General features: G+C 37.4%; 1 protein-coding gene and 1 long non-coding RNA gene across 2 annotated transcripts; one reads left to right on the top strand and one right to left on the bottom strand.

The window, feature by feature from the left end:
• Nucleotides 1-34,191: 34,191 nt before the first annotated feature.
• Nucleotides 34,192-35,062, bottom strand: LOC144706602 (uncharacterized). The gene is made up of 2 exons (XR_013582280.1): nucleotides 34,707-35,062; nucleotides 34,192-34,637 (listed from the first exon to the last, which is right to left on the bottom strand). It is a non-coding gene; the product is annotated as an uncharacterized LOC144706602 (long non-coding RNA).
• Nucleotides 35,063-36,054: 992 nt separating this feature from the next.
• Nucleotides 36,055-42,127, top strand: LOC144706434 (metalloendopeptidase / zinc ion binding protein). Its single transcript, XM_078579386.1, has 17 exons — nucleotides 36,055-36,499; nucleotides 36,683-37,030; nucleotides 37,112-37,252; nucleotides 37,659-37,791; nucleotides 37,888-38,001; nucleotides 38,078-38,151; nucleotides 38,220-38,294; nucleotides 38,412-38,504; nucleotides 38,730-38,790; nucleotides 38,865-39,197; nucleotides 40,268-40,394; nucleotides 40,473-40,572; nucleotides 40,646-40,715; nucleotides 40,786-40,938; nucleotides 41,044-41,139; nucleotides 41,349-41,665; nucleotides 41,743-42,127. The coding sequence occupies exons 1-17, from the start codon at nucleotides 36,461-36,463 to the stop codon at nucleotides 41,950-41,952; spliced, it is 2,484 nt and encodes an 827-aa protein (XP_078435512.1). The 5' UTR covers nucleotides 36,055-36,460; the 3' UTR covers nucleotides 41,953-42,127.
• Nucleotides 42,128-72,089: the final 29,962 nt, after the last annotated feature.

The raw sequence follows: 72,089 nt of genomic DNA, 5'->3' as shown, positions 1-72,089 counted from the left end.
TCCATCACAATAAACCATAATTTGACAATACCTACCACCGTAAAATGCACAAATCCCACAGTTTTATGCATGACTTTCCCAAGAGATAACAGTGTAAGACGTCTCTAGTGAGTAAAAACCAATTTAAACCCCGTAATAGGTTTCTTAGATGAGGCCTGAGACTTCACGTCAATGTTTGGAGATGAGACTAAAAAGCAGCGTGGACGATATTTGAGCCGTTGGGGAAATTGAAGAATGGTCGTTTAACAACATTGAGCCTCTTCCCCTATAGCCATCTACACCGGAGGAACTGCCTATACCCTCAACGCGATATGAACTTTGCCATAGTCGTTGTCACCTCTGAATCATCAGCATCGTACCCGACAATAACGTCTTACACTCTCACCATTGATAAGTCTACATGAAGCATGGCAAGTGATAGTTAATTACGTATATCTACGGTCAAGTTGACCATGTTTGTGCATGATTAATAGGAAATTTGAATATATGTCCAAAACTAGCTAAATCTGATGGATGATCAGCCTTTATGTTCAAATTACTGGTTTTAAAGCTCCACAAATGATTATTCTATTAGAAAAATGAAAGGCTTAGCAGCCATAGTGGATTATTAGTAAAAAGAGAACAAACAAAACGACTAAAATTTGAGGTATTGAGTAGAAGATTGATTTGTTAGTAATAACTTCACGTATCTTATACTCGTTAAGAGAAATAGACGGCTAGGATCAAATCTAGAAGTTCACATAGTTAGGATCAAATCTAGACGGCTAGGATTAAATCACAGAATAGGAAATAGTTTCGTTACTTCCAACGGTCCAGTTTGTTTTAATATAGCCGATACACCAGTTATAATGGCTATGATTAAAATGGACGATCACTATATTTCTTATCATTACATATTATAAATACCAACCAATCTAATTGTAACAACACGGATGAATACAACAATCTAATTGTAACAACACGGATGAATACAACAATCTAATTCAACCTTCCCTCAGTGTCTCCTCTCTTGTTCTTCTTCTTTCCTTTATTTCATTTGTTCCATCTGAGTTCAAGATTCTCAACATGAGGAATGGGTTAAGCTTGTTGATGCGGCCCACGTAAATTTTTGATAATATCCACGGAGAAAGATCACCGTTGTTGAAAGCTTGGTTGGTGCTCTCTATGGTGGCTTCCTCTATCTCAAATTCATGCACACGTCTGTAACTGACGTTCCAGAGTAGCAGCAGCTGTAGTAATTTTATGGGGATCTGCTAGAATCGAGAAACGCTTATCAAGATGGCCATCATCGTCCTTTTTTCTGAAAATAGTGATTTTTCTCCAGTATTTATAATTTATACAAACGCGGCTTAAAAGGTAAACTCCTTGGGATACGTTAGAAGAGAAGAAAGAGAAGGTCAGAGAGTGACTATTTGACTATGAATTTGATGTTTTGATTGGTTGTAGTAAGAGGAATTAGAAGCATGCTTTAGGACGTGTTGATTGTACTCTTTCTTCAATAGCGTGACAGAGCGACAGCCATCATCACACTTGGTAATGTCGCCTAGTTTTGGCGAGTGTCGACGTTTGATTGACTTAATCTAATTGACTAGACAAACCAGAATGACATCTTCGTTTATGTTGCAATAATTTAATTGATTAGAATATCTTCATAATTGCCTTGTCACGTGCAGAAGTGAGGATTGGCATCAAAGGGAAAAGAAAAGTGAGCTGGGAAATCGAAGTTATCATCAAACTGTGGGCCTACGATGGTTTTTATCCCTTCCAACAGAAAAAAACTGTGTTTTCAAGAAAGGTTAATGAAGGGAAGTTACTTATTACAAAATTAACACTCAAATCTCTCTCCAGAGAAATAGACCTAATTTGTTTGCCTCGTCCGATTTCAGTAGTTGATGGGTTTGTGATGGGAGAAGCACCTCACTCATTTCTGCACAAAATTAATAATATTTTTATCATCATAATCAATCACTATATTATTTTGAATAACACGATGAAATTATGTTAAAAACCTTATAAGTTGGGTAAACAAAACCAAACTCCAATTAAATGTCAAAATTTTCTTTAAAAATAGGCAAAATGTAAAGTGTATTGGATTTTGATTAAATCTCAGTTCAACAATAAATACCTACTATTATATAATGTCTAAAATGTTTTCAGAATACAAAAAATCAATGCATTGTAACATTGACTGTATAATTTGGCTTGTCAAAGCAGTTTCCGAATCTTAAAGTTTTAGCAATAAAATAAAATATTTTAAAAGAGCAATTCCTAAAGCGTTCTGGTTCAAATTTGAGAGATTTGATTTGGTGACCTTAGTTACAAAAATTAGATACATTTTAAAACCCGAGGTCATGTGTACTAATTTATATGAAGTCAGAATATAAATTACACATCCAACATGGTATGTCATGTGAACTTTAGGGCAAGTATCTATGATCAAACTTGAGTGAAGAAGATTTGTCCAATTCCTTTAGAAGTTCAGGAAATAAATATGAAAGTGAATATCCATTTAAACAGTAAGTTGATAAGACAAAAGTAAGCGATGAATTATCATAATCCCTTATTGTTAATGATTTCAGCTTATGCAATAAAATTTATAAAACCCTATAGTTAAGTTGTATAGTAATACGTATAGGTATCGTCCAAGGGAAGAAAGTAAGGTAATTCAATTAGTCATCTACTTGAATGATCAGACCCTAATTAGGGGTTAATTTAATCTTCAATGAAAATCCAATTACCCTAATTATATGAAGAATTTAGAAAGGTGGCTAGAGTGATGGGACCAGTAGAAGACTACGGATTTTCTAAATTGACTTCTTTGATCCAAGAAAAATGATCAAACTAGTCAAATAGAGGGGTTAACAAGAAAATTTAATGTCAATTGTTTTGGGGGGAACTGGTTATTCAAACTAACTCACAACTTTCTCATAAACTTACCTACAAATTAATCTCCTTTTTTTCCTTTTTATCTTTTTGGTTTTTTAATGTGCAAGTGGAATTTCTTGATTTTTTCACAAAAGTCTGCACTTTTATTCGTGCGCGCAAACCGACCCAACTCAAAGGTAATTAGAGATATGCCCCACAGATTCTCTCTCCTCCATATGTCTCTAAAACATAGAAAAATTAGTACTAATTCAATAAAACTCTAAGAATATTTTTAATTGGATCATTTGCCTGTAATGCATGACCGAGAGCTGTATTAAGGGTGCATTTACAACCAATTTATCACAAAAGGTTCTCCAATTATATAAATATATTTGAACTCCTACTTTACTTATAACTATTTCACTTTTCTATTTAAAAATTAATTTCTTATTCGAATAAAATTCCCAAAAAATCCAATAAAATTCTATAAAAATCTATACAATTCATTAATCGATCCCCACATTAATTAACATTAAATTTAATTTTTAGACCTGAAATTTTCATTAAAATAGAGCTATTCCAAGCCTAAATAAAATCATAAATTAACAAAAAAATAGGGTAAAATCAGAATTCACTTGGAATAGTAATTAACATGTAAATATATGATAAGAACCCTATTTTAAACTCTTTAAATGGATAAAATTGTAGTAATTTCTTGAATTAAACAAAAAATTCTGAAATAAGTATGAAACTGAATAGTCATCTAAACAGTAAGTCATTCTATACCAAGCCCTACTCTCCAACCATTATTATGTCTTGCATGAGACAATTTATGTATCCTGTAATGTAACCCCATATATATGATATTTATAAATAACATGCTATTTTTATTCATGACCGAAAACATTTTAAGTTTTTATTTTTATTCAAATGAACATAAATCCATGTTCTTGATGGTTAAAATCATTTATTGAACTTTTAGAATGAATTTCGAAATTTCTTGATTTTTCAGTACTTTGACGTAATTTTCTGTCATTAATTCAATAATTTTACCGGTCAAAAAAACGTTTATTTTGGTTTAGGTAAATATTTTTAAGGATTTATTTGATTTTTAAATGATATTCTGATTTTTCTGTATTTTCTGTTATTTTTATAGACTGAAATTTATGAAGTTAAATTCATAAAGAAAATAATTTCATAAGACAGAAAATAAAATTGAAATTTAATGAAATAATTGACTTTTTCCAGTTCTAGAAGTTTTTACCACACTTGCAATCGCCATAAAATTTGTAGAGAGAAAATATGAGGAGAAAGAAAATGGGATGGCTCAGATGGGTCCAAATTGAAATGATGATTTCTAATGATCCAAAAAGAGTTTCAGGCTGAAATTTTAAGTATAGTTCCACATTTTATACTCTATCCCCTATCATCTTGGATCTATAAATAGGGGCCTCCCATTATTGTAAAAAAAGGCACCCTTGGATTTTGTTCTTAATTACGATTAGTGGTGTGATCTGCTCATTCAAAACTTCGTTTGGGTCCATTCTTGTACTCCGAGTAAAGGTTGAAGGAGTGAAGATTACTGTGATATATGCCTTTTCCCAACTTAAATTTTTGTACTATTTCATGCGTTATCATTGGTTATACCCTAGGTTTCCAATAGCACACATGCCATCTCTAACTCTATTACTCATCTGCGCATATTCGCTTCCATCTCTGTCGCACCAGCACTGGCAAAATCATCATCATTTACCCCCGCTGCGCCACTCGTTGACGTGTATCCACCATCATCTACATCACAACCAGCGCGGTATCTCTTTCATCAGCTTCAATCAGCCTGAGTTCATCTCCATCAACCATCACCCGGTACTGAAGTGCTAGAAAAAGTATTTTACTTAGAATTAATTAATTTTTTTGTATTACAAATTTCTGTGAAAGTTACCAAAATTCTTCTATTAAATTTTAATATATTAGGTTGAAAAGAATTAATATATTGTGGCTTTCTTAGAATGATTTTAAATTAATTTGCATTAGTTTTCTTTCACAAATTAGTTTTTTTCCTAAAATAAACATATAATTCCTAAAAAATATAAATCAAAGATAAACTTGACTTATTAAATACGTGCACACTGTGGATTAAACCCTTGTTTGCCCTATGGCCATAAAAAAAACTCATAAATATTATGGGATAAACCAGAAGCCTCAAAAAACATTTAAATACTAATTCTGGTTCATCAATATATCTTCTCTCTCTTGCATGAAGATAATTTTCTGTTCATCCTAAATAATGTCTCCCCTGTGAGCAAACTTGATAAATTCATATATATCAAGCATCTATAAGAACACCTTCTATTTAATATTCCTATTTTATGGATACATAATACGAATGAGTATCCAATGATAGGATTAATACATAAATTAAGTAATGCACTACAAAACTTAGAATGTCTGATCGACTTACAATAAAAATTAACTAATATCAACGCCATCTACTCAAGCCGAAGTTAATATTCTCTTATATGGAGGGTGGAAGACCCATCTGATATGATTAATATGAAGGATAGTGGATATGATATGGTGATAAATGAGATAGTGGAAAATAGAGATGGACAGTGGAGTGAAGAGATCTCGATGAGATGAGGAGGTGGGTTAGGAGACATAGAAAAGAATACTTTAGGATTAGTGTTTGAGCTTTAAGAAAAGATGGAACTAGGGCTGGAAATTCTTTGTATTGCGTCAAACGAACGCTCTTCGTCGACAAACGAACGATCAGTTCATTTATGTTCATTTTCAAACTGATGGCGAATGACCCACGTTTTGAAAAGCATCTATTATCTATGGGTAAAATGGGAAATATGGCATACATCTCTTTTCTTGGCTATAATCATTATATGCAAAATAATATACAGGTATTGTTTACAAATAAGAGTGCCACTCTAGCATTGATGGTTTAATTGTAGAAATATTAATTATGAGGTAGAGTTTGACTTTAGCTATCTTCTGTTTGAAATAATCAGATTTCCAAGTTGATGGAGATAGATGTGGGTGGAGTGGCGCAGATGAAAGAGATATTGTGCTGACTCTAACAGAGATGATGTCGGATATGTGCCAACGAGCAGTGGGTCTGGGGCGAGTGATGACGATTTTACCACCACTGGGGCAACAGAATTAGAGGAGGAGATGCGCCAGGTAGTTGAGTTGAAGGTGGTGTGTGTGATAGTGGAAATTTAGGAAAAATGATGAAGATGTGTCTTAGAAAAAGACGAAGATCACACTAACCTAATTGTCACATGCCCAAGGGGCCGAGTGGTGCTTCTTTTCATGCGTATTGATCTGAATATCACTCATCCAATCCTTTGCCCTTGGAGTACAAGAAAAAAACCAAAATAAATTTTGAAGTAGAAAATGACTCTGCTAATTGTAATTAGGAACAAAATCCACTGGTGCCATTTTTACAAGGATGGGTTTTTTTCATAGATCCAAGAGGGTGGATGGATAGAGTAAGGAAAGGTGAAACTACCCTCAAAAGGTTTGCCCAAAACTCCTTATGGATCGTTAAATATCATTGTTTGAATCCGGAGCAATCTAAGTGATTCAGTTTTCTCCTTTGATTTGTGTGACAGATTGCCACCGTGTGATATATTTCGAGGAGTTGAAAAAGTCAACAAGTTCATGAAAAATATTTAATATAAATTCAGATTTATATTATCAGACTTAGACAGTTATAGTCTTTATCAATTTAATGTTGAAAAATTCCATCAAAGTACTAGAAAATTCAAAAAAATAAGAATATCATTGTAAAATTGTAATTATAAAGTATAAAATTTTAAGTAACTATAAATTTTAGTTTTTCTGAATGATAAAGTATTTTGTTTATAAATTATTTTTCATAAAATAATGTTAAAATTCCAAAAAATATATCTAAATTGGAACTTAAGTCTTAAAAAGGAATACATCATCTTAAGCCTTAATAACATAGGTTTATGACAACTTCAATGAGAATATATAAAGTAAATACATGAAATGGCTACAAAAACTAGCATTTAGTTGTAATTATCAATATCCACTGCCACTAAAATGTCAAATCTGGCGAGCAATTTGCAAGTGCACCACCATGGGACAAGCACATAATTTCCATGTTCCACTTTTCTTAGAGTCATGCAGCCATCCACCACTATCATGTCATTTTTTGTCGAAGGTTCTAACGATTATTATAATATTTTATTTTAGTATTTCCCTCTTAGTCGCACCATGTTTTCCTAGCAAAATTGTCAGAAAACTGGTTATGAAAAATAAAAAATAAATAATAATCAGATTTTTCAAATGTATCATGTTTATTTCTCCGAAAATGTTCTTTTCTCAGAATGTATGCTCCTTGAGGATTTTACCCTTATCTTGTATTTAGTGAAGAAAATAAAAGTTGGTTGCAGGAACTTGATAAATGATGAATTGATTTCGTTAATCGTAAATGCATAGAATAAATTGTTTATATAAATATATTTCTGACAAAAGTCATTTCTTTATCACTCACACATAAATTTAAGTGTAATAAGTTGGGACATGTAACTATAATTGATTTTCAAAAAAAATTAAATTAACAAAATAATCAGACCTCAGGGAAATAATGATCATGATTGTATCAATAACACTCTTATTTAATGGATTTTGGAGGACACCAAAGTATCCAATATTGTAGCACTATGAACTCTTGCTCAAATTGTGATGATTAAAACCATAAGCATTTGTGTGGAGACACTGAGGCATAGTGTGTGCTCTATAGGGAAGAGTTCACTATAATGATCCTTATGAATATATGGATGGTATTGTACCTCAATTTCAACTAAGTTAATTCATAAAATAACTGTGGAAATAGTACTTATACATGAAAAACAAATGAAATATTGTGGATGGAAGGATTTGTCATAAATATGATGTACAAGTCTCCAAATAAACCTAGACTGGACAAAATAACAAGCCCACAAAGGTGAGAATCTATATATTGTGGGAAGATATTACAATCAGTTCCTTAGAACAGATAATAAAAAAATTGATTTTTTGATGATTTCCCTATGGATGACCAAAATAGGATGAGTAATTAGAGTTTGATAGTTTAACATACCCTAAGTCAGTGTAGCAGTGCTGAGTGCATGAAATATTACAAATTCATTAAAACTATTGACATATTGAAGTTTTTTTGAAAGAATTATACTTCATACCTTTAATTAGAAAAGGTGTGGCTTTTAGATCACATATTGGTGATTTAAATTATTGATTGAGCTACATTGATACAAGATAAATTTATAAGTATTTTATATAGTGAATTAATTGGGATTGTTAATAAGATTTTATTGGGATATGAGAATTATTCAATACACTGGTATAGGGGCCTTGACGATATAAAACATATTAATAATTATATATGAGATGATATACTTAAAGTATAGTGGTTTTTTTATTAAGTTTAAAACATACTTAAAATACTTTATTAAGTTTAAAATAAATTTTCTTAAGTAAAAAACAAGAGAGTTTCTCCATGGGTGGGCCCCCACTATTTCCCTTCTCCTGGAGAGCCGTCCCATCTTGGCATGTTGATGAGATATCTAGAGGTTGAGTTTATGTGTGACTTGAAATGATTCTTTGAAAGAAACTAATGGTATTTAATATAGTAGGCAAATTGATGACGCAATTTTTTTTCTCATTGAAATGTCTGATATGATTTTTATTTCCTTCTACCAGGTAAATTTCTTCTCGCCCATCAGTCATGGGACCCAATAATGCAGACCATCTTGTTAAAATTTAAGCTTCATTGAAAAATGTATTCAGCGTGAATTATAAAGCCATACTGAATGAAAACATTATTGTTATATGCATACTCTAAAAGCTCTTAATATTAGCTTGATAGCTTTTTGGACTTTCAAGTCTCATTTTTGAGTCCAAGGATATCATGTAAATGAATAAGGTACGTAATTCATGTCTCATTTTTATCTAATAACCATAGCGTTAGGAAGTTTGTCCAAACCTATCCTAACTGGAAGAGTGAAGGGGTTATTAACTTGAAAGTGAAAAGTATTTATTGAGAAAATTTTAGAAGCATGTAATGGACTTGAGGGTATATCAAAATACATTAGCTCACGTGTCCATGCCTATAAGTGGTTAAAAAAAATTGATTGACTGAATATCATGAATTGCCATATGTTATTACCATATCTTACCTCATTAGACCCTCATGCAAGGGTACTCAAAGTTCTGATTGTGTTGAACTATCACGATGTAGTGTAAGCCCTGCTTCCTCTCATGACATGATAGTGTGGTGCTTGTTCCTTGTGAGCCTTAGGCGTATCCTCATGTTTCTCATGAATGTTAGACTGGTGTGTTATTGCATAAGAGACCTACATTCATAGTTCTGGGCATGTGATTATACATTCACATTGCAAATCCTCAAACTAAAAATGATGCAAGTGGAATGCCAACATGTGTATGCTTATCCACCAGACAATGGGAGTTCCTTCTATGGTTAAAAAAAATGACTTCCGCAATATACCACATGGTTAGCCTAGGTGTCGCTGTATAACTTCCTTTGCAATATTTGTTTCGGTTCTGTGATACTTCTGTTTAATTCCACGTGATCCTAGCCCATGATTGATGTAGGGGCTAATCTTCTCATTTTTTTACAGTAATCATGTTAACCACAGTAATATTCTCTGCTCACTCAATTAAGGCCTCACTCTTTGAAAAGGGTGAGAACATTGCATATTACCATATCCCTATATTTAATATTTGTGCTGGTATCATAAAATAAAGAAAATAAAAATGACACTCCCTTTGTGGGATCAAAGCATGGTGCTCATGTGATGCCTTGGTTGGTTTTGGATGCACCATCCATGTTGAGATTTGGCCAACCTTTTGGCAGTGGTTGTGATTTCATGAGTCTCTAAGTGGTATGTTTGGCCAATATACTTAGTGACTCCAAGGTTTCATGAGCTCAAGATGAACATCAGTCTTGGGATGAAAAAGGGTGGTATGTTCCACTTAGCTATTGGAATGTTCTCTTTATATCTTTGGTCTCAATGGGTCAGCTTAAAATATGAAAATGATTTCAACCTTTCAAAGTAAAAATTAGGTCGCAGCAAGGTCATGCCCTACCCATATTTCCAAGGTATTTCATAAGGGAAAGCTGATATATTTGTAGTTGGTAGGTGAATAAATAAAATTCAATGATAGCCAACGAGGATTTGGTGACCTACAAATCATCCCATGAACTAACTTCTTTGCATCCATGGTGACTTGCATATGACTTTATCCATTTGCAACCAGTTAATTGCTACATTCTCCATCCATTTATTTCATTTTTTGTTCATGTGAAGGTATAAAAGGGTGTATTCATTATGCATACACCCTATAATATTTTTTATACCATGTCTTGGCCATCTTTGAATATGTGAATACCCAAATTTCCTTCCCTCATCCAATGATAACCATGCTTTCTACCATTATTCTCAATGGTGGCTGGTAATCATAAATAACAGGATAATTTTTTATACTAATTTCATGTATTTCCTATATATTTTTTTTCCTTGACATGATCATAAATCCATGCTATCCAAGATTAAAATAATTTCATACAGTCTAAAAATAAAAATTCTGATTTTTCTCAAATTTATTTTTTTAAAACAAATTTATTTTAATTTCATTAATAAAATATTTTAAAAAGTCCCATTATTGTATTTTTATTTATTTAAAACACTTAGGGCTGTATTAAATTATAAAAAAATATGATTTCCCAAATTTGTACTGTTTCACATTTTTATGACATTCAATTCAGCAAGAAAGTCATTGTATAAGTCAGTATATATATTTTTGATTGATTTAAATATATTTAGGTTTTATTCTTTATTGGATGATATTCTGATTGCTCTCGATTTCCTGGTATTTTTAAGAAAAATTTTGACATTAAATAAACATGATATTCTTTTAAGTTAGAAAACATGAATTAAAAGTTATCTAATAAACTTGAAGGAGTTTTTTGACTTTTTACAGTGTTCCAAAAATTTTGTAATATGCCTGATCTGCCATATAGATCAAGGTGGAGGAGGGTTGAGATTGATTTAACTTCAAATCATGATATCTGAGAATTTATCTTTAGTTTCAGAATGAAAATTTTAAAGTTTTTCCATCTTTTCTTCCAACATTCACCCAAGGTCCCTAATTTATGGATACACTCTACATTTATATAAAAAATACACCCCTTGAATTTGCTCTTCATTATGATTAGCAGAGTGACCTGCTCATTCAAAATATTTTTGGTGTAGTTATTCCACTTAAAGAGCAAAATATTTAAGGAGTGATGTTATGATCAAAACTCATGACATTAAAAACCACTCTGCTTGTTAGGCACATGATGTCTTCATCTTTTTTCCTAGGTTATCATCATTGATAGCATAGGTTTCCACTTTCATGCATGCTAACTCCAACTCCGTTACTCATCGATGTGTATCTTTCTCAATCTCTGTTGCCACCAGCGATGGTAACATCTTCAATTTTCACCCTAATTTCTTGCCCACAAATGTGTATTCGCAGCTATCTCCACCACAATCCATGACAGTAAAATTTTATCTGCTCATCCCATTCAACCATCACATCAAAGAACCAAGGCACCAGCTAAGGTATTTCATTATCATTCTTTAAAAATTCTCATTAGAAAATTGTGGAAAAATCTTTTATTCTATCAAATTAAATAGACTAGGTTAATTTGTGTTGCTCCTGGAATAATGTTGAATTAATTTTAACTATTTTATTTCCTTCAATAATATTTGATTATTCAATATATATAATCCTAAATAAATAAATTAAAGTTAAAAATCACCCAATCAATACTTTTTGGGTATGAATTTGATACTTACTTGCACTATGCTCGTAAGGAAAATAATAAAGGCTGCTGCATAAATGAAAAGCCGTAAAAATTTAATAAAACCCAACTTTTTGGTTTCATGGGAGAGTAGTTGTGTATTTTATTACCTGTTCGATATTGTCATTAGAATAAGTTTCTACTCTGACACTCGCCAACTGAGAGTAGGTTCTTCCTTACATTTTTTTTATCTTCTCATAAACTCACAACTAAGTTACTTCTGCTCATCAAACATTCCCTTAAAGATATTAAGACTTACACACTAACATTTATATATAAACATTCAAACATCTAGATATAAACATTTATTTCTTCTAGACTTGTGGCTTCACTCCAAAGGTGATGCCTCAAGTTGATTCTTTACTTCACTCCTAAAGTGATGAGAAAGTTTTGTCTCCACAGGGGACATAAATTCGGGTTAAAAAAGCCTTTTATCAAGTGATAAGGGGATGAGAGGAGATATTCATAAATTGGAATACTATGAGCTAAGGAGGATAGTAAATAAATATATATGGAATAATTAATGTATATAATAAATGGAATAAGTGGATGAAGTGGATGACAATCACAAATAGAAAGAGGATGTCTATGAATATTATGGATGAGATGGATGCATATTAGTAGGGGGAGATTGATTAATGTGCGTGGGTGAATATGAATAGATATACGGTGCTGAGAAGAAGACAATTTCATAGGTCCTTACATTATGCAAGGGTCAATGTGATTTATCACAATGGAATAGCCTCTACACTTCCCTTTTGCTTCGGAACCTCAATCGATGACGAACAAAAATAAAATTTAATGGATATTGAAATAACTTTCTTTCATTCAGCCTAGTGAGGTAGGAAAAGTTCTTCAATTGTTCTTACATAATTTGAGGGATTTACTTGTTTATCCAACTATACAGATAGATAGAGGAAGAGCCAAAGTTATGGTCAAATATTCTGATATCACGGTATTTCAGCTTGAAATTATTTCTGGATCGTCATATATAGTGATTCAAAGTCGGATAATTCTCAGCCATCCAATTTTTTCTTTCCTCGTTTCATATGGTGGGTTGCCATTGTTGCAAGAAAATTTTGGAAACCTAGTAAAGTCATCAAAAAATATAGTAAATGATTCTTCTAAATATACTGTAAATCTGAAAATTCATACAGATATATATTTTGCCTAGCAACTAACATATCCTAAACTATAGTTTAAAATAAATATAAATTCATATATTATGACTTCTGAATTTCTTTGCTTCATAAATTTAATGTAAAAAAATTCATAAAAATATATTTTGACTTAAAATAATATATCCCAAAATATAATTTCAAAGAAACCCAAATATATGTAATGACATATAAAAGATTTTTCCTTTATTTAGTTAATTTGAAAACATTAATATAAATATATCAACTTAGAAAATTATTTTCTGTGCAAATGTATTATCACAAAACTATTGAATGGATTATTAGAGTCGGAAGTAGGATATTTTCAGAGTAATAAAAGTAAAAATTTCCCCCTTGGTTAAATGTGCAGTTTCGATTATATGAACAAGTGATAGTAAAATACACTTATGGAATTGAATTTGTGTTTTGAAGTATTACATCTAATATTCATTAAATTTAATTATAATATTCTTGAACTAATACTCACTTAACATCTTACAATGAGGTCATGTTTTACCTTGATTTGAGAACCCACTGATAAGCTCAAAAAAATACGTGGTTATTTGTCGTTATTTAGGGAGTTTTTCAAACTTAATCACTAAATTTATATATCCCTTAATACTTGAGTAAGGGGTCGATCCTAGGGAGGCGACAGTGAATTCAAATTTTCTCTAATTAGGGTTTTAGAATTTGACACCTAAATGAAATGATGTTTAACTATTTATTTAAATGCAAATACTTGTAATTAGCAACTAAAATTATATCTTTTTATGAAATCATATGATTTTGATAATTCTCTGTTATTAATTAACAGAGATTCAAAATCACTTAACCTTATCTTTTATTTGATTTAAAGTCTTTGATTGTTTTGGTTATATATATTTTTTTTTGTTCTTTTTAATGAATTTCAGATCTATTTCTAAAATAGGTTTAACTCTAATTTATTATATTTCTTTAACTCGTTTTGTTTATCAGGTGCTTTACTACTTTTTAAGAATAAAAAAACTAATACTTATGCTATTATTAAGAGCATTTTTTATATTTTTTATTTTATCCTATTTAATTCTAAATTGTAGATATGTCCTAAAACAGCAAATCGTGAATACGATTCACGATTTGCTTATTCAAGAAGAACGGAATCGTGAATCTAATTCACGATTATATACGATTCAAGCAACTGGTAGGATTCCAAATAGAAATGTCATAATAGATCGACTCGAACTGCTTTAAAAATGACTAAAATCTATGAATCAAGACGATTAATTTCGCAAATAAAAGAAACGGTGAACGTGACCGAGATTGAAACTTTGAGAACACTAAAATGCAAAATGAAGTGTAAAAATGCGTTCAAATTGTGCCTAGAGATACCAGAAACAATCAGAGTGTCGATAGGGCTTGATTCCGCGCAACGAATGCACAGAAATTTCGATGAATTTGGCTTGAATGAGCTGGAAATGGCGGCGCCGGATTTGTAGAATTCTTCAAAGAATTGAGCTTCAACTTGTTTCCTGTGGATTCCTGAGACTTCGAGGAGGCTAGGCTTCTTTCCTCGAGCTTGAAAATCAAGAATGCCTCATCTTTATATTTTTTTTCCTTTTATCGCCGCGGAACCGGAAGAACATGTTCTTCCGATTCCGTTACTAACTTCTTCTTATTCGCTTTTCACGCAGGTCATACGCAGCGCATCGGTTGGTCCATGTTGCGCGATATACATCGTACGCGCGGTGCGCGTGCGTACGAAACGCACGCGACATATGAAACGCACGCGACATGCACGGCGCGCGTGCGTGCGTGTCACGCACGGAAGGCCAAACTGTGCCTTCTGATTGGCTGGCGCTATTTCCCTGTGCTCTGCGCAACTCACACATGTCGTTAGCGCTTAAAGTGGCCCAAATAAGGGCCATTTTATAAGAAAAAGGATTTTTTAGTAAAAACAAATCGTAATAAATCCTAAAAACCATTATTTAATTTTTTAAAAAAAGTATTCTATTGATTGAAAAATAATTTTTATATTTAATTTCTTTTATAAATAGAAATAGGTCAGTTAATCATTTCGTTTCATTTAGATTTTACTCTAAAAACACTTAGAATGTAAAAATTGACCTAAATAGTTCTTAGAAGTATTATTTAACTTGAAATTTAAGGAATTTATTATTTAAACCTAGAATCATGATAACATGCTTAAAAATTAATGTTTTATGCATTAAAAGCCCAAAAATATGATGAAATTGGCACTTATTTTAGCTTCTATTTGCATGTTATCACCCACCTAGTTAAGTAATTTAGTCAAAAAGAGTCTCAGAGACTCTGAAAAGTCATTATCCAAAACCAATAGATAACACATTACGCATATTGAGATTTTATTCTTCACATTCTTGTCTCACAACATTATGAGGATATCTAGAGTTGAGACGTCTTCAACTCTTTTTTTATTTCGTCTCTTAGAACATCTGCAACTGCTACTTGTTACCTTAGGATACTATCAGGTCTCAGAAGATCTTACATCTCCAATTCTCCTCTTAGAATCTTATACACAAATCTCTTACAATGGGCAGAAGTGGTTCTGAAAATTTGAATATGATGACATAATTTATAAAACAATTTTATTCTTTGTAGATAGTGTATTCATAGAATATTTGAATTTATATCAATAAAAGTTTGGTAAATGTTTTTAGATTAAAAATTTTTAAACTAATCTCAGATAACTCTCAATTTTATTATTGTAGAAAATTTCAGTGATAGAATTTATATTTCCTATGTCAAACATTGGTGAGACTTAATGTCACGCCCCGTTGAAATAATTTTTCAGAGAGACATGATAATTTTTCAGTGGAATGAAAATTGCATATAAATATATGATTTCGTGCTGGGGAAATATTTTTAGAGAGAGAATCAAAATTTTGGTGCAGTGAAAAATCAGAGAAATAAATAGGATTTAGTGCCATGTACTTTTTATTTCTGCAAATAAATTTTAGATATAATCGTGCAGAAAATTTTATAGAAATCAAGTGAAACATTTATGCACTGAATATTTCAGTTTAAAAATCTGATTTGATGCTTTAGATAAATTTGATGAAGAAAAGATAGGACTTTCAATTCAGGGATAGTTTTATATAAAAATGGTGCTTTATGATGAAGAATTTCTTTTCAGAAAGAGAGTTGATGGAGCACGCCAAACCAATCCTCAGGAGACGTCTTCGGAGCTACCCTTGTAGCCATCGACATTCCTGACGGTCCGTGTCCATCCCGACCGGCATGCCAAAGCGTCAGTGATGACGTCCAGGTTTAAATACCTGGGGTAAAGCATGTCCGCGAGAGTGTTTATCACTTTTCCCATTTTTGTGTGTTTGTTTTATGTTTTTGTATTCATTTCGTCATGTTTGTGTGTATAACCGTGTTTGTATTCATCCGTATCGTTGCATTGTTTAATTTCCATACTTTCTTTTATTTGTGTTGTAAAAGGGGTCCCCTTTGTTGGGCCCCTTGTTGAACTCATTGTAAAGGGCCCATCATGGCCCTATATAAGGCCATGATGGGCACCGCACACATTCAGATCTGGTTGTTTTGTTAGGCAGTTACACATCCCAGGTCTCATTAGAAAAGTATAGAGGGGAGGAGAGGAAAAGGAAGGAGAGGGGAAGAAAGAGAGGAGGAGAGAAAGGAGTGGAGGAAGATCCGACACTGCCTCAATGCTGTCGCGCCCAGCCAGATCTCCTTCCCACCGCGCTAGCCAACACCTGATCTGCCAGCATTGAACCACTGCATCGCAAGGCCGTCATCGACGGGTCGCATGTCGCGCGGTCGAAACTTGCACCGCTCCGCGACTGACCAATGCAACAACATGAGGGCATACTGTCGACTTCTGGTCGACGCCCCTCGGCTACACGTGTTGGCCGACCCTCCCCCCTTGACCGGTCCATCGACGCACATAATCGACGGAGTCGCTGATGATCGCAACTCCATCATGCAGCCCACGACGGTGCAAACTTCATGTGGGGGGGTGTAACTCAAACCCTTGGCTGTGATTCTGCGCGGCCCCATCAGCGGTCAAGATGGGCTGTTGACGTGCAGGCCTTTATTGCCTAGGCCCCGCGCTGTTGGCCACCGCCTTCGAACCGATAGAGCGCTGATCGTGGCCCGGCCACTGTACCGCACGCTAACCAATCATGCCTTGCCCTTGGCCCAGTCTTGTGTCTGGCCGTGGGACAGTATTGTATCATTTTTGGGCTGGACTTTCACTGAACCAGCTGGCCTTTTCCACCTCCTCAGAACGGTTGTGTGCCACCCTTGATTCGGTCTCGCACGGTCCCGGTTCATCATCGCCCTGCTCACGCTTCGATTGTGCACCAACATCGGTCTGACCTTGCACAATCGTCGGTCTTGGATCGCCCATGGCTTGGCTTTGCTCCACCCTGGTCCAGCATAGCGCTGCCCTCAACCATTCCTTGCGACTCCTTCAATGTGATCTTGCACAGTCTGTGGTCCTGCCTTGCACTGGTCTCGGTCCGTCTGTTGCACCGTTCATGGAACGGCCTTGTGCCACCCCTCTGCCTAGCCTTTCTCACCCCACGGTCCGGCCTAGTACCTACCCCACATAGTTACATCTTTTGCTAGTGAATTTCCTGTCGAACGATGTCATTGACGACATCCGACATCAAGAGTAGACCTCTTAAACGTGAACTCTGACTTCTGAAATTAATACTTTCAATGAATCCTCACAATACATTATGATTATAGAAAAAAATTAGAGTATCATCATATCATGTTTTAAATAACTATTGGTGAATTGTTAAAAAAATTATGATATGAGATTTTCAATTTTTTTTTTCATAATCAGAATAACAGAGTTGGATAAGTGGACATCTCAAAAGACCATATAACCAATATTTAACCAAGGAAAAAAATCATTGCAAAATCATGACTCTTTAAATTTCATTAAAGAGATGAGAGGAAGAACATAGAAAATGATCACCAAGAAAGCAATCCACAAGACAAATAACTCATAATGATCACCAAGTGTATAGCAGGGAGAAGTAGGCAATAATCAACACAGAGTACTATCACACAGAGTAATCACTGAAGGGAGAAAATGAGAAGCCACTAATGGAGGCCAATAGCGTACTTATTTTTAAATTGTCCTTGTAAATTTAATTTGCTTACAATCAAATAAATTTGATAAATTATATAAACTTACTGAAATGTATAGTATGAGTGAGGTCATTTCCACAGGGACTGGCCTTTAGAGATGTATTCCAGAATTGAGTTGTTAGTTAATTAGTGGGTAGATAGAATATTAAGATAATAAGATAACTAGAGAAGAGAGAATATCATATATTATATGTGTATATATATTATGGATATTAAAAATAAAAAATAATTAAGATATTAGATATTATATTTAAGAATGATAGTAATGTAATTAATATTGAGTACTTAATAAGAGTAATTAGTTATATAAGGGAAGAATAAGATTCGAAGTTGATAGCTAGGGAGAGAGAGTAAGTGATTATTTAATTACAATATACTAAGTGGTTATATAGGTATAGAGGCATATTAACGAGTAAAGAGGTAGTAATAGTAATTAAGAGGTAATTATATTCATATAAGATCGTGTATACTTATAGAATACTACTTTTATAGGTGAAATATTTATTATAGAATTACAATAGGTATTTTAGATGTTTTTATATTTTTATATGTATTTTGCAATCAATTAAGAGAATTAAGGGGTTGATTTAGCCAAACACCTTCAAGGTGTTTGACCTCATTCCCAAGAAAGGGTTGATATAAGAGGGTTGTGTATAGTTTTATAGTAGAAATTGGCGTAGAAAAGGGTGTACCTGTCAAATGCCCATGAGGTGTTCGACAGAATGCTTGATAGAAGACGGAATAGAGGGGATGAATATATTTTTATAAGATCGACAAAATAGTACTCAGGCAAATCAAAGAACGTTCATCTAACACATAACATGTTCGATGAAATGTCACAACGAAGTCGCGGTGCAAAAAAAGTCTAAGAAAACTCGATCTCTAAGTAGATTTAACTAGATAACATACATCCAGAATTTGTAATTCAACCGTAGAGCTTCATGAACATACCTGAATTGCCCTGATTCAACGAGCAAAGATGACAGCACCGATTGTCGTCGCCTAACTTTGGTATGCGGTCTCCTTGCTCATCTTCTCCATCTGGATGCAAATCCAAGGATGGTCTGACATCTCCCGGAGCCTCCCCGAGTTTCAGGAGTAGTTGGAGGATTGTCACGCTCCTCCTACTGCTCTCGCCGCTGTCAGACTGGTCTCCCGCTGCTGTTGGATCTCAACTGAAAGATAAGGAATTTGGGGTTGAAATTCCTCTTTTAAATGGTCGAGAGAGGTTCTCTCGAATCCGTAGAGGGGTAGGCTTGGTCCAATGGCCCTGTAGAGGCTGTCGTGTTGGGTTCTAAAGGCCTTGATATGGATGAATAAATCAAAATACTCTGCAGCGTAAGACTTGAACGGAATCAAAATGGAATCCATCGAACCATGAAATGAAGTACCTTTGCATGGATTTCAACCATGATTTCTTGGATCTTGGAGTGAGACAAGTCGAGCTGCTCAAGGGTGCAGCATCTAGACGTATCTACACGATGCTCGACATGTCAAATCTCCTCCTTCTCGTTGATGAGCCCCGTTCTACCTCCATCGTCGTCGTAATGTCGTTCCGATCGCATCAGGCATGGAGAGGGGTGTTGGGAGAGGGGAGAAGAAGGGAAAGGTCCCTGAACAATTCTGGCCTAGGTGAATTTCATTCAAACCTTCCCCTATTTATACTAACTCGGTATTTTTCATCAAAACCCCCCAAAACTTAAGTATATATTCTAACAAAAGATCATTTGTGTGTGACCCCCTAGGACCATGTATCAGTCTAGTTAACCACTCCATTGGCCCAATAAACTTTATTGGGCTTCCACATTAATTAACTATATCATCATATAGATTAATTAATGTCGGATTGATTTAACCCAATCAATAAGTCAAGACTCCAACACGTGGGGTGCCAAGCTACACCTTGTGTTCTAGAAGATACAAAGGAGTGTGTATATACTCACTCATGGAACCTCTTCATCATCAATTATCATGTATGTATAATCCCCCATCCATTTGACACTCCTTGGACAACTTAGGATATGGTCAATTGTTAAACCCTAATCGGTCATTTGAGTTAGTACAGATGCATTTGAAATCATTGGGGAACTCTTCTCCCGATATTTCATTACCTTGGTCAAGGACTTCATAGCATCGTCTTCCTTGAGCTGTCACCTCGTATACCGAGGGTGGACAATCCCATCTTGATCACTCAATCATCTTCGTGAACTTCTTGATGCACCCGAACTAAGACAGTTTAGAATCCCATGATTAGAGACTCGTTAGCCATAGTCAAAGTACAGCCCTCCGTCCACAAGACATCATTGGTGTCTCATGTCTAAAGGCCACTTACACAACTGTAATGTGAATCGACCTGATTGACAGTTCGGTATAATACCATTCTCGGATTCGTACAGATCAATTCAGTGAACTCTTTCCATTAAAGAGCACCCACTATTTATCCTTAGTGTCCCGACACTAATGGCTATGGGACCTGCCATACTCATCATATGAGTGAGGCTAGATAGTGTTATTCTATCTAGATACTTTGATGTCCTTCTCGCGTAACCTTTGAATAGGAATGTTTAGAACACATGCTTAAAGACTAGTGATCTCCGTATTACGATCTCATCATAATTCACTAAGTTCGATCATGTATTCATAAACTTTATTATAAGCATCACACATCCACTATAATGAATATGTTCTACCAATGAGCATCAAACGAGATGTGGAATGTGTGATTGCCTTGTCGGCCACATATATTTCCATCACGTTGGACCAGCTATGGTCCGGTTGTTAGTAGCCTCCGCCGGCTAGCCGATGAGGAGGATGACTAGGGGCAAAGAAGGATGAGATTGCCCCTCGACTGTCCAATGCTTCTTTGGTTTGGGTCAACGGCTGCGATTAAATCGCAGTTAATCGCAGCCTCTTCCCTTCCCACATTAGCATGCCTCGTCATCACCTCATCAGCCTTCTTGTCCTCTGATTCATTTGTAGAGGGGTCCCGCGACTGCGTCATCCTTGTCGACCAATAGGGAAGCTTGAAAAAGAAATAGAAGACATTAACTAAAATGAGACAGATGTCATCGTCTGATCTTCTTTATGAAAATCGGACATTACATTGTTGCTTCGGACATGGGCTTTTAAAGTGACCCGAAAGGACATAGACTTCGGGTTGGGTTCGCTTGAAGCTCAGTCATGGTTTCTTTTCACATTTGATGAGAGTGCGGCCTGTTGGGCTGCATTCGATCTTGTTGCTTTTTGGGCCAACCCGACATGAAGGTGGATGAAAGAGGATGTTTAATCCCATATTGGAAAAACTTTGAATATGTCATGCTATAAATACTTTGGCATAAATAAATTATTGAATCAAACTCCATACCCCTTGAGCGCGCGATCGTGCTTATCATTGTGGTCATGTGGGCCTATCTGGCAGTCTATCCGTGGGCCTCTATGTGTGGCTAGCTACGCTTTGCCTGCTGTGCACTGCTCCTTGCCGGCTGTGAGTGGGCTTGAGCGCCTCGTGCTCACCCACCCATGACTGGCTTGGGCACTAATGCGCTTGGTCAGCCCTATCTGGCCCATAAATCAAAATTTTATATATATTTTTTATATATTTTATTTTCTTTCTTCACTGCAATATAGATGACATACTAAATAGAACATTATAAATTCACAATCTCTAAAACATATTTTTACTAAGAAATTATTGAGTATGTAAAACATGTATAAAAATGACATTAAATGCAATTTTTTATGATCTGTTCTACTTGGTGCATGAAATGCAAAATTCTTATAAAATTGAAGATAATATGCATGAAATATGGCCAAAATAACTTTAAAATTTGTATGATTGCATATGTCACATTTTGGGTCTATCAGCCACCCATTTCTTTTCAAGAAAGAAGCAACCAAGAATATCATAAGGAGCAAAGATTGAGCTTTTTCACCAAGAAAAATTCCAAGAAGCATGAACCAAGAGCCCCTATTTAAATATCATTAACTTGTCTTATTATTCTCATTTTATTCTAAAATCCATTGATTTACCCGATTCCTATTTGACCTGGTCCCCCTATTGGGCATTTTGGCTCAAACAAATTTTAATGTGCCTTATTAAATAGTGGGCCATTCGACTCTAATTAAATAAAATAAACAAGAACAAAATGATTTGTTACTTCATAAGCAATGATTTGAATTATAAATTCAAGTGGTTTAGCAAATGTAAAAAAAACTTTAATTACTTTACCCAAAATGTATCATATATCTGAATGATGTATTCATATTTATTCCTAAAAAAATAGTACATGTTGTCAGACATTTCTCAAATGTAGCTGGGATGTTGCAAAGTCCAAACTAAATTCTTCCAAACGCATTATAACATGAAAAATACTGATCAAATATCAAAAAAATTACATAAAATGTGCATAAAAGTGTTTATATTGCTATTTGATCATGACTTAAGATGATAAACATAGCCATTACTATGATTTTATGGCTTTTCTGATTTTAAAATAATTTTTTTAGTTTTGTATGACATTATATTGATTTTAAAAATCAATTTTAAAAGTCAGAAAATATTGTTTGGTACTTAATTAAGGCCTTTATTAATATTTTCTTTAGTTTTCCATAACTTTTCCATATTTTTTGCTATTAAATCATTAAAAAGAATGTTAAAGCTGTAAAATATATTTTAAAGAAAATTAAATGTATCTAATAAAATTTTTGATGTCTTTAAATATTGCCAGCCATGTTTCATATATTGGGCAATGATTGGCTAAGTCAATTAGAGGAAAGGTAGTCAAGGCATCACGATTCACAATGTCATTATTATGCCTTGATACTTTGGCAATTTTGGAATTCAATGTAGAACCTTTCATGATTTTTCTATTTCTAATGAATGCAATGATGACTGGGTGATGCGCAAAAATAAAATAAAAAATTGTTTTTTTCCTCATGTTAGGCCTACTGTATGCAATATCTCTAGAATTTCAAGATTTTTTACCCATAGTTCTGTTCATCCTAGATCTACCAATGGCCATTACCTGTTCATGCCAAGGATAATCCACCTCAACATCATCAGGTGTAGAACATTGATGGCATAATGACATATCTATTTGAAATGGCCAATGGGCATCATTAATGCTCATCTTTACTAACTTTGTATTAAAATCATAAACTGCTTTAACTAGCTGCATAATCCATAAATCAGGTTTTGACAGCACTTAGCACAATCACTCCAACTCTTCTAGCATTTTTTTTCTTTCATGGCAGATGAGGGTGGAATAACAGGCATCATTACTCGACAGGGTCTTAAAATATCGATAGTCTCATCTAAATATTGATGCATAAATGTACCTCCACCAGTGGCATTGATCATCGTCTGATCTTGAGCATGACGATTTCATATCATTTTGCGAACATTTCTGAGTAAGCTCCTTTAACTTCTCCCATGATTCTACCAATAATTTATCAAGTCCCTAGCTGAATTCTCGTGTAGCTCTCCTATATGTGCTAGTATTTCCAACGGAATGAAATTTCCTTAAAGATATAATTTTTAGTCTTTTCAAGAATCAAAACTCACAGATAGGGAACAAAACCAACTACATGCTTTATCTTGAAGATTAAATGGATATAATCTAATTTAAATGAATTCTTTAGTAACATTACATAACTCAAACATTCCACAGATAAGAGTTAATTCATCAAAATATTTTTAAGATTTCTCTTGAGATAAACCCTGAAAATTTGGAAGGGATTGAATTATAATATGATCTATCATAAAATTCAATTCTTTGGCAAGTTAAGTGTTAGTTTTCGTAAGCAGTTTATGCCCTAGAGGAGTTGAATTCTCTTTCAATCTTAGCCTTCAATTTATTGGCCCTCCATTTTTGTTTATCACATAATCTACAATAATATTGTTATTCTCTCTAGCATCACTCATTCAACTTCATTTCCTAGTTCATGCTATCTAAGTTGTCTTCCACCATTTCTTTTTTTAAATATGAATAATGATAGTTATATCCAAAATAAGGAGCATACATAGAAAATATAAAACACACCTGTTTCTAGAGTTTTCCTATGATTTTCTGAGCTGACATTCTCTCAAAAGAAGTAAGTGAAATGAAATATAATCATAAATCAAGAGAGTGAAAATTCCTAATGAAAGGGGAGTTGCTAGGTATGTACTGAAAACACGACTGTCAATAGGGCCAGAAGTAAGCAGGATGATGTGAATAGATTGAATAAAAATGAGAAAGCCAATGTACGACACACCATTAAACTTAGATGCTGATGTTCTGCAGAGATCAAGATTCCACATCACATTTATTGTGATTTAAATCTCACCTTTTCTTTCATTGGGCCACAGCATCGCACATTCTCATACCCAATTTTTTTTTACACAAACCATTAACGAGACTCAGTGATTGGCTGGCACCAATCATTAATAGGAATACTTTATTAGTCACCATTAGTCATGTCAAGGAGGGACACGTGGTACAAGGAAAATAAACCCAAAAAAGACACTAAAAATTCATATAAAATTAATTATAAATAAATATATATATATATATATTATGACTCAGAAAAATATATATTCCAACTTGATGAATAATTGCAAAAGATTCATATTCTGGCTCAAAAAAGATTTTCCTTTAGAATATCAAGTAAAAAACTTAAAATTTTATAATATTCAAAACATCATTCTAAAAATGAATTTAATCCATTTAAGCTTGATACCACAAATATATAGCTGACTTTATTCAAATAAGCAAGTAAACATTGTCATGTTTACCTATTAATAATGTGTTTTCAGATTACATCTTTGCAAATATTATATCTTTATGGATATTTTAAAAAAATTATAATATAAACCAAAGCATGTAACATTTAGTTAACCAAAAGATAAACCAAAACATTTATATTGATGAGCAAATAGAATTTAATTGGTTGGGAGAACCATGTTTTGGAATATGTAAAAAGAGCACCAAGACAGTCTTAGTATATGAAAGGCATAGGCAGCTCATAATCAATGCTTATTTAGACTCAACATACACAGGTGACAAAGGTGAATATCGATACCTTTGAAGGAACTTCATTACAAGGTAAAAGGAAGGAAAAATCTGGTCTATCTTTCTCAAAAGCTTTAACATGTTGGATACAAGATGCAAAGGTTTGTGGTTGGATATTGAACTTTTTGATGCAGGACAACAGGTGGTGGTGGATATAGGATGACTGAGGTGACAGAAAAAGTACAATGGGAGTGCTAGATATTGGGCTGGTTTAAGGTGGGGATGGATAAAACAGACAACAAATCACACGGTCAGTTTCAAAGGCTTAAATCCGATGAGATAGTAGTGGTGCAGCCCCTTTCCTTGTCAAGGGCGGGAGTACTATCTTCAACCACCGCGATGATGCTAAGCACCAAAACCAATACAATCGAATTCACGTCTGCTGGAAGACTCAAGAAATACCTAATCCACCAGTTGTTGAAAATTCTAGAAAATCCAAAAGAAATCTGACGGCGGTGGAAGAACTTCTCGCGGAACATTGGACGAAAAACACCGGGCACCAAAGAGCTTAGGGGTACCTCTGCACCAAGGGTGCATGATGAGGATGCGGGGAATTCTCGACGCATCGTTGGCGAGACGATTGACGTGCACTTCGACAGGGTGTCGCGGATCCAACTGCCTAAGCGCTGGGCGTTGGGCATTGGCGGCCTGGGCGTTGGGCGGCCCTGGCAAGGGCAACCTAGCACTGGGGCGGCCAGGCACTGGGCGGCCAGCGCTAGGCGCTCGACGGCCTGGGCACTGGACGACCCTAGCGAGGGGCAGCCTGGCGCTTGGGTAGTCGGGCGCTGGGCGGCCTGATCGCTCTAGCGGACTAGGCGCTGAGCGGCCCTGGCGAAGGGGTGGTCGGGCGCTGGGGCGGGCAGGCGTTGGGTGACCAGCGCTAGGCGCTCGACGGCCTGGGCGCTGGGCAGTCCTAGCGAAGGGCGGCTTGGCGCTTGGGGAACTGAGCACTGGGCGGCCTGGTCGCTCAGGCATTCTGGGCACTAGGCGGCCCTGGCGAAGGACGACCTAGTGCTGGGGTGGCCTCGCACTAGCGGCCAGGCACTGGGCAGTAGGGCACGAGCGGGTGCGGAGAAGGAGCGACGGCCGTCGGCATGAGGCGACGGCGACGACGGCGGGGGTGATGGTTCGACGGGAAGAGGGTTAGGGAAAATCCTCCAAGAAGAAAACTCAATTCTTTGAAAATAAATTTGCCAAATGTTTCTTGCAACATCGGCCTCCATATAGGCCTTGGAGGAAAGAGAAAATACGAGAAATTACATAAAATAAAAGTGGACGACGAGTAATCGTGTCACGTCAAAGGGCAGTTCTGGATCTGTCATTGACGACGTGTTATGATGCGTGACGGATCGGGAGGCGGTGGTTGCACATCCGACGATGGTGCGTTCGTCATCGGTGCGCTGATTTGGTCGTCATCCTGGTGGTTCTTCAGTTGATGTTGATGACGAGTCTGGATGCGAGGCGTGGCGGATGACGTTGGCGGCGCGTCCGAGGTTGGTGCATTGACGTTGTCACCACCACTTTTGTATGTACTTCAAGGATTATGTGTTGTTACAAGTAGGCATCCATCTTCATCACCTGCAATCTAACCTTTTAATACCATAGCAAAACACATTCAGTTGAATGTCATAACAACTACGATAAGGTAATAAGAGCATATAATGTTCTTACTTTACTGTCATTGTACTTTTAATTTGATTAAATCAAATAATTTTTTTAAACTCAGAAAACTCGCTCAAATGTATGGTGGGAAAGAGGTCGTTTGCACAGGGACTAGCCTTTAGAGGTTGATTGAATGGTTGAGTTATAGTTAAACAGAATTATGATTTTATGTAATAGTAACTACTAGTAAGTAGTGATAGAGAGAGGTAGTGAGAGGGAGAGTTGAGATAGTAACAATATAAGATCAATATATCACCGCATATGATTAATTTTTTTATTGATTTTCAAGATAGAATGCAAGTAAGATTATGAATTAAATTTATAGTTTTAGCGTAAAGGATAATACTAATATAGGTAGTAGAAGAGGTATATAAGATCAGTAAGATAGAGAGAATAATAATATACTAATCTTCATAGAAGATAAGAAGGTTATTTATATAATAATGGTGAATATTAAGGTTTAGTTACATAGCAAATACGATTTTACTTTAATAAGACATAGAAGTTCATTAATAAGAGTATTTATCTTAACAATAGGTAAGAAGAAGAAGAATAATGAAGAAGAAAGAAATAAGACTTATGATACGGGAAAGAAAGGGTTATTAGTTGAGTAATAGAATATAGGAAGAGGAAAGTATATACATATATATTATGTATATATGTATGCTTAGAGTCTAATAGTAAGAAAAATAGGTGGAAGTATAGGTATTATCTAGTTTATAAGAGTTTATTGAATGATATATAGAGAGATGTAAGAACTAACAAGATAAGGTGAGAATATATTTTTTACTTAGTTTTACAAGAGTTTAGAATTTTTAGTTGAGACAGAGAGAGAATTAGAGAAGATGGAATAGTAATTAAGAGTGAATATTTGTAAAATTATAAGGTTAATTAGTAGATTATTCTCATAGAATATCTTTATATAAAAGTAACATTTAAGAAGTATTTTTATTTTTTATGAGAGAAAAGTGAGACAAAGATAGTTAAAATCAGAAAAAATATTATATGTGCCCGAATCGTGTTTACAAAAATGCCTTTATGAATGCACAATCCAAATTCAGTAAAAGTTATCGGTTCCTACTACAATCTATTGTGAGCTATGAGCAAATACTGGAGATGATAATACTGGGAGAACAAAAAATAGCAGCTTGAACTCATGAAATGTTGTGATTTGAAGTGAAGAAATGGGGGCTTTGTTTGTGGTTCCCCTAACTTCAGTGATGGCGGACATCGTCCGGTCGGCACCGAGTATGATGGCTCGATAACGAAGATGGGTAGTGGTATCAAACGTCGACGATGTCCTATGACGATGTCCTATGATGTAAGTACAATGTGATGAAGATGTGTCCTACGTGTTGTACGTGCAGGCTCCGACTCAAAGGAGAAGCTGAGCTCCGAGCTTGGACGGGGTCATTGTGTGACAATGACGGTGGCCTCACAAACCTCATCAGAGCGACGAAGGCGTCTACGGCCAAACAGAATCAATCCGTAGGGCTCGCACATAACGGACGGACTCATCCGTAGTGGTAAGACACTCATGACGTCATAATTTCTCACAAATTGCCTCTCTGACCTACCTAGCCCGAGCACGGTGGAGTCAAGATGAAAGCGTAGTGCAAGTGATAATTAAACGAGCGGCGGGATGACGATGTACCTTGTCATTGGCGTGGCTCATCATGTAAGAGGTCATCGACGGTTGCAGCGGTCAGCGCGGGTAAGGCGGAAAGGCACCAGAGAGCTGCCGGCAGCTTGATTGGGGATGAGTTGCAGGAGCTCTAGGTAAAGGTCAGAGGAGAGAGTGCAGAGGAGCCGCAATGAGGCGGCTCAAGCGTCGGGCAATCCTGGGCGCTTCCCCCTTTTTTTTTACAGCGTAGCAGCGCACGCAGGTGCAGGCAATGGAAGATGTGAGCATCGACGTTCGGTGTGTCAGCAGTTTGTAGGTTAATCCACCGGTGATCGGTCGCAGCAGTAGCGGGTACCTAGAGAAGATGAAGATCGCTGCACCAACGGACACCTAGCCAAACACTTGATGCGGGCATTGGTCAATTGTCCTCGATGGCCCTCAAATGGCATACCTCCATGAGCAGGCACTAGGACTCAGGCTGGTCTTCCGGTCTGGCCCCACCTAACCAATCGTCTCCCTATGCGTCGTGCACGTGATCAATTGAATGCTGAGGGACGCTCGTCCCCACGGTGGAAAAGAGAGAGCTCTATGCAACCTCACAACGACAAGGCCGTCCAGAGGGATGCTCGCTCGGTGACAGATTCATTCATGATTCCTCCCACAGCGCAGAAATTCCCGGCCGAGTAGAAGACTGCGCAGTTGACGGCGGCAAGATCTGCACCGCATTTAGGCGACGAATTGTGTGGTCGTGGATTGATAGAGTGGTCAATCTGATCGCAGGAAAACACAACGTTTCACCCAGAGCAGCGGATTGCCGTGGCAGAAGTTTCGGCGGGATCTGTCAAGGCAGGAAGGGCAGCTTTGATTCGCAAGGGAATGCCCACTCTGGTAGGAGGGACAAGCACCTCGAATTTGGCTGAAGGAATGGGTAGACGAGAAGCACCCTATTCTTTTCTTGAACGAGGAAGGGAGACCAGAAATCAAACACAACACGATTTCCTTCTTTCTTCGTGGTTTAAGGACCTAGGGCACCCCCCTCTTCCCTTATAGAGGGGGAGGTAGAATGGCCCCCCTGAGTGGGTCAACAAAGGAAAATTCAGGTCCATTAAGGGGGCCCATATATAATGGGCCTCCCATTACAAATAAAGGGGAAATTGAAATATAAAAAGAAAAAGGGAAAGGACTAGAGGCCCCTCCCCATGATGATGAAAACGGGCATAGACGTGACACGTCGCAGTGCGACAAAAGACGACGAGAGCGGAAAAAACACAAAACACAACAAAGAAAATGATGAAAATGAAAATACGATAATGAGCATGTTTTCACCCGACAATAGCGCGGACGACGTCGTCGACGGTTCGAGATGGCATGCGCCATCATTCAATGTGTGTTTCTTGCTCTTCTCCTCCATCTTTGTGTGATTCTATGATGCTCTTATCCATCTTGATCTTCCTGAAAGGCCTTTTAGCTAGTACATTTGTGCCACATCCCCTCTTCCAGCTGCCAGGTTGCTTTCAAGAGTCCCCATCATTCCCCCTATTTCCAGTGACAAAAATAGGTTTTTAAGATTTAAAAATAACTTTTATATGGTCGAGAGAGAAGCTCTATCGCCCTTTGTTTCCCTAGATCCAACAGCTTGGAGAAGCCGTTGGATTGTCATATGGTCCCCCGGCCCTCGACCTCCGCCCGCCAGCCAACGGAGGTGACGGGCAAAGTGATGTCTTTGTCCCGCACCACTTGATTCTTATAATAATGGATTAGTGGATCTGATTAAATCACAGCCATGGACCCATTCATTAGTGGGACACCCCATCTTTACCATGTCATTGGCCCCGTCACCTGATTCTTCATCATGAATTCTCCATTACTTGGCCCCGCTGCCCACGTTAGAGGTCGTGGTCAATCAAGAACCTCAGAAGAAAAAGTAAAAAAGAATTTTAAGTACAAGGCAGATCTTGTCGTCTGATCTTCTTTAAGAAGATCAGATAGCTGAGATTATATACACTTAGAAATGGCCTGATATGACACAATCTTCAGGTTGGGTCAGCTCGAAGCCCGATCATAATTCTCTCAAATTCTATTCTGATGGCGAGGACGCCAACGCATCAACATTGGACGTGTCTCCACCATCAACTAAAGTCAACGCCGCCTCTACGGACACTCCGCCACCGTCAACTGAATTCAACGCCGTCGCTAAAGAAATGCCACCACCCTCATCGGACGAAGTCAACACTCTGGCACCATGCACGTCTCCATGCACGCACGCCCCTTCACGCATCATGACATGTCGCCAATGGAAGATCAACAACTGCCCCTTGACGTGACACGAAGTACGTCTTTCATCTTTAATTTCTTGTCTTTAATTTTTCGTCGTTAAGTTGTATTTTCTCTTTCCTCCAATGCCTATATGTACAGGCTATTGTTTCAAGAAACAGTTAGGCAGTCATTATTCAAGAATTGAGTTTATTGTTAACTCTTCTTGGAGGACTGCCTAGCCTCCCTATCCCTCTCCAACCCTACCTCCGCCGTCGCCGCCGCCACCGCCTCGCGTCGCCGGCCACCTTCTTCTCCATCTCTCTCCCTCTCTCTTTCTCTCTTGTCTTCTCTCTCTCCTCCTTCCCCCTTCTCTTCCCTCGCCTTTGGCCACCTAGGGCAGCCATCCCTCGGCCGCCCAAGGTTGCCCCCCAGGCGGCCTAGGGCAGCCACCCTAGGCCACCCAAGGCCGCCGCCCCAGGCCACCCCAGGTAGCCACCCCAGGCTGCCCAAGGCCGTCACTTCAGGCTGCCCAGGGCAGCCACCCTAGACCGCCCAAGGCCGCCCAGGCAGCCACCCCAGGCCGCCCAGGGCAGCCACCGGGCCGCCAGCCGCCAAGGGCCAGCCAAGCCGCCCGCCCAGCCCACCCTAGGCCACCCAAGGCGCCACCCCATGCCACCCAAGGGAGTCACCCCCCACCGCCAAAGGCAACCAACCCTTGGCCGCCCAAGGCTACCGCCCGGACTGCTCAAGGTCGCCTTCCCACCGGTACTCGCGCACGCCATCCCTGACCGTGTCCGTTCATCCGACCCGCTTTCAGCCAGGGCCGGTCAACGCCCGGAACGCCCAGACTATTTCGTCCGGTGGGTCGCTGAACGCCCGGATTCGCCCAGTCTTGTCACGGTCAGAATTCCCCGAAACCTCTTCACGCACTACGGTGCCGAGGTACACCTGAACTCTTTGGTGTTGAAGTGTTCTCCGTCCAGTATTCCACAAGAAGTCTCCACCGCCGTCAGATTTGATTTGATTTGGAATTTCCTACTATTCTCTTCGAGAGTTTCTTTCATGACGTGAATTCGAGTATTGATTTTGGTGCTTCGGCATTGTCGCAGTGGTTAAAGACAGTACTCCCGCCCTCGACGAGGATCGGAGCTGCACTACCAGTATTTCATCGATTTTAAACTCCGAATTCGACCGTGTGGATTTCTGTGGTCTGTTTTATCCCTCCCTTACCCAATCCATCCATTGCCTTCCATTCGTCCTTATCATTTCTCCATCTCTCCAGTAGTCCATTTCCTAGTCGTCCTGCATCATATTCAGTTCCTGGCTTGTAGGGTCGTCGTCTGTTTATGATCTCATTAGTCCAGCCTGACGTAGAACTGAAAGAAGTGTGTTAGCCATTATCACATATCGATATTATTGAAAAGTTAAATATGTATAAAAATTGGACCAAGGATACCCTTTGAATTAACTAAACCCTTCTCCTCTTATGTGCACATCCACGTCTATCTATCGACCCTATGGGCTCCTTCTAGGCTCGCTTGTGCTGGTCTCTGAAGGGCCTTAATGCGACTTCTTTGGCACACAACGCTTGGTGGCTGTATGTGGGATTGAGTGCTTTTGCACTCGCCGGCCTCTAGTCAGCTTGAGTTCTGGCAATGCTGGTGCTTGGCTTGGATGAACCCCATTTTTTAAACTTCTTTCATTTAATTTTTGTCCGGGAAAATATAAGAATAACTACTACAAATAATTTAACCTATTAATAATTTTAAAACTCATGTTGTATGAAAAAAATTTGACTTTTAATTTATTCAAAAATTACATAAAAATTTATTCTTGTAAGCAATTAATATATTTAATGCATAAGATGAAAATTCATATAGATAAAATGATCCCAAAATTCATATAAGATGAGCATACTATAGATAAAATGATCCCAAAATGGGCTTAGAATATGCATAATTTCATGCAACATTTAGGATTCACCATAAGGTAACCAAATGTGTAATCATAACATCAGCAATTGTATCCTCATGATAACTAGCATATATCTTTACAAAATTTTAGCAGACTTCTACTCTCCAGATTTTGGGAGTTTGAAGGGGCCTTGGTCTCTTTTTATTTCTTTGTTTTTAACTCTCTCCCTACATAGGACAAATTCCTCTGTATTATCAGGCTAGATTGGTTTGGACTAGTGTACAAATGATCTTATATAATTGAGTGGATGACGCATAAATGTGGTTCCTATTATTGAATTACTTAAAGAGATGAAAGATTCAAAGTCCAAAGTCCAAATTGATATTAAAATGATACAAGATTGTCTCATTCATCATCTCTCTCCTTAATATCACATTGTTAGGCCTTAACATTCATTTAACACGTGTGTTGTACAGCAAATAAAATCCATTTGGCTGAGGGATTTATAAAGCAAAAACAACAAAAAAGATTACTAATCATGGAAAGGGGCTTATGTTGAATATCTTTAAGCTTAGATACGTTTGACATATCAATGAAAATTGATACCCTTCAGAATTCTATGATGCAAAACTGCTTTCTATGATACCCCAATATGGACAATTAAAATATTGAATCTAAATTTTGGTAAAATATTGAATCTTTCATTTCAATGTCCCCTATATAGTACTTAAATTTAATTATTTGTGTAGATACAAAGGTGTCTTCCTTCAACATCAAACAAAACTGATGTGGTAGTAGGCCAACGGTATTTATATTGCAAATTACTTACGAAGTTATCCCTTAAAAGTGATTTGCCATTCATTCACTTCAGTATTCAATATAACAAACTTTCAACAACTAAAGTAATAAAAATGTGAAAGTGATGGAAAAACTGTTAGGAAATAAGATTAGTCATAAATTAGGGAATTCTTTTGCCCTAAAATATGAAACATTTACATTTCATTTGACTAAATTATTTGTAAAAAGTATTAGATTGATAACGATGATCGAACTACTGCAAATTAAGTACATTTTCTTTTAAATCATAATAAAAGATGTTTTCTCTATAAATATACAGAAGGTATACATAAATGACGTAGACAAGAGATAAGTTTAACATGTTATCAAAGAGGCTACCTTTCATTTGCCGAAGTTCCCAGAAATATACTCCTTATAAAATTATCTGGGGCATCTCCACTAAATATATTCTTAAATAATATAATATTGCGATAAGCTTCAAATGGAATTAAAGTGGCTGCCTTTCAGAAAAAGACTCTCCTAATAACTATCTCGGCCATCCCTGCGGAAGGTATTAATCAATTACACAGTAATGAGATGAGTTTGTCTCTGAATCAACATGGCTATCTTTCATCCCCGGAAATTTCCAGAAATTGACAAATAGATTTATCATGGGCATCCCTTTCATAGACGCAGACATTTCGACCAAAATAATAATATAAACCATAGATGGTTTTGTTTCAATTCACTGGGGCTCATTAATTTAATGTTATGTTGGTCAACATCAAACCATTTGCTGCGTCACCAATTCACGATCTTATCCGAAAAAAGTCTAGAAAAGTATTAATGCGTACACAAAGAAACCGCCCCTTTACAGATCATTCAGTATCTCAGGGGCCCTCTATATATCAACAGGTCTAGCTCTCTTTACCCTTATCACAATTAAAGCAGAAGAACACGACAATACACAAAAATAACACAGTCAGACTTTATCTAGGTGGGCAGATCTTGACAACGCCAAAAGCTTTTTTTTTATGGGTTCATTGATTAATTTTCAAATTAGAATCAATCCAGAGTCTCTGTTAATATATAAACCGGAAATAATTGCGCTTAACAGATGATGAAATTTGGTACCTGCGCACAGAGCATCGCCACGATCATGCAAAATATATCAGAATTTTTGTTTCCAGAACTGAATAACACCGAGAAACACGCCATTGAATTTGAAAAGCCTCTTACATCTGTCCTGTCCTCGTGATTTTTGCCCTTGCCTTCTTCTGGAAAGGGGGCAGATCAAGGGGCAAAATCGTAAGCGCTTAAAAATGAAAAGAGACGGCGATAAGCACCTTCACCCCGCGGTCCTCTCATTCGATTCGCTTCTGCCGTCGCCGATCATATCATTGATGAGTTCCTCGATCTAGGTCACGCCGATCGCCGATCTCAACTAATTTTCTTAATTCTTTCGACCGCAATCCACACGACGGGAGATTGAACAGTCCGGACGCTCCCCCAAACTAAGAACTCATCTCCAGCATTTCAATGGCGGATCAGACGTCAGATCAGATCGAAAATGAAGAATCAAAGAGACAGATCTCTAGAACTTGTGCTGTCTGTAGTGGCGGGCTGAAGAACACAACGACAGCTAGTATACACAAAAAAACCTCTTACTAAGTATATTTACATTTTAGCCCTCATTCATAGTTCCTGAACAAATACGGCGGGCCGTATTTTAAAACTCTGAAAATATTTTATACGTAGAAACGCGTTTGTTTATAAAATTATCTTAAAAATTCATCGAGTGTAAAAATTCTATTGAAGTTAGCAATGATGGAAAATATGTTAAGATACTGGAGCGCAATTACGCATAAAATGCTTTATGTTAAAAATATCGCGTATTTATGAGGATATGTATGTTATTACTTATTCTAGTCTTGTTTGACATTCTGGAAGAAAATAAACTGTATATTAATAATATCGTGCATTTATGAGATTATATAGATTTTGCGTTACTCTATTCAAGTTAGAAATGATGGAGGACTTTCCACAATGCACAGAGACTATGATATATTTGAAAAGTCTGAAAGTGTAGTATACTTGGATTATCAGGTGTCTATGCAAATGTATTCGCTACTTGTTATTATATTCTAGTTTGATATGCTAGAAGCTCTTTCCTAATGCACATCACCTCTAACAGAAACTGTATACTAAAGATATAATGTATTTATGAAAATGTATACATTACTCGATATACTATTTTATCTACTGGAAGGCTTTGCAAAATGCACAGCGACTCTAAACAAAACTGTGTGAAAAAAATAGTATGTAGTTATGAAACAATGTAGATTTTGCATTATTCAATTCAAGTTATGTAAAAACTATGAAAATATTGTACATCTAGATTGTCTTGTATTTTATGAAAATATATTTGTTATACCTTGTTCTATTCTATTTTGATATGCTGGAAGACCTTGTCAAATGCAAGTCAACTCTTAAAAAAGATTTATATCAAGAATTTCATGTGTTTTATTCAAGTAAGGCCTGGTGGAGGGCCTTGAAAAATGCAGTGACTTTAAAGAATGTGGTATATGTATCTAATTTAAGCTAAAATCGAGTCAGAATGTAAAGCAACGAAAGAAGAGGGGTTTATTTAGAAAAGATCAGTCTTTAATGTAGAAAAAATCGCCTATTGGAGGAGGATGGGAGTGAGAAGGTGAGTTTCAACTCTCTCTCCCTCTCTCTATTCTCTTCTCTCTCCAGTTTCTGCTGTTCTTTGGGAACAGAAGAGCTGGAACATCGACGAAGGTCCCGGAAAATCTGCAGGGTTCTCTCTCAAAATTCAAATTGGAACTTGCAGGGTAACGTTCACTTTTGAGTTTTTTGGTAATTCATGGCCAGAAGCAGCGGGATGCTCGTCTGAGCGAGTTTGAGCTTGTTTCCTCTCTGATAATGGCGAGGAATCCGCGTATTTGTACCGTCGGAGGGTTCAGCGCGCCGATCTTCGTCTTGGGTCGCCTTGGGAGCTTCGATTGTGGGTTCGGCGGAAGGATTGGGCCCTCCGAGCAAAGCACTGTATACTTCGCGATCTATTGAGGGATCGAAGATGCTGATCAGATGGATAGCTCCATTCGTCGCGCTTATTGTAATAATCTTTCTGCTCATGGTGTTATCTTCCTTTGCTCCTCTGCGATCTAGTATTAGTCTTACATCGTCAGGATTGATGTGCTTTCTGATTTTGTTATAGTTTCAGTGCTACATCTGCTCCTGCCATGCGAATAATCTTTCTATTCTTGAAATTTAATATCTTTCAATTTCTTCTGAACAGATTGCTCTTCTTACCATATGGGTCGAGCCGATACAATCACTCTCTGCTCCTTCAGCAAAACACAAACAAGATATTCATGCGGAGAGCGCTCTGTCGCACTCTTGTATTCATGATGAGATACTTCAACAAAGGCGTTTACCCGGTCGCAAGGAATACTCTGTCAGCCCCCAACTTTATGACGGATCTGATGGTTCTAGATCGAATATGCCTGGTGGAAGGGTATTACTTGGTGTTCATAGCTCTAGTTTGAATGATGATCCAATGAAACCCATCAGAATCCTTTTGAATTATGATGCGGTTGGTCTATCTAAAGACAGAGACTGCCGTAGTGTGGGAGATATTGTGAAGGTGGGTCATGAAATCATGGTACATTTTGATGTCGAACAACATCAGTGAGATGCCATATCTTATGTTTTCTTGATTCTGTAGATTGGTGAGCCTCCGGGAACCACTTATGCTGGATCTCTGTCTTGTAATCCCCGTGGCGACCCTCCTATCTCGGGTGATTGCTGGCATAATTGTACTTTGGAAGATATATCAAGCCCCAGTAAGAGGCTCCGTCTTCATAAGGTTGGACTTAACATTGAACTCGGTGTAATCTAGGGCTTGGCACGCCTTAACGTTGTTGACGATCATGATGGTTGATGGTTTGGCGATGATGTCGTGAATTGGTGTCAATGTCATTGTCATCATCTTTATAATCCTCAATAGGCTGGTTGTTTTAAGATGCTTTCAGCAGATGTTAAGGGGTTAATCACTTTTTAACTTCAAATTTACTAAGTTGATGTCGATGATGAGTGTCATTTGTGAACATCATCCGTCATGCTATCTTTGTCAATGTCAGAATCATCCTCAACCTCCCTAGAATTCATCAACGTCAGTGATGGCTAATGACATTGAAGATGATGTGCCAATTAGAGCAAGACCGTTTCTTTTTTAGCAAGAGATTCACCCTTATAGGCAATGGTATGTACAGGCAATGGAGAAGACAGTGGCCTGGTTTAACCATGTTCTCTCTGTGGAGCCGGTGAAGGGGAACCTGAGGCTCAGTGGATACTCAGCCTGTGGTCAGGATGGCGGTGTCCAGCTACCTCATCAATATGTGCAAGGTGAAGCACGTTAAGATTATGATCTACAAAATATTAATTTTGCTATTTTTGCATTTTTCTTCTTGCCTTACCTGACTTTTTTGTATTTCTTTTCAGATGGCGTGGTTGGCGCTGACTTGGTCCTTTTGGTGACCACTAGGCCCACCAGTGGCAACACACTTGCATGGGCTGTGGCATGTGAGCGTGACCAATGGGGTCGTGCTGTTGCAGGTATTGAAAATTATGGGGTTGAAAGTATATTTCTGTATTAGATTTGGATGATTACATTTAGCACTTATCTCTTCAGGCCATGTCAACGTTGCTCCCTGTCATTTGACTGCTGAAGCAGAGCCATTGCTTTCTGCTACTCTGATACACGAAGTAAGGCGTCATGTTCTTAACCCTTTAATTGTCGACATCTACATTGATGATGATTCATCTCTTCGCAGGTCATGCATGTTCTGGGATTCGATCCACATGCCTTTGCGCACTTCCGTGATGAGAGGAAGAGGAGGCGTCGTCAGGTACTGTGTGCCAGCTAGTCAATGATCAGAGGAGGGATAGCTGACATTCGTTCAGTAAATTTGTAATTTTGTATGTTGGTTTTGGATTACTCTGAATCACATGAATGTTGTATCCAGGTCACCGTCCAGACCTATGATGAGAGACTTGGTCGCCCTGTTACCCGTGTTGTTCTTCCGCGTGTTATAATGCATTCAAGACACCATTATGGAGTAAGTAATTTGATCCCTAACCCCGAGGGGTATTTGGTCATTTGACGCCAGCATGCTTCCCTTTAAATACTTGTTGCTCTTCCTTGTTATCTCATTCTCTCACGCTCTCTCTCTCTCTCTCTCTCCCTACCCACTTAAGATCATTTCCTGACCAGTATTTTTCCATTTACTCAACAAATACCACTATATATGGGAGGGTGAAGATTTCAATAATTTTAATCATAGGTATACTCCGAGAACTTCACTGGCTTGGAGCTAGAAGACGGGGGAGGCCGAGGGACCTCAGGTAGGAAGTCTGTACATTCGAGTTGTGTGACATGGTAATGAAACCAACTCTGGGTAAGTTCTTCCTTGTGCCAGGATCTCACTGGGAGAAAAGATTGCTCATGAATGAGATTATGACTGGGTCTGTAGACGCACGGTCAGTGGTTTCAAAGATGACTTTGGCATTACTAGAAGACAGTGGGTGGTACAAAGTAAACTACAGCATGGCTAGAGAGCTGCAGTGGGGTCGTCACCAAGGCGAGGAGTTCGTCTCCTCACCCTGTAACTACTGGAGTGGAGCATATCACTGCAACACCACCCAAACCTCCGGCTGTACATACAATCGGGAAGCTGAAGGCTATTGCCCCATTGTCAACTACAATGGGGATCTTCCAACTTGGGCTCAGTACTTTCCTCAGCCCAATAGAGGTTTGCAAACTTCCATTTTATTGAAGGGCTACTCTTATTTATTTTTTTGGAGGAATTTCTTGGGGATTATCACTAATGTAAGTGGATGATGAGGAGTTCTTCTTCATCATCGGCATCATTGTTTATCCCAAGATTTCTTCCTTGGCATTCTCATCCATAAGGCTTGGACTAATGCCGATGCCAATGATGATGATTAATTTAACGGATGCATGACAGTGATGATGGCCCTTGGAAACTCGATGACGATGATGACATGATGAAAAATGCTCTATCTTAAATTAGAAATTAGGGATGGGAAATTCCCTGTTCGGCGTCAAACGTACGCTGTTCGTCAACGAACGAACATGGAAAAATCCTTGTTCGTGCTCGGTTCGTTCGCGAATCGTTCACGAATGGTACTTTTGAAAAACGGTAAAAAAAACTGTATGATCAGCGAGATAGAGAAAGAGAGAGAGAAATGAGAGAGGGAGCGAGGGGGAGGGAAGCACGGGAAAGGGGATGTGGAGAGAGAGAGAGAGTGAGAGAGAGGGCAGAGAGAGAGAGAGGGGGCACGGCTGCATGGGAGAGGGGGACCGGGAGAGAGAGAGGGGAGGGCACTGGAGAGGGGGGTGGGGAGAGATAGAGAGGGCACGGGAGAGGGAGTGGGGAGAGTGAGAGAGAGAGGGAGGGAGGGGAGAGGTGGGGGATGAGAGGGGTGGGAGCCTGGAAGAGGGAAGAGGGGGTTGTGGGAAGAGAGAGGGAGAGATCGCCATTCCCCCTCTCTCTCTCTCTGATGTTGTAAAAAAATTAGTATTATTATTATTATAAAAACAATAATATTACTATATAGTAGAAAACATTTCCATGGGAATGGTACCTGTTCACGAACAGTTCCTCTGTTCGGATTAGATTTTTCCCATTCATGTTCATGTTCATTCGTGTTTGTTTGCATGTTGGCAAACGAAACTTTTTTTCCCATCCCTGTTAGAAAGTGAGGGATGATGATGATGACTATGAACTTAATGACTGCACAGACTCTTAAATCATCATGAAAATTCTAAACTAGTCTTTTATCATTGACCAAAATGCAGGTGGGCAGTCCTCGTTGGCGGATTACTGTACATATTTTGTTGCTTATTCTGATGGCTCGTGCACTGACGCAAGTAGTGCGAGGGCGCCTGACAGGATGCTGGGTGAGGTTCGTGGAAGCAGCTCAAGGTAGAATCAATATTAGATTGATTGAGGTGTCAGATATCATAGTCATCCTCCTTTTCTAACATCTAAGATCATCTGCAGGTGCATGATTTCATCCTTGGTGCGCAGCGGATTCGTTCGGGGATCAGTGGCCCAAGGAAATGGGTGTTATCAGCACCGTTGCATCAACAATTCGTTGCAGGTGCAGCATTCCCAACCCTAAACCCTAAATCTAAGCCTATCTTTAAAGCAAGTAACTCATACTTTATTGACAGGTAGCTGTTGATGGGACTTGGAAAACATGTCCACAAACTGGGGGTCCCATCCATTTTGATGGCTTCAACGGTGATGATCACTCCCTCCCATATCCTATTTGCGTATAAAAAACAGAGAAATTAAAATCTCTTTTTCCCAGGTGAGCTGACCTGCCCTGCCTACCACGAATTGTGTAACGACCTTCCTACACGTCTCCTTGGCCAGTGCCCCAGCTCTTGTCACTTCAATGGCGACTGCATTAATGGGACCTGCCTCTGCTTCCTTGGTTTCCAAGGCCGTGACTGCAGCCAAAGTGAGGCACATTTCTTTTGTACTTATTCAACTAACTTACTAGCATTTTATTATGACAATCATTCACTGATTCTCTCTTTCTCGTGTTCCCACCAACCAATTGCAGAGGTTTGTCTGGGCGATTGCAGCGGGCATGGCACCTGCGGCAAGAACGGAATCTGTATCTGCCACGAGGGCTGGACGGGCATTGACTGCTCCACCGGTAACTTAACCCACCCTCTTATAATACTAAAAAAATCCAAAATAAACATAGAAAATAGAAAATAGAACTAGAAAATTACTATATATAAAAATAGATATGGAAAATTGAAGTAGATAAAAAAAAAGACAAATATGCGAAAGGAAATAAAATAAGCTATACATCATAGGTGAGCAGAAAATGTGAAGTTTTTGTCGTCTTTTGGTTTGCAGCATTATGCAACGAGCAATGTAGCCTCCATGGCGGGGTGTGCGACAACGGGGTGTGCGAATTCCGATGTTCAGACTATGCAGGGTACACGTGTCAGTCAAGGTCAACACTGCTGCCAAGCCTGACGACCTGCCGCGACGTCTTGGCCAATGATGCGGTGGGCCGACACTGCGCCCCCCTCGAGCCGGGCCCACTCCAGCAGCTTGAAGTTGCTGTGGTCAAACCCAACTACAGCCGCCTTCTGCCCACTGGCTGGACTTTGGTCAACCTTCTGGACCGTGGGTTCTGTGCCGCCGCCGCCAAGCGCTTAGCCTGCTGGGTACCACTCCATCCCCCTTCTCTCTCTTTGTCTTATTGGGCCTCATGGTTGACACCCGCTTCCTGGTTGGTGGACAGATTTCGATCCAACGGTGTGACGAAGGCGGCGACAACCGGCTGCGCGTCTGCCACTCGGCATGTGTATCCTACAATGCAGCTTGTGGGGCCTCCATTGACTGCTCTGACCAGACCTTGTTCAGTAAAGAGGAGGGACGGTGTACTGGATATGAAGAGATGGGCAAGGGGTGGCTCCATCCCCTGCGTAGCAGTCTCGTAAAGGTATTCTAGCATTTCCTCTACTGTTTTGGGGCTCTGCCGAGGGCCCCCATTGAAGAGAATGAGGGGCCATTCTCGGTCAACCCTGGTGTCACCCAATTGTATACATATGTTATCAGATGTGCCAGGCAATTAGGTATCTTTTTTGAGATGGGTTTTTAAGTTAATATAAGATCTTGTTGAAGAATGGAATGTGCCGAAGTGTATCTTTTCTTGTTGGGTTTTGAAACTATTAAAAAATGTTGAAGAAATAAGGGAGGATGATCATGGAGGAGGTCTACCTTGAGATGTGACGGACAGAGTGATGGGAACTAGCATGGCATTGACTTTGATGATGATTGTAATGATGAATGAATGCACAAAGTTATGTCGTTTGTGCCTTTAGAACAAACCAAGAGCAAGAGAGGATATTTTGGGATTATTGTAAAAGCTAATGCTATGATGCTGCCTTTGGTCTGTCTACCTCAGATTAATGAGTTAAAATGATTGGTCAAGAGCAAGCACAACAACACCGTCAGATTGGTTTTCATCTTGTTATCTAGGAAAACCTAAAAGTATCCACCTCACTATGAAGACCCTTAATTCTGTGGTTCACCATGACCAAACCTTGTATGTTTTTCAAGGTGTACTTGTAAGAAACCAACAACTTTGTACCATTGATCTTATGAGAAATCATTGACAGGAACGATAGACATGGCCCAAAGAGAAAAGGGATGACCAGCTTGTTGTTGTAAACATTGAAGAGCCTGGACTATCAATGCACTCCAGGGTGTGTGGAAAAGTGTTGATAACAGAAAAATATTGAGATAAATAGGAATTAATTTGAAGATTAAATGATTCTGCATGTTTCCACACATGCTTCAATGCGGTGGGCTCAATGGACATGGGAAAAATTTAAAGACAGTTTTAATGAATGTCACTTAACTGATTATTGAATGAGACACTACAGAATGGAAGTCTATCCAAATATTAGTTTCAGACCATGTTGGAGAATAAGTAGCTTCAAATACTTACACTTACTCCCTTTTTCAATACCTTGTCAAAGTATTATCAGCAAATGCCGCAATTTAAATTTGACCATGAAAAATAGCTGACGTACTTTGGTTATTCACATATAATACCAACAAATCTGGATATGAAAAAAATCACATTGCCATGGTAAGTTAAAATATGATCTCACGATCACCACTTGAAGTATTAGAAAAGTAAGGATAAAAACTTAAATATCTCACACTTTAAATGACTTTATTTATTCAGGACCTTTAGATAACATTGTATATTTATTAAAAAATATACAACATTATACATTATAAATATATAATGTTATTTGGCAATGTGTAATTACTAATATATTTATTAATAATTAAATTTAGCCCATGAATGGTGCTTTTATGGTATCATAAATAATGATCCCTTAAGGGAGTATTTTTTGCAATGACTAGGGACACCAATCATTTGGAAGATCTGAACGATCAGACTCTGAGATATTTCATGATGTGATAAATAGAAGAAAAACCCATTTAGAATCATATAAATCCTTTAAAACACTCCCAAAAAATTATGTGCCTTATAAAACTAATATCTCCGTGAATTTGGTGTCATACTATTCTATAACAATGACCAAAAAACCATAAATATGTTTTAAAATATTAATTTAATCAATATGAATATTGTGACACTTATGTATGACAATTTAAATCAAAAGATAATGGAAAGTAAATTATTATAATTGAATAAAATTATGTGCATTTTACTGAACTGGGCAAATTTGTGTTCTGATGAATGTTCAAAGTGTATTATGCAAACTCAACCCTGAAGTAATAGCTTTAACTCAGATCAGAGTTGTTTTTTCTTATAAGTAATTATCCATATGAAGATAAATGGCTTGATATTCAGTAAACAATGAATCTTAAAAATTGAATGGATGACCATCTTTTAGAATGCTCAAACATGTGATGTCTGACAATCTTACTAATGGGATAAATCATTAATTTACAACTTAAAACTTTTATGACATGGTGAAAATCAGGGCCTATGGCTTTGGCTAAATATATTTTAATCAGACATCATTGGGGCCTTGAAATGTGATGGCCCACATGGGCATATCTATCTACCTTAGATATCTATGAATAAACTATTGAATTATTTTATATATAATAAATTTTATAGAGCTTCAATAAAGATGAATAACATTAAATGTTTGAAATATTTTTCATAAAGTAAATTCATTTATATAAATAAATTTTATGATTATTGAAAGTAAAATTGATGAATGGAATGCTCATATTAGTTTTACCATTGATAGTATATGAAGTGAAATGTAAATTTCTAATTATGCCAATTCAAATCTAAGGCCGTTAATTCCTCTTAGTTTTCTCTCTCATATAAAATCATTTTACTGTTAGAATTTTAAAAAATACAGACCTTTATGTTTCATTTTTGAAGCCTATATAAGCTGATCTAACCCTAATTTGAATGCATCGTCTCACTCTCTCTATCTGTCTCATTTAGAAGCCCATATTGGCTGATCTAGGATGAATGATAAATGATTTGCTGAAAAATGATTCCCAGATAATTTTATTGTTATTGTGTAATATTTATTGATTGTGGATTTTTTATCCATAATTTTTTCTGCTGTAATTTTTGAATGCTACAAGCAAGAGAAGGAAGAAATATGAAGAAGAGATCTGATGCGATCTCAACCAAATATTTCTTTTTTTACAAATCTTCTACTAATGGTGAACTGGATCCTGAGAAAGATTTAATTTTCATCAGCATAAAATAGGGCATAGCGGTAATAAAAAGGGAAGAAAATAATAAAAAGATTGGTAAAAGCAAGGTATATTGAACCATCTTGTTTCCTTGATTGCATTTGCAAGATATTTTTAACTGAAATATAATTAATAATTGTTTCTTGTTGACTTTCCTTGGAAAATTTTACTTTTTGAAATCATCTGCTAATATGTAAATATCAAGAATCAAATATATAAACATTCTTTGTTAAATATATTTGTATATTACATAATAATATGTCTATCATAACTTCCTAAATCGCATTAAGTTCACTAAGATATTTCTTTTTATATTAGAATATCATCATTAAACCCAAAAATATTTCTCCATTTCTCAAACCTCTTCTCCTAAAAATTCTTGCTCCTACTGTATTTACATATTTTTCATCTATATTAATTATACATTAATTAAGATGAAAATCGAATGAAAATTGTTAGGTGTCTAAACAAAGTAATTGCAAAAAACCACAAAATTTGACTTATCAGAATGATCAAATTTGGGGACACGGAGTATGTACATATCATAGCCGTGATGCAATGCATAGAGTCGACATACTGGTAGTGATGTTGGAATAACCAGTGAGTTGAGTCAAACACAATATTGACCATGATTCATTACTAGGTTGATGTTGTAAGGACAATTAAGAAATATTGGAAATCTCGGTTTTAGATAAAATTAATGCATCTCCAAATAGTCTGTTCAGAATTGTTGTGTTATAATCAATTATTCTGGTATTGTTTCCTATGGAGTACGACTCGAGTGCTTTCTTCGTGACCTAAAAACCTAAGGTCGAACCTAAGCGTTGGTTTAAAGACGGTTACTTCGTAACCTTCACTTCAGAACCTTTGACTTCACTCCTAAGCGCTAAGCGCCTTCTACATCTTCCACGTAAAAGACTAGCAACGTTTTTGTAGCTTTTTCATAAAGTCTTCTCTACAGCATGAATAGCGCATAGCGGAGCAGCGCCAAGGGGGCTAAGCCCATCATATGAAATGGGTTCAACGTCCAATTATTCAAACAAGAAGAAGATGAATTGAAAGCTCTACAAATATGGCAATGTTGGTACAACACCAAGGAAGTGAGGATCTTCCCTACTATAACCCCAATCGCTGGTTTCCACTGAGTCCCTTTCATATAATAATGTTGGTTATAAGGCTACCACCTTTTGTAGCAGATTATCAAGCTAAATTCAGGAGATGTCATTGGGATATTCAAATGCATATCAAGGAACACTGAGATGTTACCATTTATTTTGACAACCATGCCTGATTTTCAAGGAGTTTTAATATTTTTCCTATTTGAGTATTAAACTAATACAATAACTACTCTCAACCCTGGTCAGCCCAGTGATGTGGCACTTCCATAAACTAAGATGTCAGCCTCCAAGACTGACCACATCAGGACATCCAACTTGATTTTTCAACACAGAAGGCCAAGGTTTAGTGTAGGGCTGGATTGTGCAACCCAATCACCAAGCCCGCTACAACCTATGGAAAATATAATACTGGAAAAAATCTTGGCTGATTCATTTTCTAGATGAAACCTAAACTTGGCTGAATTCAGATTGAGAACCAAACCTAGATCTAAGTAATGAACTGGTTCTGATATCTATTTTTAGAAAATGAGAAGAAGCTTAATGCTGCCTACATTAAGACATCCCCTTTTGAACTTAGTAAATGCACTATATGCAAATGATCACGCATGTGAAAAGGAACTCTAGTGAAATAGTGGGAAGACAATAGTACATGTGTATTCCAATGCAGTTCTACCATCTAAGCACCTTATCATTAACCTTCCTCTCTCATATCCAAATCTAGGTTTCTAGTTGTTTTCCTAGTCAGAGGATGTGGCTTTCTCTAAGAGTGAGACTCTGTCAATGAGTTGCATAAGCCAATCATCTTCTTTAAAACTCTTGTGGCTACATCTATGTACGCTTGAAGGGGTAAGTACCAAGATAGGAACACAAGATATAAATGTTGATGATGGGACCTATGAATGCCCTTATTGAAATTGTCACTATTTAAAAGGATGGTGGATACCTGATTATTTGTGATCATTATCTTATACTTCAGTAATTTATTATTTATGCACACTGGCATTTGGCCTAATTATTGAAGATCATTCCATGGGACTCAACTTTCATCTGTGAGTTGTATCAATATGCATTGTTAATGCCTTCAAAATATGGAGGTATTATGTAGATCATACCACCCTCCTGAAATTAACAAGATGGTCATTCTATAAAATAGACCAAGGAAGTTGTGAAAGTCAAACATCATTGCCCCCTTCTCACAATGGAGTCTCATGTCCTTGTGGCAATTCAATGTGCTTTACTAGTGTGCCACTAGGCATTTATGCATTTTGTTCTACTAAGTAAAAAACATTCGTGTGACATGATTATTGTTTGATGTGTCAAATTTGTTGTTTGTCTTTACACACTAATATCATTGTTGAGTTGATGTGTAGATAATGGTGACCAAGGCTCACAATTTGGTGACAACATCTCCCAAGACAGGGTGGAGGTTTTGAGCCACTATGTCAACTTAAGTCGCCTCAGCCTTGTTGATGTCATCCAAATCTTCAATGCCATTTTGTATCTGTTTTCTTCTCATACATCTTCTTCTCCATAATAAAACTTTAAGGGGGAGGCACTACCAATACGAGGTGCAAAGACCTTAAGGTGACAACTGATGGAGATTATGTGGCTGTCAAGCAAATCACACTACCATGTTTATTTAAGTTCATTGAAGAAAATATTTGCGTTCGTTATTATTCTGTATGATGTTTATAATGAAGTCCATGAATACGTGCAATGACTTAGTGAATTATGACGAGATCATAATACAGCCATCACTAGTCTTTAAACATGTATTCTAGATATTCCTATTCGATGGATAATCGATACAGACATCAAATTATCCGAATAGAATAGCACTAGCTGATCCTACTTATACGATAAGTATAGTTGATCATGTAGCTATTAGTGTGGCGACACTGGGGACAGATAATGGGTGCTCTTTAGAGAAAGAGTTCACTGAATTGATCCATACGAATCCCTGAATGGTATTATACCTAAACATCAATCAGGTTGATTCAAGTCAGGGTTGTATAAGTGATCCACTGACCTGAGACACCGAGGACATCTCGTGAGTGGACGACTACGTTTTGACTATGACTTACGAGCCTCTAATCATGGGATTCAAATAAGTTATACATCGGATGTAGTATGAAGCTTACGGAGATGATTGAGTGGTCAAGACGGGATCATCCGCACTCAGTATAAGAGGAGATTGACTATAGGAAGATGATGCAGACACATCCCTGGCCAAGGTAGTGAGGACATTGGAGAAGGTATTCTCCAATGATCCCCGTTACGCATCAATACTAATCAAATGACGGATTAGGGTTTGACGATAAACCATACCCTAAGTCATTCGAGAGTCTTGCGCAGATGATGGGTTATACATATACGGTAATCGATGACGGTAAAGGTTCCAAGAGAGATTTTGAGAATACTCGGTATCTTCTAAAGCACGAGGTGTAGCTTGGCACCCACGGGCTGGAAACTTAACCTATCTATTGGGTTAAATCAATCCTTATTTAAATAATCTATTTGTTGATATAGTTAATTAATAAGGTTGGTCAATAAATGTTATTGGGCGATTAAAGTTATTAACTAGAATGGTACATGGCCTAGAGGGCCACATGCACAAGGTCATAAGGGCATTGGTGGATATATTTTACATTGTAGGGTTTTTGAGAAAAACCTTAAGTGAAATATAATGAGGGAAAGGGGTCTCATTTTAAGTACCCATGCAAGCCTGATTTGAAAGCCCCCTCATTTCTTAATTCTCTACATCAACTAAGAGGAGAGTCTCCATGAAGAGTTGAAGAGGAAGAGGTGGAGATCCAAGCAACGAGTGATCGCGTGGATACTTCTAGAGGCCGGACTTGTGGACGGCTTCAGAACGATATCAGAGTGAGCAAGTCAAGGGTGAAATAAGCTCCCCAAAAGGTACATTTAAAGTTTTATTTTAAATATCGATTATGAATCAGTCCACATGCTTTCACATCCATAAAACGTGTTTTCCATGGATGAACCAAGTCACATAACCCAACAACAACATGGGATGTGCATGGAGCATGTTAGCCCATATTTAATTGTTTATTTGTAGCTCTTGAGAGAGTAGCCTCATAATCTAGATATTTCTTGTGGCATTGTTGGTAATCGTAGAATCAAACTGAAGTTGAAATCAATCCATTTTCTGTGAGTTTTATGAAAAAATTGGGGAGGGTGATTGGTTATTGACAACCTTGGCTCTCAAAATTGGAAACATGGGTCATACAGTTCCCTTTGATTCTCCATCTAATGCATTTTGACAACGATTAGTATACAAAATTTATATGATTCAGTAGAACGATTATGGTTTATTATGATTCCATACTTAAGGAGACCTTTGGAATATTCAGTAGAAAGTCCATTAGCCTCTTCTTCATGACCTCATACAAATTATTTGTGCCAGCCGTTACCGCTTCAAGCCACATGGGTCAATCTTTGTCTCATTTGCATTTTGACAACGATTATGGTTTATTATGATTCCATAGTTAAGGAAACCTTTGGAATATTCAGTAGAAAGTCTATTAGCATCTTCTTCATGACCTCATACAAATTGTTTGTGCCAGCCTTTACCGCTTCAAGCCACATGGGTCAATCTTTGTCTCATTTGCATTTTACCACATGATCATGAACCATGAGCTATCAACAATGCTCCATGCAGAGTCTACAACGCATAAAATTTGACAAATAATTTCCTTAATTTTCTATTGGGTCTTCATAACCATTCTCCTTTGTCTAATAGCAATTCTCTATAACTCATCATAGACCCTGCGATGGTTGAAATACATATATGACCAATATATCTTTGTAGACATGTCCTTATGCCTCTTCAATCTAATAAAAGATTGGTGATGAATCAAATAGTAGGTGCTAAATGGCATATTTGAGTGAACTGTTTAATGCCTATTAATATCTGAATTTATCATTTAAATTTCATTTAGCACTTAATTCATAAAATTGGCCTAAATTAGTAATTGAGTATATTTAAGTATTTTTTTATACTAACTCCACTTGAGTCATAGAGTCAAGTGGAATGAATCTCACTTCTCTTTTAGAGTTTTTGACATTTTCAGGTTTAGGTCTCATTTGAGGTTATTGGGGTGAGGGAAAGAGGTTCAAGAAGGCCATGTTCAGAGCTCAAGGAGTGGCCCAGAGTTACAGTTTGCATGACTTTAATGAACCTTTAATCTTATTAAGGCCAAATCTTTTTAAAAAAGCAAGCTAAATGAGCGACCGTAATAAGGAGCAATTAGAGGACTCAAACCTGATTAGAGGACACCTCTTCACCAGGATTGAGGCTGCAAAAAAGATCTGGACCATTCAAGACCCTGGGAGACCCAAGGGTCATCATTTCCCTCTCTTCCCTATATAAATCCCTAACAATCCAATGTTATAATGACTCATATTTCAATCCAAATCCAAGATTTATTGGCCTGTGTGCAATTTTTCTTGAGTCCTCTTACCTTTAGTGAGAGTTGGGTAGAGTAGGGGCGTTCTAGAGCAAGAGTTGCCAAAGAAGTGGAAGAGTCTTGATCACCTTGGGCCTTGGCTGGTGGGACAAAGAGTTTTGATCATTGTTTCTTCCCCTCATCCCTATCTGTTCACCTTTGTCTGCAAGTTAGTCTTCGAGCAGCCAGCCAACATCCAGATGGTTCCAATGCCTCCAACATCTAGACAATTAAATTTATTTTACTTTAAATTTATAATAATTCCATAAAAATCCTAAAAATTTCCCAAAAATCATAATTTATCTAATATTTCCTTTTAGGATTAATTTTAATATAGATAAAATTTCTTAATTAAAATTATAATAAATATAGTTACTTTGCTTTATAGGTAATAAAATATACAAGTCTGCCAAAAAGATATTTTAAACTAAAAATTCATGAACTATTACTTTGCTATCTGAGGATAACCTTACTCTCCCTAGGCTAGTAAGGTTTATAAATATTGTTGTTTTAATTTAGATTACCTAAACGACTATAATTAGTAATTACTTTAACACTAGTACACCCCAAAGTCTGAGTTATCAACTGTCATTGTCGGGGAGCAGGGTGTTACAGTTAGTGAATTTATCATTTCACATTTAATTTCATCTCATTTTTTTAAGGGTGATTATCACCCTTTACCAAATTACTAACCTTCATTTTAGCTTATGGTTTTGATAAGAGCTCAAGGATCATCCAAAGTTGTCAACAAAGCCCCTACAACACTACATCAAAAAGAAGTCTCACAAGAGGTTACCTCTACCCCTCCCTCTAAAGATCTTTCTCTAGGTAAAATGACTGATAGTGAGTTAATTGAATGTCCTATGGAAAATAAGACCATTAGAGAATATTACAAACAAACTAGAAGGAAACTACCAAAATCCATGCACCCTTTGGACCTAATGTTTCTTTTAAAATTGACGAGTGTTTTCAAAATTCTTTACCTACCTTTAATGGCTTACCTTCGGAAGATGTTTATCATACCTTACTGAATTTAATGAAAAATGTTCCATCTATCAACTTCCTGGAATCTCCCCAAAAGTTTTGATGATGAAATATTGTTCCATAACCCTCATAGATAGAGCTAAGGAATGGTTTTGGAACTTGGGGTTCACTTTCAAATTATGGGAAGAAATTGAAAACTGCCTATTGAATAAGTATACTCTCTTGGAAAAACCAATTCTCTTGGGGAAAAGACTCTACTTTTCTCACAAGGAGAGGAGACATTTAATGAGGTTTTGGCGAGATTTAAGGATGTAATTCGAAGGTGCCCTCATCATGGAATGACCACAAATCAGGTCGCTCAAATATTTTATGAGGTGATAAATGAGATCTCTAGAACAAAGCTAGATAATAGATGTAACAGAAGTTTCTTGGATACTTATGAAAAAGATCTTATTAGTATTATTAAAAGTGTTTCTGAGAATGATCTAAAGACTAATGTTCTATCTAGAAGTTTTAGGCAAGGAGGAGGAAGACGAGGAGGAGTCTTGAATGTCAATTGCCTAAAAGCTAATGTTGAGATACCTGGGGTAAAGAGGGACATAGGGATAATACATAAACGAATCGAGCAGCTCAGTGAGTTAATAATAAATGGTTTAATGAGATCTAGGTCGCCTAACCCCACTAATGGCGCTTGTCTTATTTGCTTATGTGATCACCACTTTCAGATGAAATGTCAGAATGATGATGAGCAGGAACTCAATGTGGTTGACTCTAAGCCTCTATGGAATGGGAAGAGAAATTACAGCAACCATGGACCCAACCAACCTTTCCATCAATGGGGTCAATATCAAGGCCATTATGGTCAGCAACTTCGACCTTACCAAACACAACAACATCACTAACAACTCCCTCCAGCTCTAGTCTACCCCAATCATAGAATGCAGCAAGGCCAGAATTTTAATTCTAACCCTCAGGACTCCATGATGCAAATGATGGCTCAAATGATGGAGCAGGAGAGGAAGATGATAGTAGAAGAAATGGATAGGAGAGAGGCTCAAAGGATGATGCACCAAGCACAAACACCAATGGATAATGGAGGTAAGGGAGTTGAATCCAACTCCCACCCAGGTCAATGGCCAAATCAACCTTTTATTAATCCAAGAAATATAAGTTTTATAGAATAAAAGGAGGATAAGGACTAAGAAATTGCAAGGAACTCCAAGATTCCCAGCAGAGAAATGCAAGTCAGGCCAAGGAGGTAGATCATGCACCTAGTGCTGATCCTCAACCTTCGACCTATAGGTCTCGTACCCCCAATCCTACAGTACCTAAAATCCTCAAACCATCATCTGTGCATGAGGAAAGACTACTAGAGTATTTTAAGAAAGCCATAATAGCCATACCAATAGATGACATGATCAAATGTTCCCCTTCCAATAAAAAATATCTCACAGACTCTTGCACTAGTAGGAGGCCTAAAAAAGTAGTCAGACTATCAAAAAATGTCTCTAGCATCTTAAATGCCATACCTCTGAAAAAAACTGATTGGGGAATTCCATTTATTACATGAGAGATTGGTGGAAAGCCTTATTCCAGAGTACTTTTAGATACATGAGCCTACATTAGCATCTTACCAAAATTACTATTTGATCATTACAATTTTGGGGAATTAGAAGAAATTTATATTTTAGATTTACTACTGGCTGATGAGGCAATTAGACAACCGAAAGGAAGACTAGAAGATATTATAATCACTGTGGAAAATTGTGAGATTTTGGTTGATTTTATTGTGAAAGATGTTAAAGCGAAAGAAGATCTTAGCCTTGCACCCATTATCCTAGGAAGACCCTTCCTAGTAACTGCTAGGACCATCATGGATTGGAAGAAGTGTACGATAGAATCTAAAATAGGGAATGAAAGAGTCAAAATAGATATATCAAGGATGTTCAAGTACCCAAGAGAAAGTGGTCAGGACTTGAAAATGTTTGAAGAGGAACAAGATATAGAATCAATTAACACTTACCTTTTAGGAGTGGAAGATATTCACCTTGATATTCTAGAGCCTGATTCACATGAGTTTTCTGGACTTGAGTTACCTCCAAGCCCTCCTCTTGAATTGAAACCACTTCCGTCGACTCTTAAATATGTATTTCTGAACTCTAGGAAAAGTCTACAAGTAATTATTTCTGCATACCTTAATCAACCCCAAGAAGCTCAGTCATTAGAAGTATTAAAGGAGCATAAGATGGCTTTAGGATGGACATTTGGGATATTAGAGGGATACCTGCTTAAATATGTGAGCATAGGATTTTTTTAGAAGAAAACCCAAAACCCACTAGAGAACCTCAATGTTGGCTAAACTCACACATTTGAGAAGTTTTAGAGAAAGAAATCCTTAAATGGCTGGAAGCACGAATAATCTATGCAAAATCTGATAGCTAGCGGGATAGCCCAGTCCACATGGTACTTAAGAAATCAGGAATAACCACAGAGATTAATGATAAAGATGAAGAGGTGTAGAAAAGATTAACCATTAGATGGAGAGTACGCATTCATAATAGGAAGTTGAACAAAGCAACCAAAAAATACCATTACCCTCTCCATTTATTGACCAAATTTTAGAAAATTTATTAGGACAAAATTTTTTTTTTTTTCATGATGGATAAATAATATACAATCAAATAATTATGCATCTTGAATATCACGGAAAGACTGCATTCACTAATCTAGTAGGCACATATGCATTTAGACGCTTGCCGTTTGGTCTATGCAATGCTCCTGCCACCTTCCAAAGATGCATAAATGCACTAATTGTTGATTTAGTAGGCAAATATTTAGAGATTTTAATGGATGCGTTCTTTGTTTTTGGCCAGAGATTTGAAAACTGCTACTAAGTCTCATTAAAGTACTTAAAAGATTCATTGATTGTAAATTAGTCCTAAGTTTTGAAAAATCTTATTTTATGATGTAGGGGAGAGTGGTGCTAGGACACATGGTCAGCAACCGTGGGCTTTAAGTGGCCAAGGCCAAGATAGAAGTCATTAGGGATGTTCTAGTGCCCAAAAGCCTAAGAAACCTTTGGAGTTTCCTCGGCCATGCAGGTTTCTACAAGAGGTTTATTCTCAACTTTGCCAAAATTTCAAAACCTCTAACTAACCTTCTCTCAAGTAAGAATAATGATATTATTTCAGATAGAACTGGTTTTGTTGCATTTAATGACTTAAGAGAAGCTCTCACACAAGTTCCCATCTTGCAAGCTCCTGATTAGAATTGCCATTTGAGATAATGTGTGATACCTCTGACTTTGCTGTAGGGGAAGTATGAGGTCAGAGAAGAGACAAGAAACCTATGGCCATCTACTATGCTAGCAGAACCTTAGTAGATCCTCAAATTAATTACTCCACTACTGAAAAGGAACTGTTAGCAGTCATTTTTGCTTTAGAAAAGTTTCGGCCTTGTATACTTTGCAGCAAGATCACTATCTATACTGATCATGCTGTCCTTAAATAATTGTTGTCTTAAAAAGAAGCTAAGCCTAGGCTCATTAGATGTATATAACTATTACAAGAATTTGACTTAAAAATAAAAGATAAAAAGGGCTGTGAAAATGTTGTGGCAGATAACCTCGCTAGGATTACTTGTGCTGACTCCTTACCTTTCCAAGAGTCATCCTCCAATGTGCAAATCTTAGCCACCCAGACAGGGAGCGTACCTTGGTTTGCAAGTATTGTAAATTTTTTGGTGAGAGGAAAAGTACCTTGTGATGGGAAATGTAGTGAGAGAACGCAATTCTTCAAGGATACCAAACATTACTTCTGGAATGAGCCACAACTTTTTCATCAAGGGGTCGACCAAATTCTTAGGAGATGCATGCCAGAAGAAGAGCAACTCAGCATCCTTACATTCTGCCATTCCAAAACAAGAGGAGGACATTCTTCTGCTAAGGTAACAGCCCACAAGGTACTAGAATGTGGGTTTTACTGGCCAACTTTCTTTAATGACGCCCCTGAGTTTTATTTAAAATGTCTTCCGTGTCAAGCTTTTACACATATAAATAAGAGAGATCATAATACCCTTAAGCCCATGTTAGAGGTTGAAAATTTTGATTTATGGGGAATCAATTTTATGGGTCCATTTCCTAACTCAAATGGATATGAATATATTTTTGATGTTTCAAAATGGGTAGAAGCCATTGATACTGGAACAACTAGTAGAAAAATTGTGATTGATTTTGTAGAGAGGCATATTATCTGTATATTAGGTTGTCCAAGGGAAGTTATTAGTGATGGAGGTTCTCATTTCAATAATTTTAATTTTTTTCATATTTTGAAAACACATGGAGTTCATCATAGAGTCACTACCCCATGTCATCCTCAGGCCAATGGTCAAGTTGAACTATGCAACAGGGAAATTAAAAAGATTCTTCAAAGGATAGTTAAACCCAATGCAAAAGACTGGCCGCTTAAGTTAAATGAAGCATTATGGGCGTATAGGACTGCTTATAAAACACCACCAGGAATGTCCCTTTTTAGGCTTATATCTGGGAAACATGTCATCTACCACTAGAGTTAGAGCATTAAGCACTTTGGGCAGTTAAAAGTTTAATCTTTCTTTAGAAAAAGCAGGAAAAGCCAAGTTGCTCCAACTACAAGGGCTTGAAGAAATCCGAAATGAAGCATAGGAGAATGCCAAGATTTACATAGCTAGGATGAAGGTCTTCCATGACAGCCAAATCCGAAGATGAAATTTTGAGGTAAGCCAAAAGGTATGGCTTTATAATTCAAGTTTAAATTAGTTCCTGTAAAGCTTAAAAGCAGATGGGATGGTCCCTATATCATCCAAGATATTTTTGAAAATGGGGCCATTCTTATTTCTGACCCTAGTTCTCATAAACGCTTCACAGTTTATAGGCAAAGACTCAAGCCCTATCTTTAGCATGATCATATGCAAGAGTCCATTAACATTGCTTTAGAGAAACCACCCTATGCAACAAAAAACCACCACTAATAGCCTAGTAAGTTTCCCTTTCCCTTTTTGTTTTTTATTTTATTCTCTTCTGTGTTTTATTTTACAAGTCACTAGGTCACACTTCCATCAAAACAATAGGAGAAGAAGAAGCTAAAAGCATAACAACCTACTTCAAGAAAAGGTGACACCCACTATTTCTTATCCCTGAACCTTTCATTTTTTTATTAAAATTAGCATTGAGGACTATGCATTAACTAGGTAGGGGGAGTGTTTTCACATTGCATTATTCATTTCATATGCATCACATTATTTAAAAAACTTTTAAGTCTCATTATTTTTTAATAAATAACCAAACTATGGACAGTTCTTTATATACTTAACTGTAGGTAAAACTGTATGAAGTATAAGCCTCTAAAGCACTTCACTATCTCATCATAGGTGGATACCAACTATGATTTTGGATGTTATGTGGTCAATTTTCCAAATGGCTGGGTACATGGCAAGGTGAGAGCCAGAATTGAAGCAAATGATGTATATCTCATAATCCTCGAGGTTTTAGAGTTGAGTGAATGTGTGACCCCCACTCTACACGAGTCAAATTTAGCCCAACCTACTTTGGAGTGGCCAACTCTAGTGCAATCTTATTTCAAATAGGCTTATGCTTATCATCGACTAATGAGCATAAAATCCTTTATTTTATTCATTCCACCTTTAAAATTTTTGATCCTTTGGTAACATATTCCACTTTTCAGACTTGATCCACCTTTCACCAAGCCCTGTTTCAAATGACTAATAGGGAACCTATTCTTCAGACTTACTCTTCTACATAAGAAATGCCTGAACTCCCAAGTATATATCTTCTTTAATAAAAAAAGAAATGATCATGCCAATCATGCTTTCATCTGATTTTAAATCTCATTCCAATAAAGGTTCAGACTGCGTACTATTAATCTGTTCATCTGTTCGATCCTATAGAAGTGATGATATGTGAAATACATGTAGAATGATCAGGAAAACATTTTAAGCATGTCAAATGATAACTAGGGAGTTCAACTCATAATCATTTTCCTTCTTACTCACCCCTCAAAAAAAAGAAAGAACAAAAAAAGTTTTCAAGAAGAAGAAGAAGAAATTTTTTAAAAAAATTAACATGATGTTGTTTATTCTCTTTCTATGAGCTGCCCAGTAATATGAAGTACAAGTTAATAAATGGAGGTTGAAGAAGAACACATCAGGTGGAAATTGGTTAGTGATACTCTAGAGGATCTCTCATCTCCTTTTATCCTCCACCTTTCATTCCAAAATCTTGGGATTTAGTCTTTCTATGTAGAAAAACTTTTACAGTCCTTTTTTCCCTATATTTTTTTTCCCTACATCTACCCTCTTCCCTTCTCTTGAGCCATTTCTTCTATTGACTTCTCTGTTGCACTTAGAGTAGATAGGTGGTCTTCATTTTCCTATTTTTTATTGATCAACGACATGAAATTTTGTGCTCATTAAAGGAGGAGAAGTGTAATGTTTATCTTCGATAGAAGAAAAGTTAGTAGGAAAGTCACTCTCGAGGTAGTTGCCACCCAAGGGAGAGAGTGTGACAAGCAATAAGTGGTGTGAGGCCCAGTTCAAATGTGTGAAGTGAGGAAACCTCGGGTTCATGATGTTGAACCCAGAGATAAGTAACACTATCACTCTCATGACCACCATCTCTGCCCACACCACTGGAAGTTGGCTATGCATTTCTTCAAGGATTTAAATTCAAATTGTTGGAGGGAAATATTCATACTAGGTGAATAGTAACATTCTAGCACTTCATACAAAATACTTCCTAACAGTTTAAAGTAACTCAAGTGTCCAAAGTTAACCTTTAAGGACATTTCTAAGAGACTACCAATAATTTAAGTTGGGGGGTATTTGATGAATAAAATAGTGATGGAGGATTATCCAGTCGAGCATGTCCAGACTTCTCGTCAGCCACATCGTAGAGCCCGAGCCGACGTAAAGAACTCAAGTTTTTTCTACCAGGTTTGAGAAACTGCATTCGTGTCATCTTATTTTGTGTTCCTGTCTTTTTTTGGTTTTATGGAGGCCCTTCCCGTCTACAGGAACCCTCTTCACGTCATTTTAATCTTACTTCATTTGACCCCTTTAAGTGTCGGGAGGCCCACTCCTATTAATGTAAGGGCCTCCCTCTCCTCATCATTTTTTTGTTGACACCCTTTAGGGGAGCCGTGCTTGGCTTCTCCCCACATAAAGGAGACCATTAGAGCACCTATAAGGCCCCCCCTCTCTTTTTACTATAAAAGGCGAAGGGGAGGCTCACGATAGTTTAAAGGTTTTGAAAAAAAAACACTAAGAGACTCTTTTTTAAAAAAAAGACAAGACAAATATTTTGTTAAGTGGTTCTAGATGGCTCCCCACCCTCGTTCTTGTTGGGTTCTAAAAGCTTTGACATGGATGAACAAAACAAAACGATTCGCAGCGGAAGACTTGAACGAATCGAACGGCATCAACAAAAGTCATTGAACGAAGTACCTTTACACGAATCGCATCCGTGATTTCTTGGATCCTGGAGTGAGGCGAGTCGAGCGGCTCAAGTGTGCAGCCTCTAGACATATCCACATGTTCCTCGGCACGTCGGATCTCCTCCTTCTCATTGACGAGCCCCATTCTTTCTCCATCAGCGTCCTCACGTCGTCCCGATCACATCAGGGATGGAGAGAGGGTGTGGGGAGAGTGGAGAAGAAGGGGACGGCCCCTGAATAATTCTGGCTTGGGTGAATTTTGTTCAGGGCCTTCCCCTATTTATACTAAGTGGGTATTTTTCATAAAAACCCCAAAACTTAAGTTTATCTTCCGACGTCCAAAAGACCATTTGCATGTGACCCTCTAAGCCCATGTATCAGTCTAGTTAACGACTCCAGCTGCCCAATAACCTTTATTGGCCTTCCAAATTAATTAACTATATCATCATATAGATTAATTAATGTCGGATCGATTTAACCCAATCGATGGGTCGAGACTCCGACACATGGGGTGCCAAGCTACACCTGGTGTCCTAGAAGATACAAAGGAGTGTGTATCGACTCACTCATGGAGCTTATTCATCATCGGTTACCATGTATGTATAATCCGTCATCCACTTGACACTCCTTGGACGACTTAGGCTATGGTCAACTGCCAAACCCTAAATGATCATCTGAGTTAGTACTGATGCATCCGAAAATCATCGGAGAACTCTTCTCCGATATTTCACTACCTTGGCCAAGGACTTCATCGCATCATCTTCCTTGAGCTGTCACCTCTTATACCGAGGGTGGACGATCCCATCTTGAGTACTCAATCATATTCGTGACCCAATAACATTTATTGGCCTTCCAAATTAATTAACTATATCATCATATAGATTAATTAATGTCCGATCGATTTAACCCAATCGATAGGTCGAGTCTCTGACATGTGGGATGCCAAGCTACACCTCGTGTCCTAGAAGATACAAATGGTGTATATCGACTCACTCATGGAACTTGTTCGTTGTTAGTTACGGTGTATGTATAATCCCTCATCCACTTGGTGCTCCTTGGATGACTTAGGTATGGACAACTATCAAACCCTAATCGGTCATCCGAGTTAGTACTGATGCATTTGAAAATCATCGGAGAACTCTTCTTCGATATTTCACTACCTTGGCCAAGGACTTCATCCCATCGTCTTCCTTGAGCTGCCACCTCTTATACCGAGGGTGGACAATCCCATCTTGACCACTCAGTCATCTTCGTGAACTTCTTGATGTACCCGAACTAAGACCGTTAGCCATAGCCAAAGTACAGTCGTCCGTCCACAAGACATCTTTGGTGTCTCAGGTCTAAGGACCACTTACACAACCATGACGTAAATCAACCTGATTGACAGTTCGGTATAATACCATTCAGGGATTCGTACAAATCAATTAAGTGAACTCTTTCCACTAAAGAGCACCCACTATCTTTCCTTAGTGTCTCCACACTAATGGCTACGGGAACGGTCATACTCATCATATGAGTGAGGCTAGATGGTGTTATTCTATCTGGATACTTCGATGCCCTTCTCGCGTATCCTTCGAATAGGAATGTTTAAAACAGATGCTTAAAGTCTAGTGATCTCCGTATTACGATCTCATCATAATTCACTAAGCCCGATCATGTATTTATGGACTTCATTATAACCATCACATGTGCACTATAATGAATATGTTCTATTAATGAACATGGAATGAGATGTGGAATGTGTGATTGGCTTGCCGGCCACATATATTTCCCTCAATTCCCCATCTAGGGTTTTCCTTGCCTTTGTTGTGGTTAGGGCTTCGGCTGGATGAGGACCTTGGAGATCATTTTGAGAAGAAGAGAACCCTATCCCATGTTGCACCAATAGAGGGTCTCTATCCCTCCCTCCCTCCTTAGCAGAGGATTTTTCATTCGTTTCATATGACCTGCTAGGTTTGACTCAGCCATTGTTCACCAATATGACCAAGACGTCGTCGCACCTCTCCGCTGATCGTTGTGGAGTTGAAGCCCAGTGTCATTGACCTACACCTGCCGCCCATTCTGCCAACTATCGTGGGCTACTATTGATCAGCTCCACTCAGAGAAGTGATTGCCTGCATGTGTTGCGACCTGTGACTCGTACTGCCTGTAGACTTTGTCGCCAAGTCTGTTGCATCAAGGATTTAACCCGATTGCATCCCGTGTCTAGCCGCATGTAGATTCGCCCAGTTGATGGCCCTGATACATTCCAGCATGCTCTACTAGAGACTCGCGACCGTACTCCTACGCTTGTGCCTTCCTGGCCTCAACGGTGCAAGCAACCATGAAAATTCTCGCACCCCTCCTGCTAATCACGATGAAGTTCAATTCTGGCGTGATGCCCTATGGTGTTCTGCTTGTCTCATAAATGGCCCCTTCTGTACCCTTGTGCCCATTATGTGATGCAGGACATCTCGCAGGTGTGGCCAGGAGAGAGAGAGAGGGGGGTTTAAAAGGGAGAGAAAGAGAGGGAGAGTCAGAGTAAGAGTAGTGCTACTATGAGAAGAAGAAAGAAGGCATTAATGAGAGAGGGGGAAATAATGGAAAGAGAGAGATATCTGGTTATAACAAGCGTGGATGTGGGAGATAACGGGAGAAAATAGAGAAGATAGAATAAGAGAAAATAGATAAAATAGAATGAGGAAAAAATAGAGGAGAGAGCGTGAATGATAGAATGTGTGAATGAGAGAAGTATTAGGCGCTGGAAGGAGAGGGAGCAGACGACAGAGAGAGAGAAAGGGTGCACGATAGAGAGATAACATCAGAGAGGGAGCTCGCCGAGAGAGAGAGAGAGAAGAGATCTAAAGAGAACTAGAACGAGAGATGATTGAGAGAAATAACTGGAGAGAGAGAGAGACGATTAAGAGAGGGGGTCCGATAGAGAGAAAGAGTGATGGAGAGAGGGAAAGAGATAGCCGATAGAGAAAGAAGAGAGAATCCAACAGAGAGTGCGAATGAGAGAGGAGTAGCATGAGTGAGAGGGAGGGAGAACGTTACGGTGAAATAACTAGAAGGAGAGACGATTGAGAGAGAGAACAGGAAAAGAGAGAGGGAAAGAACGGCCAGATAGAGAGAAAGAACGATGGAGACAGCAGCAGGAGGGCCTCCCCAGAGCGGCACGGCGGCGGCGGCGGCACTTCCGGTTGCGACAACGACATCGGATGAGGAGAAACCAATGGGCGATATTTCTCGAAGTAATCTTTTCTTCAAATTAAAATCACCATTGAAAAAAATAAAGTTTTGGGATCTTAAAGATCTATGGATTGGAAGAAGAAAGTGGGAAGCGTGGGGAAAGAGGGTGACGGTAGTTGCTACTCCAACGGCCACATACGTGGGTTCGCTCGTTATGCAATCTCCACCATTATGGCTCCCTGCACGCAACCAGATGCGAGACTTTTTGACCCTGTTACGTCTGCTAAAGCCCACCCTTGAACTCCCCCGCCACCGTGGATGACTCCAGCTGCTACCACAATAGTCCCTCGAGCTGCCAATCCCGTCTCCTCGGGTCATTGGGATCTCATCCGTGCCCTGACCCCTCATGTCGTCATCTGTGATAACACCTCAGATCACATGGGTTTCGTCATACTTCTCGTTGAATTTACTCTACAAATGCATCATCTGATCTAGTTGCATCACACATTCTCGTCAGTCCCATGTGGTGTGTCACGAGCCGTTCGATCCTGAAACGCCGTGTTACATCATATTGGTATCAGAGCCAATCGTGCTAACCTCTATGCTTAGCACCTTTGGTCCCATTTTCTCGTTTCTGTATTTTAAACTACACGCATCCATATTTTGGTGTTGTGAGATAACCTTGGTAATTAGTGTGCTACCCTTCTCGACTACTCATAACTTTATAGAAAATAATAATCGGGAAATGTGGATGAAAAAAAATAAAAAATTCCAAATTTTGTTCAATATTCATTCTAACGTCTTTAGTCAAATTCCATGAATACATACAAAGATAAATATGATTATAATGAGTTTATCATAGAATACTCATTAGACTTTAGACATATACTCTAAATACTTTTATTTAAGGATACTCAAGAACACCATTGAAATATCAAAAAAGAGTTGTGTTATCTATTGTGCTCATAGGATGTGTATGGCGAAACCTGTTGCCAGTAGTGTGAAGACACTGAGGACAGTGAGAGGGTAAGTGTCCTTCAAACCTGAGACACAAAAGTTGTATTGTGGATGGATGGTTATGATTTGAAAAGAACATACAAGGTACTAATCCTGTAATTTTACATCCTATATTACATATAAGAAGACTAAAAGGTGATTTTGTTTTCAAGATGGAATCATCCACCCTTAATATAAGAGGAGATGGACTTAATGACAAAGATATAGTTAAATCCCTAGCTAGGGTGGTAGAAATATTGAAGCGTCCTTTAGTGATTTCACCACACTGATAAGTAAATATAAAGGTATTAAATAAGAGTTCATTAAGGCCCATTTTATTCACCTTTCATATTAAATCCTAACTCGGAGCATGCGCATTTAGTGAAATATCATGTTAGAACTCTCCACATATATTCATCTTTTAAATAGTATAGAAGTATAGTTTTTTTGTACTTAATAAGAGGTTAAATCCAACCAAGTGGGCTGAATTTAACCTCTTATTTTTAGAATTTTGGACCCTTTTCAAGGCTAGGAAAATTGCTCTATGAAAGGACCAAGGGACTCTTCATAAAGCCAAAGGATATCTCACTAGGCTAATGGTCTTCCCTATTGAAAGAAGACCCAAGAAGGAGCTCCAAGAGACCTGACAAGCCTAAAAATGCGAGTAAATATGTCGTTGATTTAACGTTTAGACTTATACAATAAAATTTATAAATACCTTCAATCACTAAATATAGAATATAGAGAAAGCAAGGGGTCAAACCACAGGGAAGCAACAAGCAAAATTTTATCCAATTTTTAATGAACTAATTCAAGGACGAATTAATTTTGCAATTAATAAACCCTAATTATACTTAATAATGTTTTTAATTAATCAAAATCAAGTAGAAACTAAATTTGATTTTAAATATTTCGGTCAAAAAACTCAAGATATAATTCTTTCAATTATAAGATCAGATTAATTCGGATTATTAAATTCCCAATTATTATAATATTTTAAGACAATTTTTATGAACTAAATTTGGGAATTTAATAATCAAGAAAGGGATTTTGAAATTGGAGTTCAAAATGGACGAATTTATGGATGAAATTTTATATTTAGGGTTTTTAAATATTGAATTAAATTTACAAACAATCAAATTTCAAATCTAGAGAGATAAAGTAGAAAAATTAACTTAGAGAGAGAAAGTGAAGAATTTGGGGAAAATGTGAATTCCGACCCTAAATTAAAAATCTAAAATCGCAGAATTGTTCCACATCTGTTTGAAACTAAAGATTAACAATCAGATCTTGAATCAGACTCAAAATGCAATGCTAATTTCATTCAAATCAACTTCTAGGGCATGTACATTTCGCCCATGCCAAGGCGTTTTAGAATCTCTCAAGAAGAAGTCTAAAATACAAATCAGAAATTTACAAATTTAAGTGGAGAATCAAAAACAGTTGACTTCCAAAGCATTTCATGTGTCCTTCCTGGCCAAATCCTTGGGGAGAGCTTCAAAAAGTGATTTTTGCCCTTTTGCAGACCTCTATTTAAAGATCCAACCATAGAGATTGTAGAGGGGGAAAAGACAAACATGCCCTCAAAATTTCAGCCCAATCGGACAGCTAGATCTCAAGATATTGCCGTTTTACTGAGGATTAATACTAGCCGTTGGATTAATTATCTCTCCTCCAATGAGTTAGGAAATGGCACTTCCTGATTGGCTGCCACATTTTTTCCTCGTTTTCCCCCATCTTGGATCGCGATCTGACACATCATTGTTCGTGTTCGCCGCCCGCAATCAATGGAGAATGATCGCTCTCTTTAAATGGCAAGGATGATGCCACGTCGCCCTTTTCTTTTATTTTTCTATAAAATAGGCAGAAAACGACAATTTAAGCCACAATTTTTGACCTGTGCATCATTGATTTCTGCATGCATTTAATGCACACGGCGAATCGATGCTGCATGCATATTGAATCTCGTATGTCGGTTAGCGGGTGCATTAAATGCACGCGCTAACTAACTAAGAATGATTATAAATGCACGCAGAGATCGATTGCACGTAAATTAAAACATACCCTTTTTTTTCGTCGCCTTCCGCGCCACATCATGATTGCTTGTGAGCTAATAATTGGCTCATTATGGTATCGCGATTTGCGATGCCATAATGAGCCGATAATGCTCATTTTATCTCTCTCTTATGTAATTTAATAATATGCGCCATTCATTCGCCTGAATTTCGGGCGAATGACGTGGATGCCCCTTAATATATATACGTATATATATAAATATATAAATATATAAATATATAAATATATAAATATATAAATATATAAATATATAAATATATATGTATATAAATATATAAAATGTTTTCTAGATGTCATATAAAATAAAATATCTATTATTTAAATATAAACAAAATCATTTCTTAACTAAATATTGGTCGTAAAATTATATAAAATATGTAAAAACTCCAGAAAAATTAGGAAAACCCTTTCCAACCTTTAGCCAAGTATTTAAGGCCCTGTAAAAAATATTTCTTCAGTGAAATGAGGTTAAATACCATGTAAAAAAAATGATAAAAAATAGGAATAATAGTAATTTCAGAGTGTAAGTCATTTATCTCTATTTTTATATGATAACATGCAAATATGGTCATTAAAACACATATATATGATGTAAAACTCATCAATTAATCATGTTAATTTGCAAGTTATCAAGACCCTTTATAAGGATTCAGAACTTCTTAAAGAAGCACTAATGGGCCTATGGGCTTGGCCCAAATCTCACCCATCAAATTGATCCATTATCTAAGGCATGCCTATAAATGCTTTAGAATCCTTTGGAAGAGACATCCTGAATTTTCATTTTGAATTTTAGTGGAAGGGTGAGAAGATACGTTTTTTGCTCTCTCTTTCTTTAGAGTTTTGGGAGTTGATGCGGGCCACGTGGAAGGTCCTTCTCTCTCTATTCCCCCTCCCAAGGGTTCCCTTCTCTCTTTCTCTCTCTATATTGGAGCGCTCAAAGGATCCAAGAAGTGAAGAGTGTCTAGGGCTTGTGGAGGTAGAAGGAGAGGCCCACCAACCAGCTAAGCCAATTCGTTCTCTTCTACCCTTCTCTTTCTTGGCTAATCTTGATTTCTTGCGGTAGAAATCAAAACTAGTTCTTTTTCTCTCTAGACCATTTGCCCTGTGGGAATTAAGTGTACTAGGCCCAATAACACATCCAATTACATTCACAAAAATTGGCAGATCCCACAAGTGTGAAGTGAAACAGAATCTTGCAAATATTGGTTGAAATTACATTTTCGACCAAGATTTTTTCAATAAGAACAAGTTTATTTTCTTCTGAACTCTTTTCGATGCGATTTTAACGGATTAAATAAGGTAACAAATTTAGATAAATACCTAAAAATCACTAAAATCTGCTTTATAGTTACCTTAATTTTTTAAACCTATTAAAAATCATTTAAATGGGGAATTCATAATTAAGTATCCTTTACACTCCACTTAATCAAAATAAAATTGAATATAACTCCTAAAATTTTTACACCCATGTTTTAACCTTAAATCCACTCAGATTCGGTCTAGTGCTCTTTGTCGTTTGCCCTCACCCCCCCCCCCCTATCAGTGAGGAATATAAATCTATTTCTTAAGCAAGGGAACTCCTCACTTGACCTACATTTGTGATACTAAGTATCAATAACCTAGACCCCTAGTTCCCAGATTATTGATAAACCCAAAATGTGTCATGTAATTATACATATTTTAAAGTCATTTTGGGATAATTTCATGTGTATTTTGTCCTATTTTACAAGATTTTGCATTAAATGCACTAAGTAGAGCAAGTTATAAAATAATGCAGTTTTATGTCATTTTCATGCATGTTCTACAGTTCTAAATATTTCTTCGTAAAAATATGTTTAAGAGCTTTTTAATTTTCTAATCCTTTATTTAGTATGTATGCTATTACAGGGATGAAAAGGAAGTTGGAGAAATAAAGAGAATAAAGAAATAGAGAAAAATTAAGAAGAAAGAAATCTATATATATATATATATATATAGATTAGGGTTTATTGGGCTGGCTAAGGAGATGGCCAGGCGCATAGAGCCCAAGCCAGCCACAGGCAGCAAGCGCAATGCCAGCCCACAGCCGGCAAGGGGCAGTGCCCGGCAAGCACACCTAGCCGGCCACAAGAAGAACATGCCCATAGCGAGGCCCACAGAAGTCAAGCCGCGCACATGGTAGGTAAGAAACTTAATTTAAATAGTATAGTATTACCGAATTGTATAGCGCTTTGTTTTCATGATCTTTCTGATATGGGATAAAGAATCCCACTGCTTTATCGCTGCGGGGGTCGGGCCATTAGGTGACCAAGCGATCCCGACCAGATGGGCCGTGATCTCAAGAAACAAAAGAAAAAAAGGAGAGCGAGCTTAGATCCAGCCTGGCCCAAAGCCCGTCCCTTTTTGGGCCATTTGCAGATCTAGATAAAAGGTGGAGATCTATTACATTCAGTTAACTATGTTTATATCTCTTTCAGGCCCTCTGATTGGCTGCTAGGCGTTAACAGGGATTGCGGGCCCATTGGCAGATGAATCAGAAGAAAACCAAGGCTGACGTGGGCAGTTGATAGGCGCTGATGAGACAAGAGCGGGGGTACACCATAAGAGGGGACCACGGCAGCAATTTAATCCCAACCGTTGGACGTTTATAAAGATGATCTGACGGCCAGGGGCAATTCTTTCCATTCGTGATCGGGGACGTCAATGCCGTCAGCCGGAGACAATTGTAGGCCGGCGAGGGGGACTGCTAAGCCATCTAATGGCGTGGGAGGACCCCCAAGGACATCCCCCTCCATCGGACGGCCTTAGAGGTCTATCCCAGGCCATTAAAGGGGATCAAAGGGCCCCGATAGCTGATATCTGAGAGCGGGGAGACCCTTCCGATAGCGGCAAGAGTGGCAGGTGGATCATGACAACCTCCTACCTGTTCAAGAAGCTCTGGGAGGCGCTAGGAGCAGTCACAACACTCTTGGATTCGCACGCGGACAGAGGAGAAGAGAAAGGGGAACCCTAAACTGAAGCTCGGCGGTGGCGATCGGCGCCGCCACCACATACGTTGATGAAGCTCTACGGTTGAATTCACACTCTGGATATATTTGGTTTAGTTAAATCTAGTTAGATTCAAGTTTTTGATAAAAATTCTCACTGCATCGAAGACTTTGTAACATTTCGTCGAACACTTCATGTGTTAGATGATTATTTGCTTGATATACTTAAGTTATACCATCTAAACCTTATTAAAGTTAAAGATATAAATACATCCCCCTATTCCGCCTTCTGTTGAGCATTCTGTCGAACACCTCACGGTTGTTCGATAGAAATACCTCTATATCACAATTTTCTACCATTAAAACTCTGTATAATATATATCAAAAGCATACAAAAATTAAATACTATATACATATATCTCTTATTCGACCTTCTACCGGGCATTTGGTCGAATACCTCTCCGGTGTTCGACTAAATCAACCCATCAATTATAAAAAATTGATTATAAATAAATACATAGAGTATATAAAAATCATATAAACTATATAATTACTTTATCATCTCCTATTTAGACTAAATTACCCATTCTACACCCTAAAATATAAAAACTACTGAAATAGATATACTAACTGTATGATATATATTATACTTATATATATCGTATTATACTACTATAAATGAACCTATACTAATATACATATTTCTTAGTTACTAGTACCATTCTATCTATCCCCTTCTAATATCTCTACACCTATCTAACAACCTAGTATATTAAGATTAGATACTAATTTTCTCCCTATCTTTCTTCTCAATATATCTATGCACTGCTCTAGCTTACCTATCTATAAGTAACTAGCTAATCTTTACCTATCTCTCTAACTTCGTCTTATTGTTCTTTCTCTTATTATCCTATTAATCTATATACTTACTAATTACTTAATTCTTATTATTATCTTTACTATAACTACTTTATTTTAATAAAGAACAACTTGATTATTGAATATAAACCTAAAGGCCAGTCCCTGTGGAGATGACCTAACTCACGCGACACAGTAGAGTAAGTTTCTATACTTTATTAAATCCATTTGATTGTAGGGAAATAAATCCACAATGACATTTAAAATTAATTACACTATTTGCCTCCGAAAATTATTACACACTTAAATTTTTTATGTGTAACAAGAATGACCAATCAGGGGTTGACACTTAACAAAAGCTTAGGTCTGTCTAGAATCTAACGCTGATGAAGTATTACTCTAATACCATAATTGATGATGATAAAGTTTCTATGAATGATTTGACAAACTGGTTCATGTCTTTTAGATCATGAGTTGTAGCTTTAGTCCCCCTAGGTAACAACTCAACCTATTAATTTGGTCAGAACGATCCATGATTAATTAATCTATATACTAGTATAATTAATCTTAGACTTTAAGTGTTTGATTGATATAACTAAAATTATCCCACTAGTGAAGGATACATAAAAAAATTCTAAAGACACTCTAAAAAGAATGATAGAATCACATTTCCGTGGATTCAATCTATAAGTTTGTTGTTCCTTGAGCATGGCATGTTGATTTATTCACGCATCTGGCTTTTAGATGTATTCATACAATCGTTGGCACATTAAATATCGTCGTTAACAATCTCAGTTATTGCTTTACCATTTCGCTTCCATCAAGTGTAGAGGCTGGTAAGTCCAAATTTAGGGGTTTTATGTCGTTGTTTTGATTCAGGCTTAACCAAAAATATTTATGGAAGTTTTCCACATAAATTCTCTATAATTAATATAGGGCATGTAAGGGGTCGATACACATAGAGGCAGAAATTTAATTTCGGAATTTTTCTCAAATATGGAATGAAGAAAATAAGTTTAAAAGTGAGAAATATAATTTCTGGGATTTTTATGTATTTTTAATTATTTATAATTTCCTATGATAAAAATTGAAACATGAATACAAAGAAAAACATTAAAGAGATTTTAGACTAATTTTCATAATTTTAATTAACTCTAGAAATAGAAACTAAATACTTTTTGAATATTCTGGAATGTAGTCAACACCAAAGACAACTAAAAATATATTAAAAAAATATTTATATTTTTTAATAATTTTTTTAGGTGTTAAATCATTGAAAATCGATTATATTAATTTTAGAGATTTTTCTTATTTTTTGGAATTATTTATATGCAGAAATTATAATTTTTCCTATGTTTTTCTGATTTTCCTGATTTTCTTACAATTTTTTAAATTCTAAAAATAGATAATTTTACCTGCTCCGGCGATTGCCAAGGGTGGTGGTGGTGGCAGCAGTGGCAGATTGATGGTGGCAGAGCAGCGACGGCAGCGGTGCGGCGGCGGCAACGGTGACGGCGGCAACGGTGGCGACGGCAGCGGCGGTGGCAATGCATTGGATGGGCCGCGGGGCCTGGTGAGGCCCCGTATATGGCTGGCCATAGTGGGTCACCCAATTATGGCAGCCTATTGGATCAGACCAATTGGATCAACCCAATTAGGTCAGCCCAATTAAGGCAATTTCTTGGGTCAACCCAATTACAATAGGACATAGCCAATTTGACTAAGTCCTGCACACTCCACTTTTTTGCCCTAAATGATAGAATTCAAACAATATTTCTTTAAAATTTGAAAGGGATAATGAATGGCGATCTAGAGGGCGATTGTAATGGATTTTAGAGAGATAAATAAAGGGTTTTAGAGTGCAAAAATGACTGAAATGAAGAGATAGAAAGACAAAATCAAGAGAGGGTGTGGAAGAAGTTTGAGATGCAATTTGAAGGTGCAAATGAAGGAAATTTGTTATGAAATTTTAAGGACATGCACTGGGGACATGGATGAAGATTTATAGAGAGAATGAAATGATTCTAGAAAGAGAAAGTAGGGGCAATGAGTGTTTAGAGCGAGAAAATGATGGTTTAAAGGGTAAATGTATAGATAAGGATAAGGAATATGCAAATCTAGGTTCTTAAAACCTCAATGCAAATCTGGTGAGACCTCACTGCTTCCTCTCAATTCTGGATCCTTATATTTTGCCAGGATTAGGCATTTTTTAATTCAAACAAGGGACAAGATTAAACGAAAACTTCAACAAACTTACATTCAGCAGGTTGAACAACCTGGATTCTGAAATATGCCTTGTCATGCTGGCCAGCCACTTGCTAGAGCACATCCAGAATGAAGGGAAAGGAGGGAGAAAAATAGTATTTATACATTTTAAGAATTACTAAAATATCCCTTTGAGCATTTTCTATTCTATTTTCTTGCCATTTTGTCTCTTTTTCTCCATTGGTTGAGAGCTTTGCCTTGTAATTTCCAGCTTGTTTTTTTGTATGGTTTTTAAAGTCCCAATAGGTAGATCAGGCAGTGTCCCAAGCCCCCTCTGATTTCTCTTTTAAAAGCCCACAACACCATTTCATCATTTCAGTATGTTTTGATAATCACTAAGCTCCCAAATATTCTCCAATTCATGTAAATTTCTGCACATTTGGAAATATAAAATACTCATTAGTAATCAAACTGGTATACTTCATAGAATTCAATGAAGTTAGTGAAAAATAACTATAATGTCCAAAAGTTGAAATTTCTAGCTAATGCATAAATACTTGATTAATTCAAATAATAACATGATAAACTATAAATTCATAATACCAAAAAAATCTAAAATGTATGGAAATACATATGCAGTTATCATGTTATCAGAGGCGAGTCAAGGGAAAAAGGGGAAAGAAAAAGTATGCACCTGAAAAATTCTGGCCTATGTGAATCTTTCTCGATGCCTTCCCTTATTCATACATAACAAGATTTTTTATTAAAAATCTATTCTTTAGGGATATTTCTTAACATCCAAAACAATATTTATGTGTGACCATCTAGGCCCATGTTTTAGTCTAGTTAATAGCTCTAGTCGCCAAATAACCTTTATTAGCCGTATAATTCATTATTTATATCCTGATGTAGTTTAATTTATCAAATATCAATTTAACCCAATTTATAGATTGTGTTTTCAGTCTATGGGGGAACAAGTAACAACACATACACTAAAAGATTTAAAGGAGTATTTTGATTCACTCATGAAACCTTTTTGGGCATTGGT

Source organism: Wolffia australiana, chromosome 8 (genome assembly GCF_029677425.1).
Source record: "Wolffia australiana isolate 7733 chromosome 8, ASM2967742v1".
Classification (NCBI taxonomy): domain Eukaryota; kingdom Viridiplantae; phylum Streptophyta; class Magnoliopsida; order Alismatales; family Araceae; genus Wolffia; species Wolffia australiana.
Note: the sequence above shows the minus strand (reverse complement) of the source record. Positions and strands in the feature narration are given on the sequence as shown.

What these genes read in the sequence shown, in the direction of transcription:
- LOC144706434 (XM_078579386.1), top strand. Translation starts at nt 36,461, where the DNA reads ATGCTGATCAGATGGATAGCTCCATTCGTCGCGCTTATT. An exon ending in AGAGGCTCCGTCTTCATAAG is followed by an intron (nt 37,253 to 37,658) that starts GTTGGACTTAAC and finishes TGGTATGTACAG; the next exon opens with GCAATGGAGAAGACAGTGGC. An exon ending in GCATCAACAATTCGTTGCAG is followed by an intron (nt 40,573 to 40,645) that starts GTGCAGCATTCC and finishes CTTTATTGACAG; the next exon opens with GTAGCTGTTGATGGGACTTG.